Here is a 52,387-nt window from a genome sequence, read left to right as displayed (position 1 = left end):
ACAAATTAGAACTAATAATCTGTGTTCTAAATTTTATTCGGCGTACTAAAACTGCGGAGTATTCTCCTTTATCACGCCATCATGTTTTTATTTCATTTACTATATAAAACTTCGCAGTACTTTTTTCATCACGCTTACATGTGTTCAGCTTCTGGAAAATGCGAGATTTAGGTTTTCACTTTTATCAAGAAAAAATATTAATTAAATCTGCTTGCTCTAGTTTAAGGAAAAAAAAGTCGAGAAACTTTACAATTTATAGCCATTTGAATCTAAATGAAATTCAAGCGTTATCTGAAAGGAAACAGACCATATAATAAATACAACTCTAATTGGTGTACAAAATCTTCAGCGTTTGTAAGTATTAAAACCAACTCAAAAACTATAAATGTGACATTCACTTAACTTTTAAAATACACTTGAACTAAAAACTAAATCTAATTCTTTAAATGCATAACAAAAATATTTTCTTTCCTACATTTTCATATACATATACATGTATTGTAATAATTGCATAAAAGCGTGCAAGATTTAAATAAGCCCCTGTATACATATCAAATACATACATACATACGAGTAAATCTAAACTCTTTCAAGCTAGCATAAGTAATCTTGAAAATATATTATCTTTGTGTGTGTGTGTATTTTCTCATTAACCGCTGCATATTTCTTCCGAAACATTTTTTGTTTTAACGAAAAGAGATAAAATAAATAAAATCTAAACTGTAATGTACCTATGAAACTATGAAGATGCAAAAAATTAAAGAAAAAAAATTAGAAATAAAAAAATACATGAAAATAAAAAAAATGTTAAATATATACAAAATATTAAGAAAGCAGCATAATTTTTGCATTAAGAATTATAGAGCAAATTAAGTATATACCTACTATGTAAAATTCCATGCATTGATTCTCTTAACTTTAATGAAATTTCAACGTCTAACGTTAGTTTAGCGCATATGAAACAAATCTAAAAAAACAAAACTGAATTAAAACTCTATGAAAGTAATCACGAAAGGCGAATAAATGTAATTTAAAATATATGAAATATATTCGTGTGTGAATTTGTTGTATAGCGAAACAGGTAAGTTTGGAAGTGATGAGCGTAAGTTTTTATTTCAATAGCGGACGTACTTACCTCGGCGATAGACAATACCAATAACGATAAATACTAGAGTCTGATTTTCTGCCATATACCAAAAGGCTTACATTTCGGAAGTGAAGACTAATTTGTCTGGGACTTACACATTTTCACTTTCTAAAGTCGCATTGGGCTCATGTTTGCATTGGGTCAGCAGTGCTATGAGCGCAGAATTCCTAATTTCCTTCCCAAGCATTAATTAAAAAAAAGTATAAAGTGACGGAAGTGAATGAATGGAGAGAGCCAGAAAGGATGGGTTTCCAGTCTTCGATTAATCGTAGCTGGAAGCCGGAAAGACCTAGTGTCCAGTTTCTCTTCAAGCTTAAGTTATGCCTCATGTCGATTGTGCAAGAGTTTTTTTGTTTTGGCGCCATAGATATAGATGGAGGGAGCCAGAAAGGATGGGTTTCCAGTCTTCGATTAATCGTAGCTGGGAGCCGTAAAGGCCTAGTTTCCAGGCTCCCTTAAAGCTTCCGTTGTGCCTCCCAACGATTGTGGGCAACTTTTTTTTTTGATGTGATGGAATTGGATGGAGGGAGCCGAAAAAGGCCTAGTGTCCAGTCTCCCTAGAACCTTCCTTTACCACTCATGACGATGAGGCCGCACTGAAAGTCGTTGCCTTTGTGGATGGACGTTTGCACAAGAAGAGATAATTAGGATAGCGCGGACTTGAATAAGTCTATTTTTTCTCAATCGAGTGTGACCTTCATTTAGAAGTAGAGCTAGTTTATCGGGATGGTCTAGCTAACTAACTAACTAAATACCTACAGTTTTTCTTTTTGTTTTGAAGGAAGGGATGTATAGTTGTTGTTGTTATTGTTGCTATAGCAGCATAAACATATGGAGAATGCTGCTGGCTGGCTATAAATCCGGGTCGTTCCAAACCAACTGACGTAGGAACGAAGAGATGAATGGCCGTTGCCTCTTCTTCATCTCAAGAAAACGTCAAGGAGTCACCGAACCTGGTGGTTATATTGCCATATATATATTTTATTTCTATTTCCGTTAGTATTCCTGTGAGAAGCCGTAAATTCGTTTTTGAGGTAGGTTCGGTTTATCAAATACTTGTTGGCCAATGAGTAAACGACACTCTAAACTTCTAATCACGCTGTGAAAATAGAAGCCCAACGAGGCTCAAAAATTTCTTCCAATAGTTCTATATTTGCACCCCAGTTTTGAAACTATCTATTTTATGTCGACTTGTAAACTGGATTTTTGTAGCAATGCTTGGGCTGACCTTTCTGGAACCTTAAAAGAGTTATTACTGCCATAGACATCATGGCCAAAGAGGTTTGTGCGTGACTACCATGACTTAAGTTCGAAGCCCGCTGTGAATAGGAAACAGCAAATCAAGAAGTGCACTACAAATTGGATAATACATCAAAAAAAGATATACGTCCCAGTTATACAGGTTCCAGGGGAAGCTGTCCTAGATACTTTAGGACAATAGTAGATAGGTAATTTCTGATCAATTTGGTTACATGGCAAGACGCCCAAAACTTAACCATTTTCGTGATATTAGATTTTAAAGATTACTCAAAAAAAAAATTGTTGGTTTTACGTCCACTTTTTTTTCATTTCTAGTTTAAAGGTCCGAGATTTTTGTCTGTTTTTGGATAAAGGGTATGTCAATTAATAAAAATCGCTAAAAATCAATAAATAAAAATTGATAAAGTTTTGAATTTAAAATTTAGTTAGTCAAACACAATGAAACATCGAATCCAAACAAGACCGTTTTGTGTACCCTGGTCTGATTTAAACAATCGATAAAAAAAATTTCAGGAAAATAATGAGAATTTGCATTGGAAATAGGGTAAGTCATGCCAAGAAAAAATTATAAATAACAAAGAAATTTAAATTATTTTTTTCTTTTTGTTTTAGACACTTTTTTTAATTTTTTTAATTCTTACGAAATTTTACCCTCCTCTTGTTGAGCAATTTGCCTTAAATGTGAGATACATGCATTTGACTAGCAGATTGTAGAACAATAGACCTGCAGTATAACGAACTTTTGGAATAACAGATTTTCGAATCATCAATTCTATAACGAATCATCAAAAATTATCTCATACGGCGGATATTTATGAAAGAATTATGGTTTTTAAATTCTGATGACAGTGAAAATGAAGATAAGGTGCGCTCCTCTCCTCATATCAGAGATTAAACGTGATAAAACAATAAATTGCTTAGGGAAATGTGTCTCCTGGCAATATTGCTGACAATACAGCGAAAACATTGTCGAACTGCTAAAAGTTTTGCTACTAAAGGATTTGTAAGAAATTGCAATACAAAAAAGCTGGGAAACTGATGCGAATTCAAGAAAAATAAATAAAATTTTCGATTTTGGTTAATTTTTAAATAAGTGAATTTAGTTATGGAATTGGGAAACTGATGCGAATTGAAGAAAAATAAATAAAATGTTGGATTTTGGTTAATTTTGAAATAAGTGAATTTAGTTATTAAATTGAAAAGGTGATGGTATTGTGGGCAGAAAAGATGGTGATATTGTGGGTGGAAAAAAATTACTCGATTTAACCAATTTTTCTATTTTACGTTTGGGCGCGCAACATAAGACTCGTTATATTAGACGTCTGTTGTATTTAAGACATATCCAATGCAGCCATTTTAGGGTTTGTATTATTTAATAAACATGATTTAAATAAAAAATATTTTCTTGCATAAACTAGTCACTGCTTTTTGAGCTCTAACTTCCTTCAATTGCAATCTGTAGCAAAGAACAAAGAAAAGCACAGAGTGTGCGAACTTCATTAGATGTATTTTGAGATTATTTTGAAATCGTTGTTTGCGTACTGCATCAAAAGCTTTTCATAAAATTCGAAGCATTCTGTATTCAACCCACCTATGTTTTAGCAGCTGCTCAAAGCTTTACTTCGCCGGTAGTAAGCGCACCAACCATACAACCGGTTACAACCAACATTTCTCTGCTACAACTTTAAAGCTTTACGTACAGTATGGAAAATATTTGAGACATGTTGAGGAACCAATTTGTGTATACTCATATATCTACATAGCATGATGGAAAGAATAATGAGAGGGCGCCTATCGTTGTACCGTTACTTTGTTCTCAGCGAATTTGGCAATGAGTTACGTAGTTTTAGCATCAGTATTGCCAGATTACCATTTTGGTAACTTTATTCAGGATTTTGTTATTTAGTCTCGGAGTCTTAGTTCTTTCTTCATGACATTATTCTAGCCTGTTCTAATTAAAATGTAGGGTTTATAATTTTGTAAAATATAATTTTTTTTTTAATTAGTTCAATAATTCACTCAGTTTTATTTAGCTTTACTTTTTTCTAACATCTGGTCGCATTGCACGCGATTGCAGTTATTGTTGGTGTTCTTCTGCTTTCAGCAGTTAAATCTCTCACTTAAATCCCCATTTAAAGAGAATAAAATACCCAATTTTTATTGAACTACTTAAAGAACTTTGTATACGTGACAAATTGTCTTTAAAATGGGGTTTTTTTTAAATAAATGTATAGTATGTATGTAATGTGTTATAGTTATGAGCAATTTGATTTATGAGAAGAAGAGAACGACTTGTTTGCTATATTTGAGGTTATGTTAAAAGATAAGGTATTCTTGTACTTTTGTAAAAATGTCATTATTGTTTCTTCAGAAGTATTTTGTTCCTTATTTTCAATATGAATACACCTCTTGATGACCAATATCCCTCTAAGGATTTAAGACCGGAAGAAATGATGACACCTCTATGGCTTCAATCGCATTCAGTAAATTCAAACGCTTTTTAAAATGTGTAAAAAGATTTTAAACGTTAAGAAGAGTTGAGAGAATAACATTTAATATTCTTGCATAACCTTAAAAGGAGCAAAAAATTTAAATTTACACTTTCAAAATATCAAATTTTATAAGAACCAACAAATTTTCATTAACATTAAACTCTTCTCGGATTTACCTTTTTTAACATTCTTTTGTTTAATAATAAAGTTTTTTTTTAACTTATAGTTTCGGTAGCTTTACATTAAAAATAAGAAACAAACACAAAACTTACAAATTTTCGCATTTTGATGTATTAAGCAGCCCTAAATTCATTGCGAAGAGCAAATGGTAGGCAACACTGCACAACTTGGCAAAAGTGACGTCACGCACTCTCTGAGGGGCGCAATCTTGTTTCTATCATTTCTGTCTACATAGTATTTCGCCCATTCGCCGTATGTATTATAGTACATATAACTGGAAAAGTGATGGGAAACTCCATCATGAAACATGAAACAATAATTTTTAACAAAATATGACTTTTTTTAATACAAAATTTTGTAGTAAAAAATTACATAAAAAAATTTATAAAACTACCAAAGAGAACCGAAAAAATTTCAATTCAAAAAATCTATACCAAAATTTTCAACATGGAATAAATCTCAAATTTTTTTTTTATTTTTTCCGTTTTCTTCTTATTATACTTAAGACTACAAATTAATAAATTCTTAAATGAATTGACGAAAAACACTTGGATCACTTGGCATGAAATCGCGCGACGTGTTGTTTATTTTTCTTCTTATTTAATTTAAATTAACTTATTTTAATTTAATTTAATTGAACTTAGCTTTAACTAATTTAATTAAGGGGCCATATTTTCCCTGATTTTCATTAAAATTATTTAAAATGAAGAAGTAAATATATTTTTTTCAAAATTGGCCTACAGTTTACTTATACATTAAAATAATATAAAGTTTTTTTTTAATCATTTAAAATGGCAGATGTATACTCAATTTTTCCAGGAAGGTCGCAGCGGCTCTTCTTCTCCATCGGCGGGCATTGTAGCAATGAATACAAAAAACCAAAAATTTTTTTGTTTATTAATGTCATAATTTCTTCATGAATTAAAAAAAATGGAAAAAAATCACGGAATCAAATGCTTAAAAAACATGAATTTTGGGGCGAATTTTCCTACTATTTTTGCTTCGAAAAAATGATTTTTCAAAAAATTTTCGAATTGTGAATTCACATAGAAAGTAATATCATAAAGAAATTGTGTGCAAAATTTCAGGCAGATCGGTCAATACTTTTCGAGTTATCCTGTACCCCAATTAAAAAAATATAGTTTTGAGAAAATCGCGGCCAAAGTTTAAATACAACGTAATTATACCTCCCCCAGCGCTCGAACGCAAAGAATAGAGTCGTCACGGCTGACGATCTATAATATAAGAAATACTTAAATTTGCGTTCTAACAATTTTTTGACATATTCTTAAATGGTTATTTTACCATTTTATGAAAAAAAATTTGTTTTTTCGAAATTTTACAGGTATCTGTCCCCTTAATAAGTTTTTTAATATTTTTTTGCTTCTGGTTTATTGTATTTTGAATTGTTTGCATTATTTTTTTGCTAATTTAATGTAGTTTATATTTTTCACTTTAATTTAGTTTACTTTTTATATTTTTTGTTATACATATATTATTTATTCTCAATATTTTATTTTGCTTTAATTAATTTTTTTTATTCGTAAATTTTTTTTCTATTCATTTCGTTTAAGTGTTTGCTTACATATTTATATATATATAATAATAATATATAATTGGGGCATACACCCTTTTTGGGTGTTTGGCCGAGCTCCTCCTCTTATTTGTGGTGTGCGTCTTGATGTTGTTCCACAAATTGAGGGACCTACAGTTTGAAGCCGACTCCGAACGGCAGATATTTTTTTTATGAGGAACATTTCCGTGGTAGAAATACATTCGGAGGTTGGCCATTGCCTGCCGAGGGGCGACCGCTATTAGAAAAATTTGTTTCTTAATTTTGGTGTTTCACCGAGATTCTTCTATTAAAATTTATTATACCTAGTTTTTTATTAATTAGTTTTTTTTATTTTTACATAATTAATTTTATTTCACCTCATCTTGTTTTTTTTATTTCCCACCCCGTTTTGCTATTTAATTTTAGTAATTTGTTTTTATTTTATTTCAATGTGAATTTAATCTAACCGTAAAGTTTTATTTATTTTAAAGCACGTACATTACTTTTCTCTTTAATGTTTGTTAATTATTATATTGTTAAATTTTTTTTTGTTATTTAAATTGATTTGATGTTGCTTTAATAAATATTATTCCAGATTTTTCCCAATTATCTACAATATTTTTTTAATTTTTTCCCCTTCTTTTTCAATTTATATAGTAATTTTTATTTTGTCTGTTTTTTTTCGTTTTATTGTGAATTTGGTTCTATTTTATTTATTTTTATGTTTTACATAAGTTTTCTTTATTTGAATTTATTTCGATGTTTCTTATTTTTTTTTTGTTTTTAATTAATTTCATTCACTTTACATTTTTCTTTAACTTTTTTCAATTTTATTTCATTGTATTTTTTCAGTGTAGCTTACACATTTATTGAATATCTTATCTTGCTCAATGCATTTTCTCAAAATTTTTTCGCAATCGTTTTTTATAAAAAAAAATACAGTCTTATTATGATTTAAATGCAGAGATCAGAATTACTTGAATATTCAGTAAAGCTGCAGGTTTCAGCGACTTTGGAGCTGCATCGCATTTTCCTTGTTATTCTTGAATTCGGTGGTTGTGCACTCAGATATTAATTACATATACATACATACATATATACATACCTATATATGTGTTTAAGTAAATATACGGTAAATATAAACGACAAATAAAAACAAAAGATCAGAAAAAAGTATCAAAACAAAATGTGGAAAAAGCTATATGCAGTGAACCAAACCGGTCGAAGAACTGCTAGCCTGGCAGAGCTGAGCTGTGCCGGGTTTCAAGCACAACGGCTGATCAGCGGCTATACCACAGCGGTGAGTGAACAATGACAGCATTCACCGTGCACTTGATAAAATCACCTATGTACGTTGCTTGTTTAGTAGGTTTGAATATTTTTGCCAAAATCTCACATGTCGCAAATTATTTGTGAAAATAGAATGAAGAGGAAGAGGACGCGTTATTTAAAAAACTTACGAGATGATAATGACTTGTGTTCGTTCAAAACTTTCGGTTCATTCGTAAATTTTAAGCAATAAATTATCATTTAAGAATTAATAATCAAAAGAAGGTGAAGTAGGTATTTACAATAAGTTGTTGCAAATTCCATTAACACAGTTCAATAGGTTAAGGTAGGTAGGTAAAGTAATAATAGAAAAATGCCCCGATGTCGTTTCGTTGATTGTGTGCTTAAAACGGTGTTTCTTAACGGAAATTATTCCCCATTTATTGCTGGAATTTTAGTAACACGTAAATTCTTGCTCAGTGCAAAACGAAATAATTATAAGACCAAACGCGATTGCTCTTATTTTAAAAGTGTAAAATATTTATTATAATATTACTTTAAAATTATTAAATAATATGATATAAAAAGTGTTTTTGATCGCTTTATCTCGTTCTTATGTTTATGTGGCTGTTTTGGTTCAGAAGCAAAAATATTGTCCCACGAAAAAGCTTTGTCTGAATTTGAGCAGAGAAGAATTTTAGCAAGGAGAGGGAGAGACCTTACAGTGCGAGAGATTACATCAGAATTAAAGAGAAGCAAAACTGTGTTTGGCGTTACTTCCATTTGAATAAAAAGGACGGATGTGCCAAGAGAAGTGGTAGAAAACCAGAACTTAGTGCTAGAGATATTCGGGATATCACACGTTTACCTATAAATGAATAAATAAATTAAATATCCCTGCTGAAATTAAACACGCTCTTAATTTGGAAGCTACTATTCATTGTTGGCAAGAAATTTTGCAAGCGGTTTCTAGTCTAGAATATGTAAAACGGGTACCTAAACCTTAATTAACCACACAACAAAATCAGGCCAGATGGATGTTTACAAAAAAGTTCCAATTTTGGGTAAATAAATAGAAAAGAGTAATTTTATCCGATAAAAAAAACAAAAACTCAATCTGGACGGACCAGATGGTTCCTAAATGTATTGATATGATAAATGGAAGCAAAAGCAGGAGAGATTGGCGCTTAATTTCGAAAGGGGCTCTTTCATGGTTTGGACAGCCAATAGTGTCAAAGGCAAAACGTCCATATGTTTCATATCTACAAAAATGAATAGGGTCAACTATATAAGAACATCTAGATGAAATACTTATTCCTTTTTTGATTATAATATAATTAAGATGAGAAGTGGATTTTTAAGCATAACAAGCAACAAAAGAGTTTTTGGATGCGCAAAAAGTACTTATTTTAGAATGGTCTGCCTGCAGCCCTGAACTTAACCTAATCAAAAATGTATGGGCAATACTTTCTCAATCGGTTTTCAAAAATGGAAGACAGTTTGATAGCGCTAACAGCCTTAGAAGTGTGATTAATGTCGAATGGTCAAAAAATTCATCAAAATATTACAAAAAACTTAATCAAATCGATGCATCGAAGACTTTAACAAGTTATAATTAAATGAGCATCCAAAACAAAGGACTAACTCCGAATTATAAACTAACCCCAAGAACCAATGTTCTGTAAGAAGCCAACGTAGCCGCTGGATCTTTATTCGCTGCGCTATGTCTATGTCGTCGTAAAGCTCATATAGCTCATCGTTCCATCGTCTGCGATATTCGCCGTTGCCAACGTGCAAAGGTCCAAAAATTTCCGCAGAATCTTTCTCTCAAACACTCTAAGCGTCGCTTCATCGGATGTTGTCATCGTCCGCGCCATACGTTAAGACAGGCATGATGAGAGCCTTGTAGAATGTTAGTTTTGTTCGTCGAGAGAGGACTTTGCTACTCATTTACCTACTTAGTCCAAAGTAGCACTTGTTGGGAAGAGAGATTCTACGTTGGATTTCAAGGCTGACATTGTTATCGGTGTTAATACTGGTTCCTTAATAAACGAAGTCTTTACAACCTCGAAATCATAACTGTGAACACTACTTCGTTTTGTCCTCGTTCACCACCAGACCCAGTGAACTTTTATTAACAAAAGTATAATTAATTTATTTACATAAATTACATAATTTACATAAAACACAATTATAAATAATCATTGATAGTCAGAAAAAATTTGGAGCCACTTTCATAAGAATAATTACACATAACCGTCAAAAGAAAACGAAAAAAGTTGTGAGCTGTTTGCTTCACCCAATATATAATAAATATGGAAAATAATAGAAAAGTAAATAGAAAGAAAAGAATTGTTTGTAAACAAAAAACGAAAAAAAAATTAGAAGAGACTTTAAAATTATGTCAGCACAACAGCTGATTCTTCTTTGCATTATCTCTATTGTGCTTTGTTGTACCAAACAGCTGATTAGCGCTTATGCTAAATTGTTTACCACAGTATGGTGAAAAGTGCAGCGTACTAAAGCTTTTATTTTTACCCAGTAATATACGGAATATCAAAAGGCGTTCAACTTCATATAAATTTATACTAAATAAAAAAAAAATATTTGTCAAGCGGATTAAATGAGCTTTAAGTAACAAGACTATATTTAAAAGCAAATTTAAAAAATGTATTGTATATGCAAACAATGAAGTAAATTAAATAAGCAAAAGAAACGATACAAAGTTGTATCACTTGAGTATTTAAATTTTTCAGACCTCTTTATCACTGCTTGACTTAAAAGAAGCCAAAATATAATCTGCGAAATTGGTTTTAATACATGTGAACATATAGATGTATACATAAGTACACTTACTCGTATGTATGTACGAATAGATATGAGATGCGATCAGTGCACTGAACTCAGCGGGCAGTGTGATTATTATTATTGTTGTTTTTGCTTAGCTACTCTGTGTTTGCATCTGAACAATTATTATTATTTGTTTATTTATCCCTTGCATAATAAATGCGACGCGTGTGCGAATATTACACATTTAAAAATTAAAGAAAAAGGAAAGCAAAAGCAAGTCTCATTTTGGATAAAAATAAATATAGATTGCGGACCAGAAGAATTTTGCAACAGTCCAGTGCCGCTCAGCGCAATTCAAGAGAAGGGTTACCCGCTTATTTTATTAAGGGGCCAGATACCTGTAAACGGTCATATTTTCTCTGATTTTCATTAAAGTTATTTAAAATGAAGTGCTGACGTCATTTTTCAAAATTGGCATTAAAATAATATACATTTTTTTTTTATTTCATTTATGCAGCTGGGCTTCTCAATCGGCTGGCATTGTAGCATCAGCGTCAGTGACCTGAATACGAAAAACCAAAAATTTTTTTGTTTACTAATTTAATAATTTCTATATGAATTAAAAAAAAAAATTGAAAAAAGACCGAATTAAATTCTTCAAACAAAAAAAAAAATAATTTTAGGGCGAATTTTCCTACTATTTTTTCGTCGAAAAAATGGTTTTTGGAAAAATTTTCGAATTGTAAATTCACATAGAAAGTAATATCATAAAAAAGGATATGTGCAAAATTTCAGGGAGATCGGTCAATGACTTTTCGAGTTATCGTGTACCCCAATTCGAAAAATATAGTTTTGAGAAAAACACGTCTAAAGTCGGCAACGTAACTATACCTCTCCCAGCGCTCGATCGCAAAGAATAGAGTCGTCACGGTTGACGATCTATAATATAAGAAATACTTGAATTTACGTTCTAAAAATTGTTTGACATATTCTTAAAGGATTATATTAACATTTTATGAATAAAAAAAATTTTAAATAACTCAAATTTGTATTAAAAAAAAATTAAGTGGCTTCCAAAATAAGTTACGATGGAGTTAAAAAATTAGTTTGAGTATAAATTTCCCTTTTTATAGGTAAAGAAATAGAAGGTATTCATTTGGAAAGTCGATTTTCTTTCTTTGAATCCTTCTGTATCAGAAAACTGATTTCATTTAAAAAAAAATTATACAGATGGCTCACCCAGCGTTTGGAATTTGAACTCTTAGTTCATGTTTTTTTATTTTTTAGCTGAAAGTAGATTCGTGTTGTCTCAGAAATTTATTCCATGGTTAGGTATTTACAAAATGGGTCACTTTTCGCAGCAAAAAAGTCAGAAAATATGTAAAGGTTGTTTTTTTTAGTGGTGAAGAACTTTTCTTCGCCAATGATTTGAAAGTTTGTTTTGAGGTTAGTTTGCATGCCAATTCAATATGAATAGACTCACGCCGGAAAAGCATTTGACACTTTTAGAAATTTATTATAAAAAAATAGCAGTGTCAATTAGCTATAATAATCCACAATCCGTTGTTGAAACGTCATTACATTCAGAAAGAGTTCCAGTTTGCTCAGCATTGACCACCCTAATGATTTATTTATATTGCTTCCTCTGGGATTAAAACATTTTTCTTGATTTATTTTCATTTAAGTTTCTCTGCATCTAAAGAACACCCTTTATATATACTTATAATATACTAGGTGTGACTATTAAATAATTACTTTAGAGAACGCAAAAGTTTCAGCTCAGGGTGAAGATACTCGACCGTGTATTTATATAAAAAATAAAATATACAAAGCCTTATTGCATTCTCAGGTCAACATTTTTAGTATGGCCTAATCGGAGAAAGCAACAAAAACAACTAAAATGCTTACCTTACATAGAGTAAGTTCTGAACAGTAATATTTTAACTTGATCACGACAATGCCGTTTTAATGCTTTTGTAGAAAGTCTAAAAGAATTAATTTGTTAGATATTTAAATGCTTCGAGAAGGTCCAGTAGAATAATTTTCGGGAAGATTTCACTAATTCTACTCTCAGACAAAATTGAATTGAATAATTGTAAAATTTTTTGAATTCTTAAAAGAAACCACCATATGGACCCATCCTGTATTTAAATGCATACACCAGGATGGTTAAAAAAATTCTTCCTGATGCTACCCGCAAAATTTGTTACCGATATATATACATATGTATATGTATATCTTTATTTACTATTTACACGTATACAATTTTTCCAGATGGATATTATTTAATCCCCTCTCTTAACTTCTCTTCCTAAGTGTTAAAGAAATGATATCCTATGCATTATTTAAAAAACAAAAAATTAATTTTTATTATAATGAGTCTAAAATTTAATAAATATTTAAGAATTAAAAAAAAAAAATACTTCACAGTTTCTTTTTTGTATCGTTTTTTTTTTTTGTTTCAAATATTTATAAAGAGAAATTCAATAATATCGATCTGTAAACATTTTATACCAAATTTACCGGAAGGTGCATTTTTCACCGTGCTAATCCAATGGCAATTTTCAAAGCGTTGGCGGCACGGGTAAATATTAAATAAAAAAATTTATAAATAATTAGAAATATAGGTGAGTGATTCTATGTGCCGCGAGCCAAGTATTTTGGACATTGCAGTTAATTTTTCTACAAATGTTTCTATTTGTGGGTTGGAGTATAAAAAGTAGTAAGCTGAAAGAACATTGAGATTTATTATATTAAATGCTGATAATTTGGTATAGAGTTTTAAAATAAAATTTTCGGTTTGATTCTTTTTAACATTTTTGTTATTTCCGTTTAATTCTTAACGATGGAATATACTTTTTAATTTTTTTTCGTTTTTGGAAGAAGATTTTACATTTTTTTTTAATTTTTTATTTTTTTATATATTTTTTAATAACATTTTATTATTGACCTTGGAAAAAGATTTATTATTTTTTTTAATAAGATTTTATTATTTATTTTGGAATAAAATTTTAAATATATATTTTTTTGAATAATATTTTATTATTTATTTTGGGATAAGGTTTTATATATATAGTTTTTTAACAACATTTTATTATTGATTTTGGAAAAATATTTTTTTTTTTTAATAAGATTTTATTATTTATTTTGGAATACAATTTTATATATATTTTTTTAAATAACATTTTATTATTTATTTTGGAATAAGGTTTTATATATATTTTTTTAATAAAATTTTAGTATTGAGTTTGAAAAAAGGTTTATTATTTTTTTTTTTTAAGATTTTGTATTTTTTTGCATAAGATTTTGTTATTTATTTTGGAATAAGATTTTATTTTTTATTTTGGAATAAGATTTAATTATTTATTTTGGAATAAGCTTTTATTTTTTATTTTGGAATAAGATTTAATTTTTTTTTTAAATAAGGTGTCATTATTTATTCCGGAATAGGATTTTATATTTAGTTTTTTTTTTTGGTTACGATTTTATTTATTTTGGAATATATTTGTATTTTTGTTTTTTTTTGGAATAAGATTTTATATACATGAAAAAATTGGCGACAAATTTCTTTGCCATTTTTGTAAAATACACCTTTAAATTTACTTTCTTATTTTTACATTATTGAGACTATGCTTATGGTAGTAAACCTTGAAAGTTGCTGAATGGGATCCCTATAATATTTTGAGTTGAAATTCAAATACGTACAGCAAATCAGTGACATGGAAAAGCTCGGAAGGTTTTTTTTTGGCTTGATCTTGAGCCATATAAATTTGAGTACCTTGGGCGCTTCATGAATGATAAATGGGAATTCAATGGAAATTAAATGCCGCATTATAATGGCTACAACTCTTCATAAATACAGCAGTGCTCTAAGAAAACCATGATTGGAATCTAAAAGTGCGCCTTGTGTGATGTTATGGCATGGCAACTTATGTGGTATGGAAACTTGGGCGATGAAAGTTCCCTATAATGATTCGAAATGTGGATACTAAGAAGACTACGGAAAATTCCGTGGACCGACCGTATCTCCAACTTTGAAGTACTTCGAAGATTAAATAGCAAAAAAGGGCTTTAACCGTTTGAGTGCTAAGCGATTTTCTTTAATACATACGAAAATTGCGAAGATATAGAGGATATAGTAGTAAATATGTTATTTTCAAGGTCATCCCCCATGTTATTCTCGTCTTCGTCGGAACTATCACTAAAAATGCGCATCCTCCGGGTAGTAATCACTCTAATTTCACTTAAACTCGAATCACTATCATAGTCCATTTCATTGTCGGAATCCGGTATCGTATCTTCCACGTCAGTAAATTCTTCACTACTAGACATGGTCAGGAATTATTTTCAAAATATCGATATTGAACGAAAAATAAAAATTGTTTTTAACGGTCTCAACTAATTTATACTTTTATATGACATAAATTTTTGATAAATATCGCAAAATAATATTCAACACGTTCCTAGCCGAACGCCAAATGCACAGTGATGCAATCGTCGCTATAGCGACGCGCCGCAAATTTGGAGTAATTAGTTATCGTCGCTATATCGACGAATCGCACTCAAACGGTTAAAGATGCAATAAACGCAGAAAAACTACCTACTGTGCCACATATGCCGAAATTATAAGTAAAGGGTGATCAGATTTGAGATATATTTTAAAATAGGTTTTTTTGTTTTTGACAAATCACGCATGAATACTGCCAAACTAAATACATTATTTTGTTCAGTATTCTTACTAAAGGTATTCACGCGATACTGACCGAAGTCCTTCAGCGAGCGATTCAAAATTGGTGTTTGCTGATGGCCGAACTACACCGCATTTACTTCCCACATTGAAAGGGATTATTCCTTAAAAATTAATGTACACAACAATAATAAAGATTGTCCAATCAATTTGAATTTTCGTTATTTTAATTCAATTTAAAATCCGACAACTGTAAATTCATCACTCTTTATAATCACCTGCAGCTTATACTATAAGGAAAAATTTAAGCCAGACGAGGCATCGGAAGAAAGAAGTTATCATGGCTGCGGAATATATGTCAAGATATTGGAGCGCAAAATATTGCTCGTATTTTGGAGTGACCCGTAGAAAGAGACACTTTTTCAAATATTAGAAAAAAATTATAGATTTGTATTTACACATTTTATTGTAAACATTAGCTTTTAACCAATATAAAATAAAATTTATTTTATAGTATAATAATTTATTTTATACATTTATTTTATAATATATTTTATAAATTTTATTTTAAATTTTTACTTACAAGAAGAACAAGAGCTTTAGTCAAATAGATGTAGTGGTTTTTGTGGCCAATTCTAATACAGACTCCCTAGATAATGGCTCTGAAAACGTTGCAGAGTGATAAGAGCAAACATCATTTCATCGAACTTTCTTAACTCCTGAATTTCCCAATGGCATTTCTCCACTTGCAGGCCGCTTACCCGTTGCTGCTGTAACTTGCCAGAACCCCTTTGACATATCTTTCCACAACTTTGATAATTTTTATCTTTCACATTTTTGAAATGAGAAACCAACTCTAATGTGAACGAACACTTAGGTTATAGTGATTTGTTTACAGAAGTGAAAAGCTTTTTGAACTTAGGAACGGCCCGAACAAAAACGCCCACTTTGTTGGGCAGATGGGAAAAGAGCCTTCTTAAACTAAAAACCATATATTACAAAAAATATATTGTACATACATCTGCACATTTCTTTTAGACCGAGCAACAACTCAACTCGCTCATGCACCGCAATGCTCCGGAGCGCACAGACCCCGAATGGCTGAATGCAAAGGAATATAAATCAATACCTGGGCCGTCGAAAATAGGATTTTTCCTTAGTTTTCTACCGGGAGGTTAGTTCTTTGTCATAATTTCTCAGTCGATTTTCTAACAAACTGAAATTTAAAAATTTTCCTAACTTCCATTATACGGAAATAATTTACATATCTAGTAATTTATTATTTTATTTATTATTTGCTTTACTAAAATTGTAGGTGAACTCCATAATTTAAATTATGTCGATATGAATAAAAAACTACGCAATAGATATGGTGATCTTTTCCTCCTGAAGGGTATGTTTGGTCGGCATGACACCGTTTTCACTTATAATGCTGAGGATTTCGAGATGGTTTATCGCATCGAAGGCATTTGGCCGATACGTGAGGCATTAATGACCTTCGATTATTATCGTAAAGTCAAGCGACCAGATTTCTTTAAGGGCTGCAGCGGACTTGTAACAGAGTAAAATGCCGTATTCCTTTTTAGTTTTTTAATTACTCCTTCCTTCTTAATGATTTTGTTTTAAATCTGTTTTCTTCAATAGACATGGCAGCAGTTGGGGGGATATGCGTACTAAAATTAATCCAGTTATGATGAAATCGGCAAGCATACGAAGTGCCCTGCCAGAACTGGACAGAATCACTATGGAATTCGTAGATAAGTTAATTAACTGTTATTGCCTTTTCTATTTTGTTTTCTTAATACTTTCTTCCATCGACATATTTTTCTTCACAGGTTTGAAACGTGCCGAGATCCCATCACAGGTCTACTGAAAATGGACTTAGAGTATGAACTAAAAATGTGGGCCTTTGAGTCGGTCTCCTACGTTGCATTAAACAAACGTCTAAATTTGATTAATGGAAATGCTAGCAAAGATGCGATAACTTTATCCCAGATGATGACTCTTTTTCTCAACCTAAGTGTTAAATACGATATGACACCATCACTGTGGAAGTATTTTGAGACTCCCGGTTTCAAGAAATTAATGGACGCTTATAACAACATTACCGAGATCACCTCGAAATATGTTGACGAAGCCATATGTCGCATCGAAGCGGAAGGTGAAACGGAGCCGAAGAGCGTACTTGCGAAATTGCTGGGTATCGATAAACATTATGCCGTAGTGATGGCCATAGATATGTTAACCTCCGGCATGGATACGGTTTGTATAACTACCATACTTAGGTTAAGTCAGGTTGCGGTGGTGTCACTGAAGGTGCTAACTTAGACTTGGGTAACCACTGAGATACCACTTGCCCAAGTCCCCTATAATTCAAAATTTCTTCATAAACTCTGAAATATTGTGAATGGCTGCGGATGCTAAGTCTGCTAGACATCCAAAAAAGTGAGAGTTTACACAGCGATGTTGTATTCTGACAAGAGTTCGGCAGTGGCATAGAAACTACTCAATGCCTTTAATACCGCTCTCGTTCCTGTAGCTACGACAGAAGTAAATACAAGTGAATCTCATACGTTTCACATGTGTTCCCACTAGGCAGTTCCCGGTGATTATATCAACTACTGTACTAACAGAAATGCGGTCTAGAAGCCAAGCCCTTCTACACCTGATCTTTCCAACATAGAGAGAAGGCCTTCTCTTCCTCTGCTACCACCAGCTGGTACTGCATCGAATACCTTTAGAGCCGGAGCATTTGTATTCATTCGGACGATATGGCTGAGCCAACGAAGCCGTTGGTCTTTATTTACTGCGCTTTGTCGACGTAAAGCTCATACTCCGATACTCGCCGTCGTTAATGCTCAAGCGTTCAAAAATCCTTTGCAGAAACAAATAATCCAAGGGACGCCTCACCGTATGTTGTTATAACCAGTTACTTACATTCCTTTCTAAAACGGATCGATTACGTTCCGTTTCAGCCAAGACCTGGAGGCGTCGATTCGGTCTACATCGATCCATAGCGCAAATTCATGTGGCACTCATACATCGAGTTGCTTCTTGAGACCAGTCTTATGCAAATGGTTCAAACGATTTCCTCGCTAATTTTCACTACTTGGGCCATGAAGTAAGTGCTCACATGTTGGTCAGGGTACACAACTTCTACGATTTTATCGACACTTTGAGGATTGGCCTACCAGAACGTAATTTATTTCGGTGTCGATGGTACCGGAATGGAATGGTTGAGGTCATTCTAGCCTTTGCATTAGAAAATATTTTTTTTTTTCGTCTCCGACTTTTATCCTTGGTCGTGGGTGTACTGAATAATTGATCGAATTTTCTCTGTGTTTACCTTAATTTTGGAAAGCTATAGCAAAGAACTGCCACCTGCAAGCGCAAAGCTCTCAAAGACCTTGTTTTTAGGCATATTTCATCTGTGTATTGCCTTAAAATATGCCCGAAGTACGGGGTTGTCCATATAGTGGTGTATTTTCAAAAATTCAAAAAAGGTTTCCAAAAATAAAGAAGAGCTGTCACTGTCAAAATATCATGTGAAAAACCGCTATATGGACTACCCTGTATATATAGAGAACTATGGCTGCCCGGCGACATTTAGCGCAAAACATTCAGCCATTCTTACTTCACGTACGGCCGCCGTAGCCGAATGGGTTGGTGCGCGACTACCATTCGGAGTTCACAGAGACAACGTTGGTTCGAGTCTCGGTGAAAACACCAAAATTAAGAAAAACATTTTTCTTGTAGCGGTCGCCCCTCGGCAGGCAATGGCAAACCTCCGAGTGTATTTCTGCCATAAAAAAGCTCCTCACAAAAATATCTGCCGTTCGGAGTCGGCTTGAAACTGTAGGTCCCTCCATTGGTGTAACAACATCAAGGCGCACACCACAAATAGGAGGAGGAGCTCGGCTAAACACCCAATTATATGTATATAATATAAAACTCGGAACATTTTTTAATGCACTTCAATTTACTTGCAGACCGCATCCACTTTCTTGACAGTACTATATCACATTGCACGAAATCCCGACAAACAGACGGCACTACGACGTGAACTCATGGACGTAATGCCCGATCCAAAAACTCCGCTGACTCCTGAGAACACCAGGAATTTGCCATACTTACGGGCGTGCATAAAAGAAGGGCAACGCATTACGCCCATCGCTCCAGGCAATCTGCGCACTGTACCAAAAGATGTTGTGCTTTCAGGTTATCGCATTCCCTGCGGCACCTCCATTCACATGGGCAATATGGCTCTATGCAATAGCGAAAAATATTATCCACGATTTAAGGAGTTCATACCGGAACGTTGGCTAAAATCGGGTGAAAATGTTTGTCCTGAATTGCGCAGCAGTAATCCATTTATTTACGCACCTTTCGGTTTTGGGCCGCGTACGTGTGTCGGCAAGCGCGTTGCGGAAATGGAAATGGAAACGTGCTTGGCGCGTCTACTGCGGATATATAAAGTGTCATGGGCATCGCCGGAGGATATGCAGTATATAAGTAATTTAATAATGACACCAAAACCACCTTTGAAATTCAGATTTATGCCACTCGAAGAGGCGGATTGTGCAATTGGTAGTTTATCCTTATAATAAGCAATGTTTTCTTATTTTTATCCAACCCATAAGTGATAAAGTAATAAAATAATTAACAATTTGAACACAATTTTTATTGTATTTATTTTATTTCTTTACTTACACCAAATTACTTAGCGATAATAATTTGTAATTATTTACATATGTGTATAATTTATTCAATGAAACTTTTTTGCTTAGAAGTTGAAAAATCGAAAGCCAATGAATTTGCAGCCTTATTACATCCTTTCATTATTTAATGTATTGGAACATAAGAGGCATAAACTGTTCTAAGCGACTCCAGGAACTTTTGTGAAATGTGAAAATAAATACTCTTTAGAAGAGGGCGCTCAATTACATTACCGATGATATCAAAGATAAAGCACTGTGAAAAAAGGACTTCTATTTTGTAAGGATATTTATTTTGTCCCATTTCTCATCCTAACATCCACAGAGAATCGGATCAACCAAATTAAACGATCTGTGCCCAAAACGAAGAAAACTCTTTCTTTCACTTAAATAAGAATCAAGCTATACTTTACACGAACGAATAAAGTGCAAACTAAGTCTTGATACTTGTTTAATTATTATGATTCCTCTAACATAGTTCCACAAGTCTACGGCTGGGAGAATAAAGCAGACTGCGCATATCGCGTTGCCACTACTCGGCTCTCAGTGAGTTCAGCTGTTGTGCTGGAACAACTGCCGAGGTTTTTAAAGAAAATTTTTGGCTAGTTTACGAAAAAATTTTTCATTCTATTCTCTCCTCTATTATCTCCCTTTTTTCTACACTAACCCAACTTAACTTTTCATTTTTGCTTACTAAAGCTGACTATTTTGACACCATTTCGTCAGTTTTCTCACTCATCTCACGTTCTTTTTCAACTTCATTTTCTACAATATCTTATTATTTAATACCGGCTTAGTTTGCAAGTAAAATTACTCAAACTTTAATGTGCATAATAGGTAAAAAAACTCTTATCAAGCTTACAGGAATATCTGCTAAATGCACCTGATGCGGATATAAAGCCATGGAGTACAGCATACAAAATTTTCTTAAAAAAAATGGTGAGACAGCGAGCCCCATCAGTCGAATGCCCAATCATGCTTAATCGAATTGTAGAGACCGAGGGTCGAAAGAGTAGAAGACCTAACAAATTCCAGTCGTATCGGCGTCAGAGATAATGGAAGTGTGCAAGAAAATCGGAGATCGAAAAGCACCAGGCCCGGATGGCATACCAAATATGTCTCTTAAGGCGGCTACACGCTTGCGTCCAGAAATACTTGCTGCCGTACTGTAAAAAAGCTTGAACGGAGGGGTTTTTTTCTAAACCGTTGAAATTAATTTGCATTACTTTTAATTGCATTAATTGCATTACAATTAATTGCAACGACTTGTGTTGTTACCAAAAGGGAAAGGAGCAGTCAGTGATCCATCCACATACCGGCCGATTTGCTTACTGGACACAACAAGCAAAATACTGGAACATATTATCAGTAATAGACTAGTCCCTAGTGGAAAAAGGAGCTTTGTATACCATGCAATTTGGCTTTTGAAAAAACCGATCAACGTTTGATGCAATTAGTATGGTTGTCAGTACGGCTGTTAAGGCAATAAAGGAAGGAGCTGGCGTTGGGGCACCAAAAAATACGTGCGGTAACCACACTAGATGTGAAAACCCCTTTAAATCGACCAGTTGGTCGCTCATCTTGATTAGCCTTCGCGAAATGGGCATCTCGCCGTCTCTTTTCAGGATATTAAAAAGTTACTTCTCTGATAGGGAACTTAGATATGAAAGCAGTGCTGGAACAAAACTTTTTAAAGTTGCTGCTGGCATACCACAGGTATCAGTCTTAGCCCTGTTTTATGGAATTTCATGTACAACAAGGTCCTTCGTATACCAGTACTCAGGGAAGTAAAAATAATAGGCTTTACGGATGACATAGCAATATTGACGGTGACTAAGAACATACAAGAAGTAGCGCACATAACAAACGAAGCGATAAAACAGGTGAAAGAATGATTATATCAAGCAGGGCTGGCACTGGCAGAGCACAAAACGGAGGCGGTTCTGATAACAAGCCTCAAAAAAGTCAAAAATATGAAAATCAGAGTGGGAGAGCAAACTATATCTCAATCGGCGCTGAAGTACCTAGGTGTCATGATGGACTGTCGACTAAATTTTAAGGCGCATATTGACTACGCGATAGAGAAAATGGCGAGCATACAAGCCGCATTCTCAAGGATCCTACCTAATAGAGGTGGCCCAAAGTCAACCAGGCGAAAACTGCTGGAGAACGTAGCTACTTCAGTCCGACTGTATACAGCCTAAGTCTGGGCAAATGCAGTGTAGCTGAAGGGAAACAGACAAAACTTACGCTCTGTATATAGGCTAAGTGCTCTAAGGGTATGTTGTGGCTACAGGACCATATCGGATGACGCTGCGTTTGTCATAGCTGGCATGATACCAGCGGATATACTCGCGAGCGAAATGAAGCGAGTAATGGAGCGATGAGTTTTTATGAGACATAGACATAGCGCAGCGAATAAAGATCCAGCGGTTACGCTGGCTGGGTCATGTCGTCCGAATGGATAAAAACGATCCGACTTTAAAAGTATTCGACGCGCTACCAGCTGGTGGTAGTAGAGGAAGAGGAAGGCCTCCTTTGCGTTGGAAATATCAGATGGAGAAGAGCTTGGCTTCACTTGGTGTTTCCAACTTTCAACAGTTAGCACTTGGGCAAAATTGCGGTTATCACGTCATTTAAGAAAAAGAAGTAGTCACCTTGTAAGTATATATTTAAGTTAATAATAAATTTTACTATTTGTTCTATTTTATTTATTATACAGTGTGTTTTTTTTAGAGGTTAGGTTTTCAAGTTGGCACTACCTTTTTCGTAGATGGTCTTTCTGACAGCTGTCACTTGATTTATGCTCAGTTTGGTTTGCCATTTCATAATGAATAGACTTACACCTGAACAACGTTTGCAAATCGTGCAAATTTATTACGAAAATAATGGTTCGGTTCGCACGACGCATCGCGCGCTGCGTTCGATTAACCATGGATCGATTTCGCACCACGTTTGCTCTAGTGGATAATACGCATCCTCAGAGACGTCGTACAGTGCGCACCGAAGACGCAGCGCAATAGCTGTGGAGCAGAGTATCGAAGAAGACCCGAATGAGTCCATCCGCCATCGCGCGCAGCAATTGGAGATGTGCCCATCCACTTTATGGAAGATTTTGCGGAAGGATCTTGGTTTGCGGGCTTACAAAATCCAACTCGTGCAAGAATTGAAGCCGAACGACCATCAAGCGCGTGGCACGTTCGGTGAATGGGCCCAAAACGAGATGGCCACCGATCCCGATTTTCACAAGAAAATTTTCTTCAGCGATGAAGTTCACTTTTGGTTGAATGGGTATGTCAATAAGTAAAATTGTCGCATTCGGAGTGAACATAATCCACAAGCCATTGATGAGACGCCGTTACATCCTCAAAAAGTCACTGTTTGGTGTGCTCTATGGGCAGAGGGAATCATTGGTCCATATTTCTTTAAAAATGAAGCCGGCCATAATGGTACAGTCTTTTTCGTGCCTGAATTGGACGATGTTGATGTGGACGACCTTTGATTCCAACAAGACGGCGCTACATGCCATACAGCCAACGCAACAATCGATTTATTGAAGGAAACTTTTGGTGAGCGCATTATCTCGCGCCGTGGACCTGTGGCGTGGCCTCCAAGATCGTGCGATATAACACCACTGGACTATTTCTTGTGGGGCTATGTGAAGTCGCTTGTCTACGCAGATAAGCCCGAGACGATTGACGTCTTGGAAGAGAATATTCGGCGCGTTATTGCTGACATGCGGCCCCAATTGCTGCAAAAAGTGGTCGAAAATTGGGTCTCTCGGCTGGAATTTATTCGAGCCAGCCGCGGCGGCCACTTGCCCGAAATCATTTTTAAAACATAATGGCAAACCCTTATCTTTATAATAAAGCTAAATTCTTGGCCATAACATTAAATTATATACGTTTTATTTCATCTTGAAAACCTAACCTCTAAAAAAACACCCTTTATATTCGTCAATAAATAAATTTTAGTATTTTTGGCGTATTTTATTGAGTGTCGCTTTCTTCTGTGGCATTAGTGGTGGGCACGATGTCAGAATGTGTTTAGGGGCTTCATCAACCAACAAGTGTAATTTACAATGCCCTGTTAGAAACCCCGTGTGATTCTACAATTATTCTTATTTAATTATCTACAATCTTTAAAACCGTTTAGATTAAAGCTACGCTATTTACCTATGAAATGAGACTTTTTTTTTTAATTTCAAACGTTTATTAATAAAAAATGGTTACAAATTTAATCTTAAAAATAATAGCCATTGCTAGCGACACATTTTTCCCATCTCTTACGCAATTTGTGGATGCCGCGCCAAAAAAATTGGCCGTCTTTGGCCGCAAACCAATTATCGAGCCATTTTTTGGCTTCTTCGTGAGAATTGAAGCGCTGCTCGGTAAGTGCGTGGCCCATCGATGCAAACAAATGATAATCGGAAGGCGCCAAGTCTGGTGAGTAAGCCGTATGCACCAGCGGTTCCCATTCGTACGTCTCCACCGATTCCCGGGTCGCTCTTGTTCGATGTGGCGGTGCATTGTCACATTGTCAGTTCATGCGGCACCCATCTTCCGACCTTTAAAATCATGCCCATGTCTTTCAAACGTTTGAAAATGATTTTTTGGGTCACTCCCAACTGCTCTGCCATCATTTCTTGCGTTTGACCGTCATCTTCATCCAACAATGCTTGCAATTCGGCGTCCTCAAACTTTTTCGGTGGCCGGCCACGGTTCTCGTTCTTCACGCTAAAATCACCACTTCGGAATTTTTCAAACCACCTTAAGGACTGTGCTCTACTTAGAGCATGTCCACCATAAGCTTCTATAAGCATTTGATGAGCTTGAGAAGCGTTTTTCTTCAATTGATAACAGAAAATCAACGATGTCCGCAAATCGTAGTTTGAAGGTACAAAACATTTTTTACCGACATTTTAAGATCATTTTTAAGAGCGACAAAAATGCATTGTTGTATGAAACGTAACAAACAATGAACTGAATATTGTTGACAAATGGCAAACGAAAAAAACAAGACATTTGGGAGGGTTTAAAAATACTCCTCGCGACATCTATGGACCAATAGCTGAAAGTCTCATTTCATAGAGGTATCTACCGTACTTACCATTGGTTTTGGTTGCGATAAATGCGGTAGATTGTTCCAGTTTGATCTTCTTTGTCTTTAGAGGAGAAGCTACTCTCCCTCCTTTCCTACCTAATTTATCTGCCCTTAATTTGCCACAGCTTAAAGACACTTAAAACCCACAACGGTAGCAGACCTTATGGAGAGCCAGTAGCGATTATACTTTAAAATGCACTTAAAACAAGTTAAATTATTAATTGCTTATTAGTATCCTTTTATGTATACAAGATACAATGGTACAACGCTCCTAAAAAACGAATAAGAGTAGTTAATCATAAAAAATAAAAAATAAAAAAAGTAAAAAAAGTCGTTCCCAGAAATTATTATTTTTTATTTTTTCAAGTCAAAAAAAGATTAATTGAAATATTTCTTGTTCTTTACTAAAATTTAAAATAAACGCGTCCTTTTATGTATGCACATAAGTATTTCTTGCAGTGTATGTGCTAAAGGTACCTTTCCCTTCAATGCGTAAAGATCTTTGCAATTCTCTGTATTGGCAATCCATTGCATCCCAATTCCATACGAGCGATGCTCTTCCATTCTAATTCTTCTTCTGCAGCATTCCCATTTTACACGAATTTTAATGGTATTTCTTTTGTTACTTTCTCCATGCAGTGCACAGCTTTTACTTAAGTTTAACGCAGTGCGACGGAAGAGTTCAGTGCCACTGCAACCACTGGTGGACGCATATCAACCAAAATCCAATTCAAAGTGTGTGTGTGTGTGTGTATATATATAGAACCAATTGATCTCAAAATAAAAGAAGAAATAAATTGCCTTCGGCTAAGCTATGGTTTTTGTTAAATTGAATCGTTTATGCCGCTCCCTGCAAACGCCTAATGTTTTACCACGGCTGTGTATTCTACCTTCTTCGTACGCAAGGTCGCTGACTACACATAAAGCGACGCTGCAGCAGCAGGTAAATAAGTATTTATTTGAGTACAACTGCACTCCAATGGCTATGCGAAAAGAATAAAAAGAGCTAAAATGGGAGTAAAAAAAGCTGCTACTTATCAGTGAGCGCATAACGTGCGTATTGTTTGCGGATTTCGGTATATTTAATTTGTTCGTTGAGTGACGGGTGCATTGAACCTTTTCGCGCACAACAATAAAATTAATGCGCTTATTAATGAACACATTTGAAATACTTTCGCAAAATTTTATTTTTGAAATCGCTTTATTCATATCCAATAAGAGACGGTTCGATGTTGAAATGGAGGGTGTTTTCGAGCTATGCAACAATTACGGCAATATTCTGCTGCTAATACTCAGTTCATTTTTGTAGTCACCTGTAGTATTGTGAAAGGTTTCTTTTGTTTTTGCATAGAATGTGATATTTGAAAGAGTTAAAAGAAAGTGTGGAATAAGTTGATGACGAAAAACAATAAAAAGTGTTTGGCAACTCTATTATAGAAAAAACGGCGCCAAATTTACCAAACAATTTCCAAGTTGTTGCATCTTTGCTCGTAGGGGGGTTTAACAATTTAATTAAACTCAGGGATAAAATATGGGAATTTATTTCACCATATTTGTTGAAATCAAAAGATAATGAAAGTGTACGCTTCACATAACAAAATGGCAAAAGAATTTTCAGCTTACAGATCCGGTTTTGTATACGTATTTAAGGTGGTAATTTTTTTTTTAACCTTTTTATGGGAATTTTGATATCCTTGCGGAATTAATCCCTGCCATCTCAATGGTACACAATGATTTCAATGTTCAGTTTTGTCAAACGCTTCCTGGCTGAACTGAGTAATAAAAATACCTGACTCGCTTAGAATGGCAATTCACTCATTCCGAAAATTTCTGTCTAAGTTTATCTCTGCACATAGACAGATATCATACATCTCCCATCGGCACAGAATGCGTGGTTTTACAGGCATATATTTCACTGCCTATACTTTCTGGTGCCTTCGAGCCATTTGTGTACCAGTGCGGGTAACTCTCCTGGAGTTTTCTTTCAAGTGCAGGTCTACTACAGTTGAACTTATCGTCCAGTTCTATTCTGAACATCTATTCAAATTTGATGACTTTAGTGATATCATAAGGGAGAGCTGCAGCCTCAGTTATTCCATGGTTTTAGTTGACATCAGTTTCCCTCTCACGATTCCTTTCTATGGTACGCTTGACTGATTGCTGAATAACTGTATGAAGTGGTGTCAGCTCAAGCACTACCTCCATCGCAGCTGTAGCGCAGATCCGCATAGTCCCAGTAATGCATACGCATGCTAAGCGCTGAAACTTAGTTAGCGCTCCCGCAATGTCGAGAGAGTAGCTCTCGATACCCAAGAGACCGCGCCATGTGTTAATATCATGATGCACATCCATCTCATGATTCATGGGCTCTAGTCCCTGGATTTCCCCGCCATCCAGGACCAAAAACAAACTCTTTTCCTGGTGAAAATAATAATAGCTCTTTTGGAAGGTCCAGACCCATTCCAGCACACCATCTCTTCGTCAGGTTTAAAGCTCTTTGCAGTATGTCGCTCCCCTGTTAGCACCCCTTATTTGTTTGTAGCTGGGTAGTACTGTCCGCTGCTACGCTTTTAGCTATCCTTGTCTGTAGGCGGGACTCTATCCATGTGGAGATGGGTCTATCCACGTTTCTCGTCTCTTGTGCACGATGTATCCCTGAGTGAGAGGCACTGTCGAAGCCCTTCGATGTCAAGGAAGGCACATGCAACTGTTTGCACACAGTCAAAGGCAGATCTGATACATCGCAGTGTCCGCAGACCTTTCTGCCCTGAAATAATCCTAATTAGCTACCAGCGCCGTTTTACTACCACTGTTCTCGTGAGATGTGATATCCTGTTCCTTTTTTTTCTAAGTCAGATCCATTTTATGAGATCCAGGTATAGCAGCAAATTCTTTATCTCAATGCCTGAGATCTCATTAATTTGCTGTAAGAAAGGCTTACCGAAAGAGCGAAGTTGTGCCCTAGCTAGCCCTGAACATTCAAATAAGTAGTGGAAAAGACTTTCCTTCACCCCTTCCGTTTGACAGCATCTGCAGATGGGATTGAAAGGAAGGTTGAGTCTGGCTGCATGATCGCCTACCTTTCCAATGACCTGTAAGGGTTGCAGTGATGCGTGAAATGATTGGTCGAGAGCATCCTAATCCCTATCTTAGACCCGCCAGTGTAGATTTCAATATCGTATCTTTCAATCACCTTCCTTTTGTCCCATTCGGCTCTCGGTGGAAAGCGTAACGTAGCGTTTGAGTAGCGAGGGTCTCTGTAGGAGGATCTTGCTGTGACAGTACGATCTTGTTGTCCAGCTTTCCAATTGACTAATAGTATGGTAATAGATGAGTTAGTACATTGAGCGCTTCAGTAGGACTGGTGCTAAGCGCTCTTGTGGTTAAGATACACGCTGTTTTTTGTATCTTATTCAGCTTGGTTTGGTTGTATTTCTTTTCTATTGCGGACCACCAGACTAGTGCCGCATATGTTAGTATTGGCCTTACAATGGCTGTGTAAGACCAATTGGATACCCCATTTTTTACCCAACAATCTCTTACACCCATAAAGTGCTATATTCGCTTTCTTTACCCTGTACTCTACGTTGAACCTCCAGCTGAGTTTGGGACTTTGGAAGTAGTTTGAAATAAATTGTGCCACAAGGAGGGAAAATAATATACATTGATTTTGATTTGTGTGTTCCAACACTACTTTTATTCCAATTGTGTTGCTAAATTCATTGAATCTGCCTTTTTCACTTCCACTTGAGCGTAATAAGATCAGTATCTCTTATGTTTTTTTACTTGTAGATTAAATTAGCAGATAAAGACATAGAGGAGGAATGGGCGAATGCAAAGGAGTACAAAGAAATACCAGGACCATCCAGTATTGGATTAATGATGGACTTCTTACCAGGCGGTAAATTATTATTACAACTAATTAAACATAAAAGTGAAAAAATAATTTCAAAAACCATTTAGGCAAGTTATATGGTGCGAATTTTTTACAAATGTATACAGAACTGCGCAAACGCTATGGCGACTTGTTCATTTTACGCGGCTCTTTCGGACGTGACGATCTGATTTGTACTTTCAATCCAATTGATTTCGAAAAGGTGTATCGAACGGAAGGTGTTTGGCCGATACGTGAAGGACTAGGCAGCATTAAATACTATCGACAAGTAAAGAATCCAAACGCATATTCTGGTGTCTTTGGCTTAGTGGCAGAGTGAGTAGCGCAGTATAGTACAAAAACGTATAGGAAAATATTGTACTAGTGTGCAAGAATGGAGAATATTTTTTTTCTGTTTTATTTAATCAAAAACATTTTCATCTTTTTTCAGACAAGGTGAACGTTGGTTCAGAATACGCCAGAAGATCAATCCGATTATGATGAAAGTGCAGAGTATGCGCGAGGAATTGCCGGAAATCGATTGCATTGCAAAGGAATTGGTGGATAAGTAGGTTATAATAAAGCAGTTAACAAATTTAGGTACTTTTTTATAGGAACAGCAAATCAACTGAATATATAATACTGAAAATGTCATACATTACGAGAAAATAATTTCTTTAGAAGAAAGAGGTTTCAAAATGTTAACCTGTTATACTGACGGGTTATGCGTCTTCGGTAGCCTACCCTGAAATCTTGTGACAAATATTTGATAGAATATTTTGGTCTTCGGCCGCCGTACCCGAATGGATTGGTGCGTCACTACCATTCGGAATTCACAGAGAGAACGTAGGTTCGAATCTCGGTGAAACACCAAAATTAAGAAAATCATTTTTCTAATAGCGGTCACTCTCGGTAGGCAATGGCAAACCTCCGAGTATATTTCTGTCATGGAAAAGCTTCTCATAAAAAATATCTGCCGTTCGGAGTCGCCTTGAAACTGTAGGTCCCCCCATTTGTGGAACAACATCAAGACGCACACCACACATAGAAGGAGAAGCTCGGCCAAACACCCAAAAAGGGTGTACGCGGCAATTATATATATATATATATATATATATATATATATATATATATATATATATATATATATATATATATAATTGCAAAGTGTCTGCCCTATCTCCTCGATAGCCTGGGCTGCTGGCGTAGACCTTCTTTTTCACGTGGCCTCAAAGAAAAAAGTCACAAGATGTTAAATCACAAGGTCTTGGTGGCCAATTGTGATCACCTATTCGAGAGATGGACCGTAAAAGATCAATGGTTTCGTTGCTTGTGTGGCCGTCTCGTTGAAAATAAACATTATCCCGATCAATACCAGCCAATTCTGGCCATAAAAAATCGTTAATCATCTCTCGATAGCGCAATCCATTCATTCGTAACACCTGTTATTGAGAAACCCTGTATTTTTTTTACGATTTCTGGTGTTGTTGCTGTTTTTGGATGTGACGTGGATCGCCTAAAGGCTTGTACGACCACGTTTAAGTTCAGCCACCCATCTTTTTACTGTACAAATTGATGCCGAAAAGTCCTTATACACTTTGAAAATTCGTTCATAAATTTCCTTTGTTTCTAAACCTTCCAAAAATAAAAATCGGTACTAAATGGCTTGTAATCAAAAAATGAATTGACAGATTGAAACTTCACATACGTTCATAAGAAGAGTGTACCAACACAACAAAAAAAAACAAAATTAGGTTAGTAGCAACGCCTTCTCTTATCGAACCGCAAAACTTATTGAACAACCTGGAGAAGCTATATGACTGCATGAGCTCATGAAAGAAAATTACAAATTAAAATCATTTTGTTTTGGTCTCTGCTTGCTTAATTTTGTGCATAAATAATAGTTTAACCGAGTTGGAATGTTCTTTTTTAACTCTTTTACACGAAACTACGACCAATATTAACTTTTTTGATATTTCATTGTATTTACATAGAATCGACGTGGTTCGGGATCCAAAGACTGGCATGTTGACCACTGACCTTGTTAAGGAACTACGCATGTGGTCCTTTGAGTCCGTTTGTTATGTGGCGCTAAATTCACGACTACATCTCGTCAGTGGCAAGGCAGATGCCGACGCGTTGCGTATGTCTGACACCATGGCGGCGTTTTTGCAGTCCACTTACGAGCACGATATTGCGCCATCGATATGGATTTACTACCAGACGTCCAGTTTTAAGCGCCTAATGCGAATGCATGATGATCTCACTGAAATTACCAGAAAGTTTGTTGACACCGCGCTGGAACGCATCGAAGCGGAGGGCAACAAAGAGGCGAGTGGTATGTTTGAAAAACTTTTACGTGTCGATAAGAATATAGCTGTGGTAATGGCGATAGATATGATGTTTGGCGGATTGGATACGGTAAAAATAATTGACTACTAAATCTATTAGCTAACTTTTTTGTAAATATTTATTAAATTTTTTTATTCCAGACCTCCTCCACAGTAATAATAGCACTCTATTTGCTTGCAAAAAATCCAGAGAAACAAGACATTTTGCGTGAAGAATTGCGCACACTACTTCCAACCACTGATACTCCATTGAACGCACAGAACTTAAAAAATATACCCTATCTGCGAGCTTGCATCAAAGAGTCGATGCGCATAACGCCAATTGTATCGGGTACTATGCGACAGACTGGTCGCGATTTGGTGCTCTCTGGCTACAAGGTGCCCAAAGGCACCGGCGTGAATATGAGAAATATGGAAGTATGCAACTCGGAAAAGTTTTTTCCACGTTGTAGCGAATACATACCGGAGCGTTGGTTGAAAATGCCCAAAAATGTGGCGCGTCCTGTCGATGATGCCAAGTCACAGAATCCTTTTGTGTACTTGCCATTCGGTTTTGGGCCACGCACTTGCATTGGCAGACGTTTGGCCGAGTTGGAATTGGAAGTGTTGCTGGCACGAATGCTGCGTAAATACAAAATCAGCTGGACCGATGAGCAAAATGGTTTGCAGTATGTCAGCAATATAGTTTTGGCGCCATGCGGGGAAATGAAATTCAAGTTCGATGAGGTGGAGTAGGGTCGCATTCGTGCTGCTAATATTTGTACTTTGAACTCTTTTTGATTTTAATGTCGCTTTAAAATTTTGTATACCTGTAAAAGTTAACTTGAATAACAAAAACTATAATAGAAAGAAGCGTTATGACTTGGTTATTAGAGGTGTGGCATTTAAGGGGACAGATACCTGTAAAATTTCGATTTTTTTTTCCAAAAATGTTAAAATAACCCTTTTTTGAATATGTCAAAAAAATTTTAGAATGTAAATTTAAGTATTTCTTATATTATAGATCGTTAACCGTGACGACTCTATTCTTTGCGTTCGAGCGCTGGGAGAGGTATAGTTACATTGTATAGTATTCAAACTTTAGACGCGTTTTTCTCGAAACTATATTTTTCGAATTGGCGTACACGATAACTCGAAAAGCTATGTACTGATCTCTCTTAAATTTTGCACACATCTTTTTTTATGATATTACTTTCTATGTGAATTTACAAGTTTTCGAAAATTTTTCGAAGCAAAAATAGTAGGAAAATTCGCTCAAAACTCATTTTTTTTTGCATTTCATTCCGCGATTTTGTTTTTCATTTTGTTTGGTGCGGTTTATGGGCCGGAGGCATCATTGGGCCGTATTTTTTCCAAAATGAGGCTGGTCAGGCTGTTACTGTGAATAGTGTTCGCTATCGTGAGATGATAACGAACATTTTATGGCCCGAATTGGAAGATAACGGATGTGGACGATATGTGGTTTCAACAGGACGGTGCCACTTGTCACACAGCTAACGAAACAATGGCTCTTTTGAGCGAAAAATTTGATGGCCGAATAATCTCACGTCGCGGCGATGTCAATTGGCCGCCAAGACCATGTGATTTGACACCGTTGGACTTTTTGCTTTGAGGTTATTTGAAAGAAAAGGTGTACTTCGATAAGCCAGCAACAATTCAAAAGCAAAAGGATGAGATAATTCGGCACATTAACGGCATAGAACCTCAATTATGCCTCAGCGTCATCGAAAATTTGGACCATCGGATGAAGGTGTGCCGCCGAGGTCGCGGCGGCCATTTGGACGATATTTTGTTCCATACATAATTGAGCTATACCAATATTATCATAGTAAAGAGAAATGACAATAGTTTCTTAAAAAAATTGTATTTTATTTAAAATCAACACCGGCCCTGGAAACTTAACCACACTTTATAATCTAACCGAACCCACGGCAGCCGCATGGCTTGGTAGCCGAATGGGTTAGTGCGTGACTACCATTCGGAAGTTCGTAGATCTGATATTCATGCATGTACATCAAAAAAAGTGTTTTGTAATAGCGGTCGCCCCTCGGTAGGCAATGGCAAACCTCGGAGTGTTTTTTTACCATGAAAAAACTTTTCATAAAAACCAACCATAGGTTTGTCCATTTGTTTAACAACATCAAGAGGCACACCACAAATAGCAGACAATATCAAGACGCACGGCCAAACACCTAACAAAAGTGTACGCTTCAATTATTTATTTATTTATTTATTTATTTAATCCAACCTAACTTAATTTGGTCTAGCCTAACAAAAATTAACCCAACACAACCTAACCTAACATATTTTAAAGCAAAATATTTCACTGGTTAAAACGTGACGAGAACTTAGTATTTACAGAAAGATTTTTTTTATTTTAATTCTCTCTTAAAAAACACTACCTTAGTGGATTTTAATTCACTAAATATTTAATTACAAAAACTACTTTGAAATTCATAGGTTTTAATAGACATTTTAAAATTCAGAATTCTTACACAAACTTTTATTTTAAACTACATACGTATGTTAAAAATATATAAAAATAAATGCCATTTTTCAAAATCGGTTTCTACGGTGTCGTTGTTGATGTGATTGTTTTTGTTGCTGCCGCTGATTTTGCGTTTTTTGCTCAGGTTTGAAATGCTTGGGCTTAGGCATCAGTTTATCAACACCATCGTTGGGAGCTGAACCTGTGAATGTGCAAGGAACCTGATTTACGATTTGTGTGAGGAAAAACAAATTAAACAATACAGGGATGGTAAATGAAAGGCGTTACCAAGCAAAATTTTAATAAACAAATATTAAAAAAAAAATTTTAAGTTAAAAAAAAATTTAATAAACAAATTAATAAATAAAATGGAATCATCTTTTAAAATTAATGAAAATGTAATACTATGTATTACAAAAAAAATTATTTCAGTTTCTTAATGTAGCAAAATTAGTCAGCTACCCTGTGTGTATTACCTTCTGTGGCACTAAATGTGACAATGTTACTGCGCGCTATTGGGTTGAGGAGGGCATTGAAGTTCGGAGGTGAGCCTAAAAGAAATAAAAAGAACATTTTTACAGTGACGTTAATGAGTGCATGCAGATGGATGGATGTGAATTTTCTGGTTAAAAAGGTGCAGAGTGTTGGCTCTTAATGATTGATAAAAATGGTGGTCAAAATACAAGTTTTTAAAAGCAAATAGTTTCTACATTATCCCCAAGTCATAGATAGTGCAGATCAGTACAGACTAAATTCGAATGAAGTTAAAACGCGTTTTTGAGGCTGAAAGAGACTTCTTTTAGTTTAGCTTTCACGTTCTTTAATTTTGCCTGAAAAAAGGCGTAAACTATAGTATAAGAACGTTTTATTAATACAATAACTGAAACAAAAATGCAACTTATCGATGCTAAAAGACTTTTCAATGTACAATTCGAGCAGCCTAACTGCAAAGTGAAAATAAGTCCCTTCACCTTGAATTTATTTATCAATCGGATATCGTAAGCGACTAATTCGAGCTCTTAGAGTAAAACTACCAACAGACTGATGTGTGAAATGTTGTTGTGAGAACTAGGTTTCACACTCTCGCCACCAGTAGCCCACCAAATGTCAACGAAGAATATATCTGTTAATTTCGTCACTCTCATAAATTCTCTTAGGTAGGCATGGCACATATCCCACTTCTGCCAGGTTTGTACTGTTTGTGCAACCAGGTACCCACCTTTGAAATATGTTTGTACAACGTCATCGAGGTCAGTACGGAACTACTCAACTTACTAATAAAATTAATCGATATGTACTCCAAAATAACTATATTTCAACGCACTATCTTGGTAACTTAGGTGTACATAAGGCGTAGTGAAAAATTATTCAATGTAACCTCGGTCAGCTGCAATAAACTACCATAGACGGAAACTGTAGCATCTAAAAGCATGAATGATGCATGACAAACTAATCACCAACTACAACAATATGAACCGACAATTATTCAACCCCACTGTTGAGCGATTTCCTGTCATGTGATCCAAATATTTCGTCAATTCTTCCCAGGCTTGGCTTATTTGTGGGCTTGAGTATAACAGAAATAAACTAAAAGAAATTTATATTTATTCGATGTTGAAAGTTATGGCACAAAGTTCTTCCTATTAGTATTATTTTTTTTTTTAATTTTTATATAAAATGTACTTAGAAAAAATATAAAAATAAATTTTTTTTTGTCGAGAGTTTTTGGGTAAAAATATTTAAAGCCATTTTCAAAGCATTTCCCTCAGATTTTTTAAATTTTTTTTTCAATAACTGTGACTATGCTTAGTAATCACTGCAAGTTTCATAGTATAATTCATGCAGCAAATCAGTAAAAAATTAGTAGAAGCCCTGGGATACATATTTGCATAGTGCCAAGATCAAAAAGTTCCCTGAACAAGCGCCAGGTGACGCTCTAAGACAACTGATTTGAGTTCTGTTGTGTTTGTTAGGTTGCCACATCTGTGATTAACATTCCTTATAAAATTGTATCGTCATTGCTTTCCATTTGCAAAAGTTGCGCCGCCCTGAGTAAATCTACCTCTGCAGGTGTTTTCGATTGATTTAAGTTTTAAAATTGCAACAACGAGTTTGAATAAAATTTTGTTATTAAATTTTAAAACTGATTCCCTTTCGAAATGTTGGGAGACTTTTTCGGTAATGAAACTCTACAGAAAATAGGCTTTATGGATTTCCTTTCGAAATGTTGGGAAACTGTTTCGGGTGGCATGAACGCTTCAGAAGAGATCGTGAGACCATCGAGGATTACGAACGTAGTGGCAGACCATCGACTTCGAAAACTGATGAAAAAATCAGTAAAGTGAAAGAAAAGTTGATGAATAACCATAACTTAACCATGAGAGAGCTGAAAGAGGAGTTGAACCGTACATATGGATCCATTCAGGATACTGTAATTGATGATTTGGGTTTGCGCCGTTCCAAAGGACCTGAATTTCATGCATAAAAGGGACCGGGTTGATATCATCAAAGATATGATTTCCAAGGCTGAACCCGACCCAATATTCATCAAATGCATCATTACTGGAGACGAGACGTGGATACGTAGTTTTATGAATACGACACGTAATCCAGACATCAGACGGCGGAGTGGAGAGCTCCGAATAAACCAAGACCAAAAGAACCCAAGTCGTTTTCAGTCACAAAATAAAGCGATCTCACGGAGATGTTTGTATGAAGCAATTCGTCAAAAAAGAAATTATTTGTGGGAAAACAACTCGTTGATTATGCACCACGATAACGCACCGTCGCACAGTACCATAATTATCCTTGAACTTTTGACCAAGAACGAAACGAATACCAGCCAACAGCTGTCGAATTCACCTGATCTGGCTCCCTGCGATTTTTTACTGCTTGATTGAGTCAAAAATCGACTAGGAAAAACATATTTTCACAGTCGAAAAAAAGTAATGGAAAAATCGAAGACAGCTCTGATGGCTCTACGAAAAATAGAGATCCAGAAATGTAACATATGTACATTTGTAAGCAGATACCCGGTATGATACTGACTGTAAATTAAGATTTTGGACAGCAAAGACCTGTCAGCACCACACCGGATCATGATTCAAATATATGGTGGACTTGTATTTGGGCCACGTATAGATGGTTTTACTAATTTTGATACATCACTATTAATTATACCGATCGTGCCTAATGGCTTGTGCAACAATTTAGTCCTACCAAATGGTAACTATACGGTAACAATTAGTATTCCATAGCCTGAACAAATACTTTCAGGAAAATCGCTTTGAAGGTTTAGTTACTAGAATCTTTTTTAATAATTATGAGAACGTATTAATGAGTAAGTGATTTTTTATATTTAAATTGATATTATTTTGTCAACAAAATCAAAATGCATCTTTTTTCTTTGAATAATAAACAAAATCATTTAAATTTTTTTTTTATTTTTATTTAACCATTTCTTCTGGATCCCAATCAAAGCTAGAAGCCTTCTTTAATAGCAGTCCCTCTAAATTATTTAAAATTTTAGAAAAATGGAAGAATAAAATAGGGCATAGGCCATTAGGGTCGATCGCTGTGTTGTGCTTGTAATAATGGATATAAGTTGGATATCGATGAGAATTTTGGATGCTAGAAATTATTTAGATCAATTTGGTGCTGGAGAAAGAGCTGATGAGTTAGAGTTGTTCTGATTACTTTTTAGCTTTTTATTGTATTTTATTGTATAAAAATATTTTCTCTTAAATAGGTATATTTAGCAGCATCAAAAAATTTTCACAATTTAAATAATACTTTCTCTATTATATTGCAATTTGATAAAGCGAAAATATTGTAAATCGTTATAAATTTTAATCTTTCAAAAAATTAAGGTCAACTTACAAACATAAATGCACACGTCAATATTAAATTTATTGTAAATTTCACACAAGCAAACATTCAGCTCTTACTCCAACTCAAAAATATTGCATGCAAGTTAGTGTTACAGTAAAAACGACACACACCGATCGGACTTAGATAGACGTCCTCCGCCGACGAAGCCGCATTGAGTGTTGGCGTGTCATCGCGCTCAGAGTCAACAAAATCATTATCATAACTGGTCACAAACGAAGCTAACGAGGAGGTGGAGGATTCTGTGGAGCAGGATGGAGACGAAAGTGGTGAGAGTAGTGGTGGTTGTTGAGATTGTGGTGGTTTATTGGTTGGGATTTTAATTTGATTAGCAATACAATCATCAATAGCATCTATGAGCATTTCATCCGTGGGAACTTTGGGATCAGGAGTGATTGAACATGTAAAGGGAATAACAAAAGCAAAAACAAAATACTATAGGTTAACAAAAAGCTGAAATATACAAATAAATAGAAATACATTTTCTAAACATAATTATTGTTAATACGAAATTGGCAATTACTTGCGTTGACAACATTGGTCAGCAGCGGCAGCGGTACGTGCGGCTTGGTGTCGGCGGCGCTTTCATGTCCTGGTGTCGATTTTTTTTGCATATCAGCATGACCATTCAAATTATTAAAAAACTTTTCGTTTTGAGGCTTCAAAGCCTCACGCGGTTTTACTGTATGGGAGAGCGGCACAAAAGAGATAATTATACTGATTTTTTTTTTAAGAAAAGAAAACAAAACAAAACAAACAGAACTAACCAAATGCACAATGCTAGTAATTTTGCGTGCACAGAAAAAAGTTTAAATTAAAAAAAATTCAAATCTTCTATCAACGCGTGTCAGCAAACTGGATGCTGTGAAAGATGAGAAAATTAGCCAATAATAGAGTAGAGATTTAAAATTAAAAACTTGCATAGATATATATATATATTTCATTTCAATCTTTGTTCGAATTGTTTATAAAAAAATTCTTAATTAAAAAATTTTACTTCAGAACTGTTTTGTTTTATGAAATTATGTCTAAGCATTAGGTTTGTAAGTTTAGAACTAATTGAATTTCGGTAGCTCTTCTTTGCTCGTAAGTGTAAGTGTATGTACGCATGTATGTGGAAAAGTAAACACTAATGTATTATATAACATAACATAAGTAAGCAAAAGCATAAAGCGAAACTTATTAGTCATCTATTCAATATCCATTACCGACTCCTCCCACTGCGCCCAGTTCACTTTCACTTTTTTGTTGCCCATTGTCAAGTGCTAACTGCGGTGTTTTCGGCGACACTGGAATTGAGTTAGCACTTTCCGCTGAAGCTGTTTGCTTTTGATCAGTATGATCAGAATTCTGTGAAGCTATCGTTGCCTCTGCTTCTTTGATCTGAATCGTAGGTATATTTTTCTTAATGGGCGATTTTGTCTCGTTCGATTCTGATTTTTCGGTAAAACTGAGGTCTTTGGCGTTCTCATCGCTAGTATCCTGCAAAAAAAAATTAAGAATAAGAGAAATAAATTAGCTGTGAATATTTTCAAAAAACACAAAAATGATATACACGATAAAGGCTACTAAAATAGGGTATTAATTATGGGTTAGGTTCATAGTGAAAAAAAATTCAGAAGGTTTGGCCTGCATCGGCACTCAGCAAATGTGAAGGAATCAGTAGAAGTGCCAATGTATGTAATAGAGGATGTGACGGCGGTTTGCTTACGACAAAACTGAGGCTGCATTGGTGGTACATGAAAATTAACTCTCCCTCCACTCATCTGACTCCGTTGCCGCCTGAAGAGTGGCTGATTGGACTAGTGTCTGAATACGTAAAGACGATTGGGTACAGGGTTCGCTCTTTAACTATGGAGAAATAAAAAAACAGTAAGGGGAACCTTGGCTGCCACGTCACTTGATAGCTTCGGCAGCCGAGTTCTGCACGATCATTTCACTTGTATTCACACACTCGTTCAATCAGTCGTTGTTCAGATAGCAACGAAGTAGGATGAGAGAGAATTGTGTTGATTTTTTTCGTATATCACTAATACAGTTTTATCGCCAGCCGAAATTTCCACAATCATTTCATACACTCGTCCAATCAATCGTTGTTCAGATGGTAATGAAGGGGAATTGGTTGCTATTTTTTCGTATATCACCAACACAATCTTACTTTTTTTGCAAACACATCCTAAGTGGCGGCAGCCCATCAGTTGGTTCTGTCAAATTCGCTCGAAGCCGAATAACGGTCTATTAAAGAGTACGACTCCATAAATATTTTCAATACGTGAATACGTGTGCAATGATCGTGCGGAATTCTGCTGCCGCGTACCCGGTGACGTAGCAGCCGAAGTTACTCTCACGATTTCGCTTTTCACTATAGCTGAAAGCCAAACCTGGCAATTTAATCATCATTGCTGCACTGTAACCGGTGAGATGATAAATCGGTGTACAAGGTGAATTCCAAAATAAACAGGACTGAGCTAAAATAAAAACGACAGGAGCCTTGTTCTGATAACTACGAGTTCATTTATTCAAAATAGTCTCCTCTGGCCTCGATACACTATTTTGCGCGATCTAAAAGCTCTTCGGAAAAGTATTTCAGGTCATTGAACGGAATGTCCTTCAGGATGTCGGTACAAGCCTTTTAGATGGCCTTTACGGACGCAAAAAGTTCTTCTTTCATGCTCAAATGCAATTTACCGAATAGGTAAAAGTCACAGGGAGCCATACCAGGCGAATACGGTGAGTGATTTATGGTTAAAACGCGGTTTATAGTCAAAAAGTCAGTCACAAGAGTGGATCGATGAGTTTGAGCATTATCATGTAATAAGTGTCAGCTTCTTCCTTCGCGGTATTCAGCGCAAATTCGACGAAAGCTTCAAAACGCCAAGATAGAAAATTGCATTGACGGTTTGGCCCGTTGACATGAACTCCTTGTGGATAGTTCCCCTGAAATCGTAAAAACAAATCAGTATCGACTTGATTTTTGACTTCTCACAACGCCATTTTTTGGGTGGTGGCTCGTCTGGAGCCTTCCATTCGGCACTTTGATGCTTAGTTTCAGGTTCATGTTGGAAATATCACGTTTTATCACCAGTTACAATGTTGTAAAGAAAGTTCTCGTCTTTTCTCACCTCTTTAATGAGGTCTTTCGAATGTTGAATTCTGAGCAATTTTTGGTCCGCAGTTAATTTGTGCGGAATGAAACGTGCACAGACCTTTCGTAATCCTGAATGGTCAGCTAAAATGCGAGAAATCGATGTTTTGATACTCAACTCTGGTTTTATGAATTTCAACGATGATTTCGGTACATTTTTGATAAATTTACGAACAATTTCGACGAAGTTTTCGGTGATTATTGATTTTGGGCGGCCCGTATGTTCATTGTCATTTATGTCCTCACAAAACCGTCTCTGAAACGTGTAAACCACTCATGAACTCTAGCACGAGATAGACACTCATCGCCATAAACTTTTTTCATCAGTTCAAATGTACCGAAACATTTTGCCGACTTTAAAACAAAATTAGATATTAGCTCTTTGTTCGAAACTCATTTTTGTACCGATGACACCAACATACCGACACTTTAGACGCAATAACTTCGCTTCCACTCTACCCAATGTCAGCAAGCTTTCACTAGAAGTCAGCTAAAGATGTATTATAACTTCCAATGCACTAAATCATTAAAAAGATGGCGCCCTCAAAAACATTTTTATGACACCAGTCTTGTTTATTTTGGACTTCACCTTGTTTAACCATTTCCACTTATCATACAACGATAATTTTAAAAGAGGTGCTATAAACACCTAAAATTTGGTACAAAAGATGAGCCCCAAAAGAATAAATACAATGCAAGAAAAAAATGGGCAGTGCCACGCCCACTTTTGTATAAATGCATATAAAGAAACTTAGTAAAACTTACTCAAACCTGGTACACGTATTGCTCCCAATTTCACTTAGATCCTACATAAATATTATTGATAAACCCACACCCACTTTTTTCTATGTTAAGCCTAAATTTCCATGCATCCATCTGAAGGTTCGGGGACACAGAGATATTGAGGGCAGTTCTAAACCTGATGAGTTAACCAGGAAGGTACTATTCTTCAACTGCTCACTGATAGAAGTACTTTGGGATACCTGTACCCACGAGCAAATTATTAATTAAGAAAAACATTATCCAAGAGGCCAATAGGGCATGGAGAGCTGAAGACACGCGCGTGACAGCAAGGTTACTATGGCCACAAATGAACAAGAAAAAGGCAAAGGAACTGCTTAGCTTCTCAAGAGAGAATATCTTGAAGGTCGTGGCTTGTATAAGCGGTCATTGTCTATACGGCAGACAATTCTGAGACTAGGAGTTTTCTTCCATGAATATTGTAGAAGCTGTAGAGATGAGGAAGAGGAGGAAGAGGAAGAAATACTTGAACAGTTCCTCTGCATTTGTCCAGACTTATCTAAATCAGAGCAGGTTGTCTAGGTAAATACTTTTCCAATTCTCTTACAGAACTATCTGGCGTGGGGATGGGACCAATTCTGCGCTTCATAAGAACTACAAAATGGTTCCGCGAAGAAAAGTAGTTCCGAATTATAATTCTCTGAATTCATCTGAAGTTCCGAACTATAATTCTCAAGGTCTATGAGTTTGTTTGATTCTAAAAATTAACACCCAGCCTCAATTAAATTATATGCTAAAATTTGGGCTGGTATGGAAAGGTCGGTCCGGACCGAATTTAGCCCTTCTTATTTGTTAATTTTTAATTTGAAATACATAGTATCTAATTTATTTGTATTGCCTACCATACTATATCCACTGCTAGCGGATGGTGTAGACTCATTGAGCGCATCTTCCTCCTCCTGAATTGGCATGTAGTCAGAGTCATCTTCGGAGTTTGCATTGGCATATATCGATAACAATTGGTTGCAACGTAAATCCGATTCAGGACAATCATCCTCGCGTGGGCGCTTATGCCTGAATCGTGGCTATGTGAGAAATATTAGAAGAAAATATTTTTTAAACTAGTTGCAGTTCTATATATTTCATTAATTTTCTCAATGAAACACACCCGAAGCAAATCCTGCATATCAGGTGCCGAAAATACTTCACCAGCTGGTTGGCAGTGAATGCGCGGCCGGTACACAGCTATAGTAATTATCTTGCTAAGCTTGGACAACACATCACCAATTACATCACTTTTCTGCGATTTGCACGCATTCTCCCACTCCTGTATTGCCTTCATACCGTTCATGCGTATGGAACGTAGCTTACGACGACGTGTCTGTATGAAGTAGACGAGACTGTGGGCCGTAACGGGACCATTACCAATTAGCAGAGCACATAGCGATAGCCCCAGACGTAATTGCCGCATGATTATGATTAGCACAAGAAATGGTAGCCACGGCAATGGACGCACCAAGCTGGCATCCTTTTTATCTAAAAGAAAAACAAAAAGTGCAAATAATAAAGTTGAAATCTTGCATTGCAGCAGCTTCCTAAAAGATGTCTTACCATGTGGCAAACTCCACTTGGCGGTATCCTCAAAAATGCGCAGCACTCGATCACCACGGTCCAATACAAATTGGCCGATACGAGTGGATGAGAATCTCTCCATTAGTTGATAAGCTTTGTCGAAGAGCACGCTGCCGCTTGTGGTGGCTTCCAAGACCGGTTCCGCGTCGATTTCCGTTTCGGACCGTTCATGAGGCTGCTGCTGCTCTGTATTGGAATCCAGCTCCATATTTCAGTAGGAAAACTGCTGAGTGAATTTAGCTCAACTGTAAAATTAGTAATAAATACCTTCATTAGTAATAAAGACAATCATTGCAAGGTGTAGTTAGATTGAGAAAACGTTTGCTTTTTTGCCTTACATACATATATATAAAGGGTGTTACAATATATTATAAAGTAAATAAAAAAAAAATAATCAAAAAAATGAAAAATTAACATATAGCCAAAACTTCGCACTATGACGTGCTGCTATTGTTGTGAGCACAGGTGTATTTGACTAAAGGGTGGTTAAGTTTCAAGGGCCAGTGTTGATTGTGAATAAAATACAATTTTTTAAGAAATTATTTATTCTCATTTCTCTTTATTATGATAATATTGGTATGGCTGAATTACGTATGAACAAAATATCGGCCAAATGGCCGCTGCAGCCTCGGCGGCACACCTCCATTCGATGTTCCAAATTTTCGCTGACGCTGAGGCATAACTGAGGTTCTATGCCGTTAATGTGCCGAATTATCTCATCCTTCAGTTCTTGAATTGTTGCTGGCTTATCGATGTACACCTTTTCTTTCAAATAACTCCAAAGAAAGAAGTCTAACGGCCATCAAATATTTCGCACAAAAGAGCCATTGTTTCGTTAGCTGTGTGACAAGTGGCACCATCCTGTTGAAACCACATATCGTCCACATCCATATCATCCACTGAGGTAAAAATGTGCCTCATCACTGAAGATGAAGTGCACGATATTCATTTTGATCAAATTCAAGAGACACAACTTATGCTGAACTTGACTCATTGAAATAGAGAGCAGACGGAAAGCCTCGCTTTCGAACAACAAACAAAAAAAAACACTTGGATGAGGTAATCCTTTGTTCGATTAAAACACAAACACGCAAACACGCAAAATCACTTTTATTTGGGGACACATAAATTTACATGTCGATCAATGTTTTTTTTCCTTTATTGTCTTTTTTTTGCCGACGTATATGTGCATGTATGTACATATATATGTACATGTGCACTCATACTGCCCTAGCAGATTCTGTGTAGTAAAGACACAACACATACACGTATACATACATACATATTTATTTGCATAACTAGTGGCCTTTATCAGCGCAACTATTCAAAAATTTATAATTAATTAATACTTGTTTTTGTGGGTGCAAATTTCACTATCAGTAATCGCTACTATTTATGAGCAACGCATTGAATTATTTGTGAGAACTACATATTTTTCTTATTGTAAGTCTTTATTGAAATGTTGAATTTGTTAGTTAGTGGAAGTGGAATTTGGTCTTTAATTTTAATTTTGTATTATTTTGTTCACGTGATAGAGCAAATAATTGTAAGAATATTGGTAAACAAACATATGTGCACTTGTGTTCACGAAAATAGCAGTGCGGTATATCGCACGGTTTTGAATGTACATTTATTTTTTATTTATTTTTTTGTATGTTTTTACAAAAATACAACAGTTTTAAACTTTGAACAAAACTTAAAAATTCAACAAGTTTTACTAGAATTTTTAAATTTTTTGATAAGCATCCTTAGAAAAATTCTGCGTATGTAGTTTATAACCAATTGAAGAATATGTAGTTGTAACCAATAATATAAATTCCAATAATTTAATGTGGCTCAGCATTCGTGTTGATTTTTAATATTTTTTTTTATTGTCAGTATCTTGCATTGCCTAACGAATGATCGAAATTTTTTTCTAAAGTATTTTAAAAAGTTTATGTAAGTTTTGAACTACTTCAAACTTGCACTTTATTTTACCAAAACTGAATGAGCTATAAAAATGCATACAATTTTTTTTTATTCCGGTTAAAATATAAAATTTTGTTCAAATTTTCTACAAAGGTTGAAACTGTAAAGATGAACTATATTTTTATAAAAAATGTTTGTAAAATAAAAAAATACTTTTTTATAAAAAATGTAATGAATAAATATTTTTTATAAAAAATTGTATTAAAAATTAAATAAAAATGTAAATGTTTAATTTTAATAAAAAATAAATAAATCTTTTTTATAAGAAAGGTAATAAAAAAAAATTAAATAAATATTTTCTGTAAAATATCTAATAAAAACTAAACAAATTTTTTTTATTAATAATGTATGGCAAATAAAAAAAAAGTTATAAAAAATGTACTAAAAATTAAATAAATATTTTTTATACAAAATTTATTAAAAATTAAATAAATATTTTTTATCAAACATGTAATAAAAAATAAATAAATCTATTTATAAAAACTGCGATAAAAAATAATAGTTACATTTTATAAAAAATGTATTAAAAATGAAATAAATATTTTTTTTATTGTACAAAAAATGTAATAAAAAATAAATAATTTTTTTTTTGTAAGAAAAGTAATAAAAAATAAATAAATATTTTTTTATAAAATTGTGTTAAAAATTAAATAAATATTTTCTATAAAGTATATAATGAAAACTAAACAAATCTTTTTTATAAAAAATGTAGTAAAAAATAAATAAATCTTTTTTATAAAAAATGCAATAAAAAATGAATAAATACTTTTTATAAAAAATGTACTAAACATTAAGTAAATATTTCTTATAAAAATGTAATAAAAAATAATTAAACCTTTTCTATAAAAAATGTGATAAAAAATAAATAAATGATCAAAACTATGCAATGTATTGCGCTGCAATTATTCTGAACATAGCTGTATATGCACGTATGTGTGTGTGTTTGATTAGTATTTTCATTTATACGAGAAAGCCGGGCGCCAAGTTTAATGGGGTCAGCGATAGAAAAGTTCAAAAAGCCTTTATGCGCTTTAAGCCTATAACGGAATAAATGCAAACATAAAATATTTATAGCCATTGTAGGCGTAAGTACATATATTTGTATGAATAAAATTAACGAAACTAGTTTACAGGGTAGTCCAGGGCATTTGAACTGTACATTTTTTTGACTTTGATAGCTAGGAACAGGTGCGATTTGTAAGAAATTCAACTTTAGTTACACATTCACAGCATGGTGCGCTTTTTGCTTGAACAAAGTTAGTAAATATTACAAATATATTTCCAAAATGAAGATTTTTAAAGCAAGCTGTAAGAAATTTATGTGAGCGAATGAAAATAAGCTCATTCTCTTCTCAGCGGCTGCGTTGACAAACAGAATTTTCGTAAAAATCCACATGCTCTCATAGAGGAGGCGTCATCGTTGTTCCATTTTTTCGAAAATGAGCAAAAAGCCACCGTAAAAGTTATTGGCAAACTTTACTGAGTCATGTTGACCAATTTTTTTCTTTTCCTAATAGAAAACGATAACATAGATGACATTTCGTTTCAACAGGACAGCCTTCCTCCTATACAGCCAATCCTATATTTGATCTTCTGTCAGGCTCACTTGGGCGCCTTGAGCTGCGATTTGACTAAATTAGAATATTGATTTGACAGAATATGCTTTGTAAAGCCAGCTGTGAATGACATAGTTAGGTTTATGCTTTGCAATACAAAAAAAGAATTCCTCGCAAAATATTCATGCCGAATTTATAGCCGAATTAATTTCGAAACGTTGGACTGACTACTCTGTATAAATAAATGTATACACGTTAGATTTTATATTTACGTCTATTTCCGAGATAAAATAAAGGAGTAATGTACATACAGAGTATATTAATTGTATCCAAAACAGATACTGATTTCAGAAAATTTTTAAATAGTTAACCACAAACGCAGCGTTTCCAGGACCGCAGCAACGGCACAAATTACCGCAAGGCAATACCAATAAATCCGACGCCGGAATGGATAGCACTTTATAGTACGCACAATCACTAGCCAGGAATCAAGAATCCATTTTCTTGTATAAACATTTTCAAGTGATCGAGAGTTACCGTGGGAAAATAATTGTTTTTGGAAAATGCGAGAATATTTTTGTTCGAGAAGCTTTAAAACTCAAAAAATACTTTATGAAAATATGTAGGAATCTTTAAGAAAGCATTTTCTAGAACAGAAAAGTATAAAATATACATTCTGTCTACCAAGTATCGGGAATTGTTCATTTAAAAAGCGCGCGTTACACAAAAGGAATGTTGGTACAACTCTCCTCTATAGTGTTGCAGAGTTTGAGCGTGATCTGCCGATTAGCTTGTTTTTGGCATTTAATTATGTCAGTCAACCGCAGGTGTGCTCTGCGATTTTCACTATGGGTAAAAATATCGAACACAGAATTTGTCTTAAATTTTGTATTTTGAACGGGATTTCGTATGCGGACTTGTTGAAAATGTTGGAGAAAGCCTATGGCGAGTGTGTTTTATCAAAATACGGATCTACGAGTGGTATAAGGCTTTTGCAGAGCGCCGACCTGGTCGCCCATCAACGTCTTCAACGGAAGAAAACCTCGACAAAGTCAAGGAAATGGTGCTGGAAAACCATTATTTAAGTATCTCACGAATCAATTTGCAATATTTTTCACCATCAATTGGGCATGAGACGGGTGGCTGCTCGACTCGTTCCAGGAGAGAGTTGAATTTCTTTCAAAAAATTCATCGGAGGAAGGTGGCTGAAGACATGCTTGAGCAAGTGAATTCTAACCCAATCTTTATCCAGCGCATCATAACAGGAAACGTAGGTATATGAGTTTGACATGCAAACTAGTCAACAAGCGACATCCACATGAACCGAAACCCAAAAAACCAGGTCACAGGAGGTCAAAAGTGAAAGTTATGTTACTCGATTTCTTTGATTATCATGGTGTTGTGCACTCGAAATCTCGGAATTCGTTCGAAAAGGGTTCTACGGTAAATAAAGAATATTATTTGGAAGTTAAGCGATGTTTGAGCGAGAATGTGCGTAGAAAACGGCCTAATTTGTGGAAAGAAAACTTATGGATCTTGCACAATGATAACTCACCGTCTCACAAGGCTTATATTGTGAACACTTTTTTTAGCAGAAACTCGACAAATATCATAAAAAAATCACAATTCATCAAGTCTGGTCAATACGATTTAGTCACCGGTTGTCAACGTCTATCCCATCTAACGATAGGCCCAAGAAATATGCTAATTCGGTGCCCTTAGTTCAAAGGGAGATAAGTGTTAGATGAGTGGGTTTAAGAGGGCAAGTGAATAGGTGATCAGTATCATGCGGGGTACCTTTACAGTATTATCTCCATTGATACTTGTATAATACATAGTTGCGTTCATGTTGTTTCGGGAAGAACTAAAAATTAGTTATAGCGGCCGCCGTAGTTAGCGGGGTTTCGGTCTAAATACCATTGGATTGGTCTGAGTTCGAATAGGCGTACAACGAATATATAAAAGGTGTTGTTACTCGGTTCTTTATTGCGAATTGGTGGGTTGAATGTCAAAGTGATCTGGTGTTATGTTAATGCTTTGTAGTTGTTGTTTATTTTTTACATTCTGCTTAGAATTTTAAACGTCAAAGCAGCGAATTATAAAACAACAAAAAAATAAATGTGATTATTGCTCTAGTGACTTCACCTTGTATAGATTCGCCTTGACGTAAAAAAAATACGCCGGCTGCAGTTTTTTTCTATTGTGTGATTACCATTCGGTGTTGGGTGATGGTTCGAAGCTTACAGCTTACAGTTCGTTTGAAATATGAAAAGATAAAAAATGTTTCTTTCAACTGGGACTCAGCCTGCCCAATAAAGTAGAATATGTGAGAAGGAATTCATTTTACTAGTTCACATATATATACATAACATATTTGCAAGTACATATATAATATGCATCCATACATATAATACTAGTCAATATGAATACACGAAAATTAATTAGTAATTAATAAAAATAAATATATAATCAAATGTCGCGAATTTTTGCTAAAAGCAATAATTCAAAATATTTTATATTTAGCGTTTATTTCATCGTTGTGAAAAACAATAACACACACAAAAATTTTGATATTGCAAAAAGAACAAAAAACTGCAAAGGAAGTGCGGCTGCAAAGAAGACAAGGCAATGCAAAAAAAAAGAAAAAAAAGTAGAAAATTATCAACAGGCATAGAGATCAAAGTGTATCGAAACGTAGAAAACTCAACTTCAGTATTAAATTCTAAAACAAAATAAAATGCTCATTTACATAGCCACAAAACTGTGCATACAAATATTCAAGTACATACATATGTATGGTCATTTTCAAGGCGTTTTCAAAACCAATAATATGCGCTCCACACCAACACTCAACACAATGATTATACAAAATCTCTTCTCCTCTACCCCTCTTACGAGCCAATATATGTACCGGTATCCAGTACCAGCTGCCGAATCTACTGTAGCGGCGGATCTGTACCGTTCTGTTATCGCCAACACACACTCTTAATTCTCTTTGCAGCAATGATTATTTAACAAACGGAGTAAAATGATCATAAAGCAATGGATTGAGGAGAACGAAGAATCGAAGAGGTAAAAATGCAAAAAAAAGGATGGCATAGCATGTGAGTGAGAAACGGCAATGTGAAGTCCAGTGAAAGCATGTAAGCTAACAGACAGACAACAGAAGTTACAGAGAAGGCAAGCAGCTGAAAGAGTTACTTAAAGAGCGGGATGTCATTACCGCGTGCAAATGCTAAAACGTGTTATAAACTAAACGGGGAAACAATTTTGGTATTGACCTCAATCACATGCACTTGAATTTAATAAGGCTATGTAAATTCATATGCATTTGAGTAGGGCGACTGATAACTGTAGTATTGCCTCGAAAATCATACAAACACAAACAAATACTCATGACTGCTGAACCGCTGTTAACTAACAATATACTTGTGGGGTCATTCGAATATCAGTATTGAAAATTAACAACAAAAACATTTCAACTTACCGATTGTAAACGATTTTTTTTTTACACAAAATTATTTTTTTACAATTTTCACAAGTACACATACACTATAAAAGCAATAACACTGCACTCCTCTATATTAGATAATACGTTGGGGATTTCGATTTTGGTTTTTTCTTATTGTTTGCAATGTTTATGTAGCACTTTCGTTTTTTAATATTTTCTCATTGAGTTTAACCCTACAGCTTCCCTACGCTAATGTCACAACCACCTGACCAATAACGCGTTTCAACAACTTCTGCATCCGTACAAATCCCGACTGATTGTTGATGGACATCGAAAAGTATTCGTTGGTCTATTGGTCTGATCAAGCGTAGATTTGAATCCGCATTTCTCTGGCTCGGCATTGACATCGGCATCGACATCGCCTCTCTTCGGTGCATTATCAGCTGCCATATCAATCATTGCGCCAAGTTTCGCTGAGAATTCCGCTTCATGCTTTTTAAATCACGGCTTCAGTCGCTGTTTGTTTGCATATGTATGTTTATATTTTGCTGAGCGCCATTGAAATATAGGATAAGAATTTCATTCCAAAATCGCAAATTGTAGTTTTCTTTTAATAAATTGTAGGTCTTGGAAGATAATGAGAAAGTATTAATATGTGATTTTGTTAAGGGAGAATGGTTATACCATATATTCGATAATTGGCAGTAAGTGCTATGCTAAGGTAAAGGTTATCACGTTATGCAAGAATTTATTATACACAGTACGGCTGGTCGACAAAGGTATGGCAGAATTGTTCATGTAACGTTTTCTTGTGACAGCTAAACAGATGAAACTGCACACATACATGCATGTGCCGGCGTCTGATAGGTTCGCGAACTAAGGTACTTAGCGATGACTCAACAACTCGGTACTGATAACACTACTTGCATGACTCGTTTGTATTTTAAATAATACCCCTTTTTATTTTTTCATTAACAGTTATGCCTGGAACAAGCAACAACAACGAACATTAAAAATTCTCCCATATTTCGAGTACTGCGCTTTGATTAAATTTTTTGCTAAAAAAGGAAACTTTTGAGAAGGGTATTAAGGATTATATACCATTGCATATAATAGTACAAAATATGCTTGACTTTTTCAATAAGGAAGAGAGAGAGAGATCTGAGTAGTTCGCCTGGAATGCCCAATGACAGTTGTGAACGCTGCCATCAAATAGTGGCAACGCTCATAGTTGTTAAAAAGAAATTTAACGCCTGGGTCATCTTCCGGGGAGAGTTCGTAAATTGGCCACAGCGATCTTCCGACTGGATGCCTCTCGATTATTTTCTCTGAAGTTACATCACGTTCTAAGTCTACCCTAGCAAACTAACTCCATCGGAAGAGATCGAGGCCGCACATATTAGACCAAGTCATCAGTAATTGGGCCAATTGATTGAAACATTGTCACTGAAGCCAAAACAGCCATTTGAATGACGTAATATTTCATATATTGGGTGCGGAACTAAGTTCTAATGTTAATAGATGCCGCCAGCAGTGTGTGCTAGTCGATTCTAACATAACCTAAACGTCATAAACCACGCTTAGACATATGGTAAACAAACTGCTTCGACACATTAGTGATTTTGTTTTGTTATCATATACTTTTGGTTTTGTGAAAATGTCTGATTTTGTGCCGAATAAGCGCCATTTGCGGGAAGTGTTGATTTCCCTCTTTTATTCGAAACGGTGGCTGAGGTGCATGGAGAGCTACAAAAAGTTTATGGAGATGCTGCTTTAAGTGAAACAAGGTGCCGAGATTGGTTCCGCCGCTTCAAAGACGGTGATTTTAATGTTGACGACCGTCCTCGTGAAGGAAGGCCAAACAACTTCGAAGACGCTGAATTGGAGGCATTGCTCAATGAGTATCCGTGTCAAACGCAAGAAGAGCTTGCTTCGATATTAGGAGTTACCAACCAATCCATTTGCAAGCGATTGCATGCTTTGGGAATGATTCAGAAACAGGGGACTTGGGTTCCCTGTTGAGTTAAAACCAAGGGATGTTGAACGTCGTTTTTTCACCTGTGAACAACTGCTCCAGCGACAAAAAAGGAAGAGT

General features: G+C 35.2%; 3 protein-coding genes across 5 annotated transcripts; 2 read left to right on the top strand and 1 right to left on the bottom strand.

The window, feature by feature from the left end:
• The first annotated feature begins 7,757 nt into the window (after positions 1-7,757).
• LOC129246161 (cytochrome P450 12b1, mitochondrial-like) lies at positions 7,758-20,057 on the top strand. Of its 2 annotated transcripts, none has more exons than XM_054884733.1 (6): positions 7,758-7,934; positions 16,419-16,554; positions 16,696-16,942; positions 17,025-17,141; positions 17,216-17,642; positions 19,370-20,057. In XM_054884733.1, the coding sequence occupies exons 1-6, from the start codon at positions 7,821-7,823 to the stop codon at positions 19,982-19,984; spliced, it is 1,656 nt and encodes a 551-aa protein (XP_054740708.1). In that variant the 5' UTR covers positions 7,758-7,820; the 3' UTR covers positions 19,985-20,057. The 2 variants fall into 2 exon arrangements, with proteins under 2 accessions (XP_054740708.1, XP_054740709.1); XM_054884734.1 differs by lacking the exon at positions 7,758-7,934 and adding an exon at positions 10,624-10,725.
• A 5,802-nt stretch (positions 20,058-25,859) lies between these two features.
• LOC129246151 (probable cytochrome P450 12b2, mitochondrial) lies at positions 25,860-32,269 on the top strand. Its single transcript, XM_054884721.1, has 6 exons — positions 25,860-26,141; positions 28,991-29,099; positions 29,162-29,408; positions 29,524-29,640; positions 31,067-31,493; positions 31,565-32,269. Exons 1-6 carry the CDS (start codon positions 26,013-26,015, stop codon positions 32,156-32,158), a joined length of 1,623 nt encoding a protein of 540 aa, XP_054740696.1. The 5' UTR covers positions 25,860-26,012; the 3' UTR covers positions 32,159-32,269.
• A 1,597-nt stretch (positions 32,270-33,866) lies between these two features.
• LOC129246249 (uncharacterized) lies at positions 33,867-50,863 on the bottom strand. Of its 2 annotated transcripts, XM_054884914.1 has the most exons (9): positions 50,329-50,863; positions 43,297-43,562; positions 42,854-43,221; positions 42,588-42,770; positions 39,008-39,281; positions 38,323-38,481; positions 37,913-38,176; positions 34,388-34,462; positions 33,867-34,113 (listed from the first exon to the last, which is right to left on the bottom strand). In XM_054884914.1, the coding sequence occupies exons 2-9, from the start codon at positions 43,523-43,525 to the stop codon at positions 33,980-33,982; spliced, it is 1,686 nt and encodes a 561-aa protein (XP_054740889.1). In that variant the 5' UTR covers positions 43,526-43,562; positions 50,329-50,863; the 3' UTR covers positions 33,867-33,979. The 2 variants fall into 2 exon arrangements, with proteins under 2 accessions (XP_054740889.1, XP_054740890.1); XM_054884915.1 differs by lacking the exon at positions 37,913-38,176 and having other exon boundaries at positions 50,329-50,843.
• Positions 50,864-52,387: the final 1,524 nt, after the last annotated feature.

The sequence above is a fragment of the Anastrepha obliqua genome, chromosome 4 (assembly GCF_027943255.1).
Source record: "Anastrepha obliqua isolate idAnaObli1 chromosome 4, idAnaObli1_1.0, whole genome shotgun sequence".
Classification (NCBI taxonomy): Eukaryota; Metazoa; Arthropoda; class Insecta; order Diptera; family Tephritidae; genus Anastrepha; species Anastrepha obliqua.
The sequence above is the reverse complement of the archived record's forward strand: the minus strand, read 5'-3'. Positions and strand labels throughout refer to the sequence as shown.

Coding starts and splice junctions, on each gene's coding strand:
- LOC129246161 (XM_054884733.1), top strand. CDS start 7,821: ATGTGGAAAAAGCTATATGCAGTGAACCAAACCGGTCGAAGAACTGCT. Junction 16,555..16,695: donor CCTTAGTTTTCTACCGGGAG/GTTAGTTCTTTG, acceptor CTAAAATTGTAG/GTGAACTCCATAATTTAAAT. Junction 17,643..19,369: donor TAACCTCCGGCATGGATACG/GTTTGTATAACT, acceptor ATTTACTTGCAG/ACCGCATCCACTTTCTTGAC.
- LOC129246151 (XM_054884721.1), top strand. CDS start 26,013: ATGGTTTTTGTTAAATTGAATCGTTTATGCCGCTCCCTGCAAACGCCT. Junction 29,100..29,161: donor GATGGACTTCTTACCAGGCG/GTAAATTATTAT, acceptor AAAACCATTTAG/GCAAGTTATATGGTGCGAAT. Junction 29,409..29,523: donor GTCTTTGGCTTAGTGGCAGA/GTGAGTAGCGCA, acceptor ATCTTTTTTCAG/ACAAGGTGAACGTTGGTTCA.
- LOC129246249 (XM_054884914.1), bottom strand. CDS start 43,525: ATGGAGCTGGATTCCAATACAGAGCAGCAGCAGCCTCATGAACGGTCC. Junction 39,282..42,587: donor CTAGCAGTGGATATAGTATG/GTAGGCAATACA, acceptor TTTTTTTTGCAG/GATACTAGCGATGAGAACGC. Junction 34,463..37,912: donor CGTCTATCTAAGTCCGATCG/GTGTGTGTCGTT, acceptor TATTTCTTTTAG/GCTCACCTCCGAACTTCAAT.